The sequence below is a fragment of the Alosa alosa genome, chromosome 4 (genome assembly GCF_017589495.1).
Source record: "Alosa alosa isolate M-15738 ecotype Scorff River chromosome 4, AALO_Geno_1.1, whole genome shotgun sequence".
Taxonomy (NCBI): domain Eukaryota; kingdom Metazoa; phylum Chordata; class Actinopteri; order Clupeiformes; family Clupeidae; genus Alosa; species Alosa alosa.
In genome coordinates, this window is record NC_063192.1 from 4,104,708 (window position 1) to 4,176,796 (window position 72,089).

The 72,089-nt window shown below is 45.3% G+C and overlaps 2 protein-coding genes and 1 long non-coding RNA gene across 6 annotated transcripts in view; all 3 read right to left on the bottom strand.

Annotated features, from left to right (window-relative positions):
• Nucleotides 1–31,197: 31,197 nt before the first annotated feature.
• LOC125293767 lies at nucleotides 31,198–34,905 on the bottom strand. Its single transcript, XR_007193420.1, has 3 exons — nucleotides 34,814–34,905; nucleotides 34,246–34,574; nucleotides 31,198–31,591 (listed from the first exon to the last, which is right to left on the bottom strand). It is a non-coding gene; the product is annotated as an uncharacterized LOC125293767 (long non-coding RNA).
• Nucleotides 34,906–38,335: 3,430 nt separating this feature from the next.
• LOC125292967 (leiomodin-1) lies at nucleotides 38,336–48,145 on the bottom strand. The gene is made up of 5 exons (XM_048240565.1): nucleotides 46,918–48,145; nucleotides 43,121–43,546; nucleotides 41,318–42,562; nucleotides 41,077–41,283; nucleotides 38,336–39,795 (listed from the first exon to the last, which is right to left on the bottom strand). The coding sequence occupies exons 1-5, from the start codon at nucleotides 47,149–47,151 to the stop codon at nucleotides 39,769–39,771; spliced, it is 2,139 nt and encodes a 712-aa protein (XP_048096522.1). The 5' UTR covers nucleotides 47,152–48,145; the 3' UTR covers nucleotides 38,336–39,768.
• Nucleotides 48,146–49,744: 1,599 nt separating this feature from the next.
• kdm5bb (lysine (K)-specific demethylase 5Bb) overlaps nucleotides 49,745–72,089 on the bottom strand; it is a 35,658-nt gene continuing 13,313 nt past the window's right edge. For 2 of the 4 annotated variants that reach the window (XM_048240819.1, XM_048240818.1), the window contains 23 exons: nucleotides 70,441–70,620; nucleotides 69,337–69,430; nucleotides 66,509–66,627; nucleotides 64,103–64,258; nucleotides 63,553–63,672; nucleotides 62,936–63,094; nucleotides 62,285–62,466; nucleotides 61,498–61,660; nucleotides 61,206–61,325; nucleotides 60,099–60,293; nucleotides 59,512–59,693; nucleotides 58,596–58,720; nucleotides 57,498–57,648; nucleotides 56,894–57,008; nucleotides 56,278–56,669; nucleotides 55,916–56,054; nucleotides 55,616–55,795; nucleotides 55,390–55,524; nucleotides 54,521–55,000; nucleotides 53,371–53,458; nucleotides 53,056–53,261; nucleotides 52,555–52,848; nucleotides 49,745–49,957 (listed from right to left, as the gene is read on the bottom strand). In XM_048240819.1, coding sequence (XP_048096776.1) covers nucleotides 49,835–49,957; nucleotides 52,555–52,848; nucleotides 53,056–53,261; nucleotides 53,371–53,458; nucleotides 54,521–55,000; nucleotides 55,390–55,524; nucleotides 55,616–55,795; nucleotides 55,916–56,054; nucleotides 56,278–56,669; nucleotides 56,894–57,008; nucleotides 57,498–57,648; nucleotides 58,596–58,720; nucleotides 59,512–59,693; nucleotides 60,099–60,293; nucleotides 61,206–61,325; nucleotides 61,498–61,660; nucleotides 62,285–62,466; nucleotides 62,936–63,094; nucleotides 63,553–63,672; nucleotides 64,103–64,258; nucleotides 66,509–66,627; nucleotides 69,337–69,430; nucleotides 70,441–70,620 — 4,098 coding nt within the window. In that variant the 3' untranslated portion in view covers nucleotides 49,745–49,834. Of the gene's footprint in view, nucleotides 49,958–52,554; nucleotides 52,849–53,055; nucleotides 53,262–53,370; nucleotides 53,459–54,520; nucleotides 55,001–55,389; nucleotides 55,525–55,615; nucleotides 55,796–55,915; nucleotides 56,055–56,277; nucleotides 56,670–56,893; nucleotides 57,009–57,497; nucleotides 57,649–58,595; nucleotides 58,721–59,511; nucleotides 59,694–60,098; nucleotides 60,294–61,205; nucleotides 61,326–61,497; nucleotides 61,661–62,284; nucleotides 62,467–62,935; nucleotides 63,095–63,552; nucleotides 63,673–64,102; nucleotides 64,259–66,508; nucleotides 66,631–67,154; nucleotides 67,301–67,336; nucleotides 67,517–69,336; nucleotides 69,431–70,440; nucleotides 70,621–72,089 lie in introns of those variants that run through there. The other 2 variants (XM_048240821.1, XM_048240820.1) reach the window with 2 other exon arrangements.

Sequence of the window (72,089 nt, forward strand, 5' to 3'; positions counted from 1 at the left end):
TATCTGCCCCGTCTCTGTTAGTAGATATGCAAGTGCTGCCAGCCCATATCTAAAAGTGCCTCGGCCACCATTTTGGCCTGTGCTGGTGAGAACAGCACAGGAACTGAGTCTGTGAGGTGTTGCTGATGCTCACACTCTCTGCACTAAAACATCTGCAAAAGGTAGATAGAGCAAGACAGACAGACAGAGTCTTTAATGTGCCCAGAGGCTGTAGCTAGAACAAGGCAGATTGAGTTTTTAAAGGTGCAGTAAGCGATCATATGCGATTTCAAGCCCATGACATTTTTAGTCATGTTCAGCAATCATCTCCACACGACCCGGTAGCTGCCCATTCCTCTGGTGTGTTTCGTTTGGTCCTTGGTTAAAATATAATGTATGTTGTTTTGGGAAAAATGTGTCTGCTAATAGATTCAAATATAACCATAAACATAAACAAACACAACTTTCTGCACAATTGCTGACTGTACCTTTAATGTCCCCACGGGGATAATCGTTTTCCTACATCACTCCATGTTCCACAGCTAACAATGTGGGCACAGCAGCACATATATCACATACCATATAACACACATATCATATAACACATATACCATGTAACACACATATCGTATATCACATATACCATATAACACATGGCAGCACATATAACACATATACCATATAACAACACATATACCACATATATCACATATGTGACCCTACAAGGCGAAACCAGTCGTTTTGGTAAAATTTACAAAATTAATGTGTTAATGTGCTCACATGAACGGCCATTGACTAAGCTTTCCAACGATATGTATATATCGAGGGTATTGCAAAAAGTATCGCTAAGATAACCGCATCCAAAGTTGGCATGGTTCTCCTGTCATGATACACGAGGAGAAAATCACCTTTTTAAGTAATTGTCACGTGCGATAGTGTGAGGACACAGCTATTATTAGCCTTACGGTAGCGTGACTTTGAAGCGGATGACTGACTATGTCCAGTTTTATCAACCGAGTGAGTGTCTTTTTCTGCCCCCTAGTTAATACCTGGGACGGTCATAAGGTGAATGTAATTAATGTATTTCGGGGGAAGTGAGGGGAGAAGAAGTTCTGTGTACACAGATTGTGTAGGCTATAGGCCCACTTTTAACGTGCTACGTCAATGGAATACTTCTCCTTGTCCGTAAAATGACGCCAGGATATTTCTAAAAGTTTGTGCTTTTGACCGTTCGTGCCCTGAAAGGCAAGTCTTTCACATTCATATTCGGTTACATGTTAGAGGGCTGATGTAGAGGTCTGCACGGGACTGATTTTTCAGTCCCGCTCCCGCAATATTCTGTCCCGCTTCCGCATTATGTGTCATTAATGTGTCATTTTTAGTCCCGCTCCCGCCCGCATCTGTACCATGATGTCCCGCTCCCGCCCGCTAAAGCCCGCATGCAGGAGGGATAGCCTATTCAGTGTTTCTTTCTGTCTCACGAAAGGAGCACACACCTGAGAAAGACTCCAGATGTCAGTTTCTTGGTTCTGAATGTAGGCTAACAACTGAAGTAGGCCTAGTCTGGTGCCCTCTTCCTCTGTCATGCTTTCGATTTTTGAGTTTTGACAATGAGCAGCAGGAACAAATTGAACCCACGTAAACGACAATATAGGCTATAGGCCTGCTATCCGTCAGTTATGCTTAAACCCCGTTTTTTAATGCTGCCTAATAGAACATCCAGCTGAGCTATAGTTATGAACACTACTTTAATCATTTCCATATTTAGTTTTACGCACATATTTAATTTGCGGGAGTGCAGTGAATCATCGGTTTGTCCCGCACCCACGAACGCACCTCTCTCATCCCGCTCGCTCCCGCAAAGAGCTTTCAAAAGTTGTCCCGCGCCGCACTCTTTTGCCGCGGGAGTGCAGACCAGAGTCCTGCAACGGGTCGGGTATCCGCGGGTAGGCCTACACGATGGGTACCCGCAGAAAAGTTGCTAAAACGGGTACATTATGACGTCCCTAAAATGTAATGTAATGGTATGGGAAGGGAAAAGAACTCCTTGGGGGATACGATGAGAACCAAAACAGTAGGCCTATAGAAATAAAACATCATTGAAAAATATGTGAAATATTTGTATATCTAAATTACCATTACCACATCGCAAATATGTGTTTTAGTCAACGATACGACCTTTGACCCATCACATCAGTACTGCGACTTTTGAATTATTTGTTTGATGCATCTAGGCCTTGTGTGTGTGTGTGTGTATGAATGTGTGTGTGTGTGTATGAATGTGTGTGTGTGTGTGTGTGTATGAATGTGTGTGTGTGTGTGTGTGTGTGTGTATGAATGTGTGTGTGTGTGTGTATGAATGTGTGTGTGTGTGTATGAATGTGTGTGTGTGTGTATGAATGTGTGTGTGTGTGTATGAATGTGTGTGTGTGTGTATGAATGTGTGTGTGTGTGTATGAATGTGTGTGTGTGTGTATGAATGTGTGTGTGTGTGTATGAATGTGTGTGTGTGTGTATGAATGTGTGTGTGTGTGTATGAATGTGTGTGTGTGTGTATGAATGTGTGTGTGTCGATGTGTATGAATGTGTGTGTGTGTGTGTGTGTGTATGAATGTGTGTGTGTGTGTATGAATGTGTGTGTGTGTGTGTGTATGAATGTGTGTGTGTGTGTATGAATGTGTGTGTGTGTGTATGAATGTGTGTGTGTGTGTATGAATGTGTGTGTGTGTGTGTGTGTGTGTGTGTGTGATGTGTGAAAAACATTAAACAAACCGCCTCGTGGTTGGAGCGCAAGAGAGTAGGCTACAATGGATAAAGTCAAGGTAAAGTTGGCTAGTGGCAGGCTCAGGTTGTTTTTTTCTTGTTCTCTTTGTTTCATTAACAGGTCCGTTTTATGTAGAATAATGTTCTGATGCAGCAATGTTTGGGCTATGTGTCGTTGTAAGGTTTATCCCTGACGCAAAATGTAAAAAAAAAAAAAAGGTCGCCCTTTACGTGCTTCAATTGTGCAAGAAAAAAAATAAAGCACATTCATTTGAATAATTTTAGCTTGTGTGCGATTTATCGCGGGCACGGGTCGGGTAACGGGCAAAATATTAACGGGTCCGGGCGGGTGCGGATTTAAATTTAATATCACCACAGGTGACGGGTCGGATCTGGTGCTGAACTTCTCGGGTGCGGGCGGGGGTGGGTCTAAAAAAATGGACCCGTGCAGGACTCTGGTGCAGACCTCTAGGCTGATGTTAGTCCACTGCTGGTCCCTGGTCTCTGGTGACGGCTGTAGGTGTTGGGGGAGAGTGGAGGGGGCTTTGTTTCAATGTGGGGCGAGTAGGGAGTAGACGTCACTGCTGTCTGCACTGGGGGGCTGTTGTGAACCCTCAATGATGGAGTAGACGTCTGTGGTGTCCGTATGAGATGCCTGTTGTGAACCCTCAATGATGGAGTAGACCCCAGTGGTGTCCGTATGAGATGCCTGTTGCGCAGGCCGCCCCCTGAGGTGGTCCATGTTGTGGGAGAGCGCTGTGGGCTGGACCAGACTGTAGGGGTCAGAGGGCTCCCCCTGTGGATCAGAATAGAACTGCACTGCACCATAGACCGTCAGCTCCATCATCTCATCATACACATGAACAGCATCCTCTGCTGCCTGGGGGGGTAGATTGAGTTAGTGTATATGTGTGCCATTAATGTGTGCGTGCGTGTCTTGCGTGCAGTGTGTGTGTTTGCAAGCGTATGAATATTTGTGGATGTGTGTGTGAATGTGTGTGTGAGTGTGTGTGTGTGTGTGTGTGTGTGTGTGTGTATGAATGTGTGTGTGTGTGTGTATGAATGTGTGTGTGTGTGTGTGTGTGTGTGTGTGTGTGTGTGTGTGTGTCCGTGTGGGTTTGCATTGACAGTGAAATACCTGAGGTGGTGCAGCTGGGGTTTGATTTGCTGCTGCTGATGCTGATGATGTCAGACCTAGAGGACACCATAGATCAGGGGTTTTCAAACTTTGTGTGTGTGTGGACCACTATTTGTAATGAAGAATTTTCGCAGACCACCTCATAATACCCTTAATAAAATGTCTATACACAGTCCTACCTGAATTAATCTGCACCTCTTAATATGCCTACTAGTAGGCCTATAACTGGGCATCACATCAGTAGGCTATCGTAAAAGCACCAATATGTCTAAAACAAATTTTTTTTTTTTAAACTTCAAAATAGCATTTGAGAAATTAACCTTACATTTTTTAGTAGCCATATGCACGCAAAAAAAAATACACTTATGGGGTGGCTGTTTGCGTTTCTTTAGGAAACCGCCGTCTTGGTTTGTATATAAATTAATATTTATTTGACGCATACTCGTAAAAGGGCGGATACAACAGGCTTGTTAAAAGAAAGTTTACTGCACACAACGGCTGCCACGTATTTAATTTATTTATTTACTCAAGCGCCCGATGGCATAATCAAGTTCATTTCAACAACATATTTCCTTAACAATATATTATTAAATGTATAACGTTACAAGAACATCATCTGTCTGTCTGAGAGCGAGAGAGATAGAGAAGGGGGAGAGAGAGACAGAGAAAGAGAGTAGCTCTTTATGAGAAATCTGGCCCGACTCACTGTCAATCTCCTCATTATTAGTAGAACTCAAGTTAACATCTGCCTCTTTTCTCTTCAGAGAACCTGTTGCCATCCACTGATCCATGTTGTGGTTCTAACCAGTTCTAACCGTTAGCAGCACTGCACTTGAACGTCACAGCCTAGCGCCACTAGCCTTTTAGTCACACTTAACTATTTAATTTAAATTTAAATTTGATATGAATATACATATTCTTAGAATATATGTTAGAATTTCCTGGTAAAATCCTGGTTTAAAAAAATATTATTTTATATTTTATTTAGCTTTTCCACGGACCACCTTCAGTACTCTCACGGACCACAGTTTGGGAATGACTGCCATAGAGGACCCCAGAGGACACCATTGACTCACAGGACAGAGAGTATATGGCACATGCCCTACACACACACACACACACACACATAGTACACACACACACACACACACACACAGAACACACTCACAGGACAGAGGGTATATGGCACATGCCCTACACACACACACACACACACACACACACACACACACACACACACACAACACACACACAGAACACACTCACAGGACAGAGAGTATATGGCACATGCCCTACACACACACACACACACCCCACACACAGATCACACTCACAGGACAGAGGGTATATGGTACATGCCTATACATGCACAGTACACACACACACACACACACACACACACACACACACACACACACACACACACACACACACACACACACACACACACACAGAACACACTCACAGGACAGAGGGTATAAGTTACATGCCTACACACACACACACACACACACACACACACACACACACACACACACACACACACACACACACACACAAACACACAGAACACACTCACAGGACAGAGGGTATATGGCACATGCCTACACAGTATCACAGTACACATGAACACAACTACAAAGTAACAATCGTGATGTTAACATGCCACATTTGTCATTGATATAACTATAAATATCATGATCTATATGTGTTACAACAGCTGTTGTTACATCTAATTGTATGAGAGATGGCCACTACATTTACACTTGCTGGTTGGTTACGAACAAGCTGTCTCACCATGTGTTTTACCAGCAGCAATTATCTTCCTGTAGAGAATCACCAGAGACAGCAACACACAGGACACCAGCACAGCTAGACTCATCCCACACACCATGGTGACAACAGCTTCTACTCTCACACACACACACACACACACACATATCAATATATCAACAACAACATTTACACATACACATACACATACACACACAAAACATATCAACAGCATTTACAGACATAGATTGTTTACACACAAAATATATCAACATCATTATCTAGTAACAGAAGGAAACATATCAAATCTGGTTTCTGACTAGAGCAAAACCTTCCATGGTCATAATCTAGACCAGCATGTAGTTTGTTTGTGTGGTTTGAACAACATCTGCTGCTGCTGCTGCTGCTAATAATAATAATAATAATAATAACTTTGGTCTAACCTCCATAAAGTAGATCATTGCTGGGTGTTGTTGAGTGAATGGTGGAGGAAGCTGATTGGTTGCTCTGTGTTTCTGATCAGAAAACAGGAAATGTTTAAAAATAGTATTTACAAAAAGAGAAATAGTGTGCAGTGACAATCCTCACACTAAAGGCAAAAGGTGAATGTATCCTCAGCCTTCACAAAAAGGACTTTCTTAATATTTCACCATCCTGTAGTATAATCAGCATATTAGTTTTAATGGCAGTAAAATCATTACAGTGTGTGCGTGTGTGTGTGTATGAGTAAGTGAGTTTCAATGGCGCTAAAATCATTACAATCTCCATCTCTCTCCCACTCATTTCCTGTCACTCTTAACTGTCCAGTCCAAGTAAAGGCAAAAAGGCCATATACAGTATATGAAGACAAAGAGTTACCGTAAGAGAGGACAGAACACTACAGGCTGCAATAGAGAGAGTGTGTGTGGGTGTGCTTGTGTTGTGTGTAAGTGTGAGTGAGTGTGTGACTGATTTATCTGTGGAAGGAATAATCTCTCTTTGTTCTTTGAATGAAGAACCTACATGTTTGGAAAAGAAAGCACTGAAATGCATGCAATTCATCCTGATACAAAACCAACATGAGCTAATCATTTGTGTGTGAGTGTGTGTGATTTGTGTGTGAACACACTCACACTCACAAGTGTGAGTGTGAGTGTGATTGTACCTGTAGGCAGAGGTGGGCACAAATACATCAAAACCTATTTTGTTACAAACTACAAATACTGGCTCATAAAATAACAAACAAATACTGGCAAAATAAAATACAAAATACTGATGTGAAAAATGTATTTAATTAAAATACAAGTAATTAGTAATTTGAAAATACAAAAATATCCACACAATAATCATGGTATACCAACTTTTTAAAAAGAAACTACAAGGCATAGGCCTATTATTGAAAACGTATCCCCAAGAGACAAGAAATACTATTTTCTGATTGGCTGGCAGAGGGCTATTAATTCTGTCCATTGGTACTCCTATGAAGTAGATCTGGTAAACAGCATCCCATATCGATGATTGAACTGACAAGAAGCAAACTTCGCAACAGTGGAATCAACTAACATAGCAGTGTTTCTTAACTGGTGGGTCGGGACCCAAAAGTGGGTCGTGGAACCGTTCTGGGTGGGTCACAGAGCTTGTGGTTAAACATAAAAAAATATTTTTTTTAAAAAATTCGGCAATTTAAAATGCTACCTTATCAGATCTAATGTTGGACCTTTATTTTGATAAACTTTATTCGTAGCCTACATATCAGTGTCAAGATACCCACAGACTCAGGTCAACAGGATCGGTTCAAGCATCAAAGCTGTATTTAGCTGTGTCTCAGTCAAAACTCACAGAAGAACAATCAAAAATGAACAGGGTAAATGAGAAGCCTCCAAAAACACAGAAGATCCAGAAACGGCAATCCAAAGAGTGTCCTTAAAGAATGTTCAAACGCACAGAGGATACTGACTTAACTGAGGGAGAGATAAGTCCAAGATCAAGGGCAGAGAGCACTGTGGGACAGCCAAGGGTACAGATCTGAGTCTCTGGAACAGCGACGAGGACAGACAGATAGCCCAGGTCTCAGCTGCTTAAAAAGAGTTTCAGTGTGATTACCCACAGGTGTGGGTAATCAGTACTCAGGGGAGAATGATTGAGTGGCTGCCGGCGATTGAGGAGTGGGTGTGGCTGAGGCAGAACCTGGCATGGCTGTGACAATCAGTCATTGCCATGGACATAGACAATGTTTATGTGACAGGTCATGTTAGAGATCATTTTAGTGGTAAACGGAAGTAGGCTGCTACTCTGAATATTTGAAGTAGCCTACAGTAGGCTCGGATATGGATTCACTTAAACTGAGGACAAAATAGGATAGAAACCCCATTGTGTGGTGTGCAGTAGATGGCTGGCACATGAGAGCATGAAACCATCAAAACTAAAATGCCACATGGAAACAAGGGACCCAAAGTCATACCTGTCGATAACTTTGAAAGGTGACATCAAGAGTTGAAGACTTCACAAATGTAGGCTAATGCCAAACAAGTAGGCCTACAGGCACTTCGCTTGTCTTACCATGTAGCTCACCATACCCATTGCCTTGAACACTAAAAAAATATATATGGGTCGCGACTTTATGAACATGGGAAATTGTGGGTCCCAAAGCCAGACCAGTTGAGAACCACTGACATGGCATACTACCCACCAACATTTCCATAACCAATGAATGTAGAACGACAAATTTAACAGGTCGGCCTCTTTTTAAACTGAACTGAATTTCCTTTTTTGTGCTATAAATGCATGCCTATTGCCTACATAAATGACTGGCAACATGGGGGACAAACAGAATAACATCCTGCAAGGTGTCCCGATACAGAACTAATGAACTTGGTGGAGAAAACTCTTTCTGCATCGGGGAGGTCTTTGCCTCCGTCTCCTCCATTATTTCTGCATACCTCTGCGGATGTTATCCCTGACATAAATCCTCATGTCAAATCCATTAAGTGGTTTTAATACTGTCCTGTAGAGAATGAACACCAGCTATTAGGTACTCAAGGTCATGGAGTCAAAGGTCATCATATGGGCTCCATGTCCTAATGTTCTCCCTCAGTATCTTATCTGTATCATTTTCACATTTTAGTCTTGATTTGATACACCTGACAATTCAAGCTCATGAAGATAGTTACTTTTTTTTTTTTTACTTTCAATGTTCTAAGGGGATGATGAAACAGAAAAGACAGGCACAAAAAAAATGGGGTTACAACCCATGTTGACCATTTTGGCTCCCTCAGTTGACTTTTCTATTCATTTTTTCCAACTTCAGACATGTCCAGAGGGGATCGTAACAGAGAAAAGTTGTATCTAACACTTACGTTGGTCACAATGTGGCAATACTGCAAGAAAAAGGAAAAATGGGTTTACATTTTACGCTGTCCTTCCAAAAGGGTAATGAAATTAGTATTTGTATGGACAAATCGCTACTTAGGTCAACTTTAGACCTGATAGGGAATTGCCCAAGGGATATCATCTTATGGAGTAACCCCTAGGCAACAAGAAACCACAAAGAAAAAAAAAACAGGTTCTCCATGATTCTGGCCTTTGGCTCCCGGACTATGATAAGCATAGCTTATTGCAATGGTTAGTATATTTAACTGAGTAATGAAATGTTGGCTTATTAGAGAAAAAATGACAGATTTTTCTTAAGTATTTAAGTATTTGAAAAACTCTAAATACAATCCCAGTATTTTGTTACAAACTACATTAGATTTGTTCCAATCCTGCAAAATACAAATTACAAAATACGCTAAAGTAATTAAATACGTATTTAAAATACATATAATTAAAATACTGCCCATGTCTGCCTGTAGGGGGTAGAGGGTAGAGTGCTGTTGGTTGTTTCTATAGATGGGTTGTGTGTGTGTGTGTGTGTGTGTGTGTGTGTGTGTGTGTGTGTGTGTGTGTGTGTGTACCTGTAGGGGGTACAGTGCTGCTGGTTGTATCCTGTAGATGGGTGGGGGGTTTAGTGGTGGATGGAGGAGACACTGGTGTTGGAGCTGACACACAGACAACAGAAACAAACTCAGAGTAAACAAACTCAGTAAACAAACTCAGTAAATATAATAACTAAACTGATGGAATGTGCCAGCCTGCTGTGTGCATCTGCTCAAATGTGTTGCTGGTAATTAATGGTAATTAATGGTAGTTAATAGTAGTTTATAATTGCAGTCTTATGGCAGGGGACTTATGGTAGGAAATGTTACCATTGTATTACCACAATGGAAAGGTCAACTATCACTAAACAGGGTATAACCTAAATGCAAATGCCTGTACATGTGAAAGTGTTGCATTGACAGTAAGTGTGTGTGTGTCGGGTCTACTGCAGTACAAGAAGAGTAGTAAGTGTGTGTGTGTGTGTGTGTGTGTCGGGTCTGTAAAGAAGAGCAGTAAGCAGAGAGGAAGAAGGAGGAGAAAAGGAGGAGGAAGAGGAAGAGGATGAGCTGAATATTTCAGTGCTGCTGAGGTAAAGCGTCATGAAAGTGTGACAGACTGCTGGCGCACCACAGCAGTGAGGGGCAGTGTGACGTACCTTTACTGACCGTCAGCACCACTTTGGTTTTAGTGTCTGACCCCCACTGACTAAGCCCACAGTAGTAAACTCCAGCATCAGCCAACCGCAGATTCTTGATGATTACACAGAAAGTCCTTGCACTTATGGTGTCCAAAGCAAAATATCTTCCTTTTTTATCCCTGTCACCAGATGTGATAAGAACATCACTCCGCCCACACGGCTCCCGGCAGAAGTACTTTGGTGTGTATATGTGGTGCTCTGGATATGGGCATGTTAATTCCACTCTTCCTCCTTCAGTTCCAGACACACACACAGACAGACACACACACACACACACACACACACAACTACACAGAGAAATTCAGATTCAGTCAAACAGAAATCAGCGTCAGACACACACACACACACAGACACACACACACACACACACACACACACAGACAGACACACACACACACACACACACACACACACACACACACACACACACACACACACACACACACACACAGACACACACACACACACACACACACACACACACACACACACACTGCAGTCCCCTGCAAGTCTCGGAGGTATCAACAGAAGCATCTTCAACCCAGTTACAGTGCTGTTTTAATCACTCACAGCAAACTCACACACACTCAGACACACACACACGCACACACACCACAAGTCCCCTGCTACTCACCGAAGAAAAAGGAGAGAATCCACAACATCTTCATCTCAGTTACAGTGCTGTTATGATCACTCACAGCGAACTCACACACATACACACACACACACACACACACAACCACAACGACTTCCCTCTTCAGGACAGGCAGTTTTGTGTCTGGTCTGGAGAGGCAACGAATAAAGAGAGTGTGTGTGGGGGGGTAAAAAAAAATACTGTGTGTGTGTGTGTGTGTGTGAGAGAGAGAGAATGAGAGAGAGAGAGTGTGTGTGTGTGATAGAGACAGGGAGCAAGTGTCTCACTGAGAGTGTGTGTTTATAAAGCTCAGGAAGGAAGCAGAGGAGACACACACACTAAAGCACCCACACAAAATTTATAGGGATGCTGAGAGTGGAGTCCGCAGACACACACACGCACACACACACACACACACACTTACAGGGATGCTGAGAATGTAGTCCGCAGACACACACACACACACACACACACGCATGCGCACACGCACACACACACACACACACACAAACACATACATACTTACAGGGATGCTAAGACTGGAGTCTGCAGACAAAGTCAAGTCAACTTTATTTATATAGCACATTTCAAACATAGAGGTCATTCATAGTGCTTTACATAAATACAAGTAAACAGGAAGGGCGATAGTCAAAGAATAGTTTAAAAATTAAAGAATATAACATATAAAAAAGAAAACATAAAACACACAAGTATAAAAATGCAATAGTTTAAAAGTGTTTAAAAAATAATAAAATAAAACACATAAAAAGGGCAATAATTGAAAAGTGTTTAAAAAGTAATTAAAACAAATAAGAAACAACATAGAATGATTATACTAGTCAATCACCCAGTGAACGGCAGCACTCTATGGAGATTCTTGAAGTAGCCTCACACATATATTTCCTTTCAGGACCAAAATGCCCGACCACTCGGCTTGATAGTCCCCCTCGTGGAGTCTTAAGACCCAAAATAGTTAGCACTCAGAGTTTCAGAGAAACCCGGATAGTTTCAGAGAAACACAAACACACACATACACACTCCGTGAAGGTTGAGAGCACATTCCCACATACTGCATGTACACACTTTTTATTGGCTTTAACTCTGCTGCTTCCTAGTGGCCACAGCCGTGTTGACCCCAGACCTTCACAATTGAGATTGCGAGTGGGCCTGGAAAGAGTTCACTGACTTACGACTTCCAGCAGGGGCATAGCTAGCAATACAATTACAGTTTTTCTCGATTGCTTTTACCTGCTTAAGTAAACTGGAACCCACTTGGTCTTCATGACTACATTCTTTGCACAGCAGAAGTCATCTCTTGCGAATGTGTTCACACATTTGCATTGGGTTCACACATTTCTCACACCCTTTTGCAAAACAGTTAACACAGGTGTCATTCAAAAGCCCCAAACTCTATTGGTTTTCTCATGCTAAACAAAAGGAAAACATCTTTTCACAGGTGGTATAGATTCCTTGCATAAGTCTGAATCTCTGATACACCTGAGTGAAACTCCTTTGCACAATTCTTCAATCAGCAATCATTCATTATACATAAGAGATGTCTGTTCTGTGTTGCTATTTGCAAGTATGGATCTAATGCACATTTAGACAAAGTACTGTATTGCCTATTTGGTGGAAAAAACAGTACAAAAGGTTTTTACTATTTCGATGAAAAATGACAAGTTGTAGTTCAATGTAATGATTGATTAAAGAGTGTTTTTGAATTGGCAACAAGTTGTAGTGTTTGAAGGCAAGATTTACTTTTGCTGCATGTTAAGTGTTAAGTTAATGTTTAAGTGTTTTGAGAGAGTAACAGCCTTTTGCAAGCAAAATGTGTCATTTTGTCCAGAGTGCTTTTGCTCAGACACGGGTGTTAACTGTTTTGAGAACGTGATGTCAGAGTTGACACAGGTATCAAAACGATCAAGAAAAACTGTAAACTTAAATTGGTGTATTTAACTCTAATCAAATTGTTTCAGAAGTGCAGCAACCTTGTAAACGAAGAAAAGAAAATACACGTCCATGCCGTATTTGCGATTGTAATTGCAGAGACAAATTTTCCAAAAGTTTGTATAGATATTGCCAGGCTATAGTGGTTAAAGAAGAGTTCATGGGAATCAAAAGCGTTTTGTGTGCGTGCGTGTATAAAAAAAGTATCAAAATTGCTTTATTTACATAACGGCAAAATTATCAATGGTTATTAGTTTCATGTCATATAACATCTTGATATCTTTTCAAAAATCACACATTTATTTAATCTCACAGATGATATTTAATGACAAATAAGAATCCAAGAAATGAACTCATTCTCCACAATTTCTCTCAGATTGAATCTTTTCATAATCTACCTCCAACAGTGCTGTGTGCAGTGCATCCCTAGACCCTGGCTCAGGTTGTGAGGAAAGTTTGCGGGCTATGAGGATATGCTTTGCCTGAAGGTTATGATGAGATATTGCTTTCAAGACAGAACAATTCCTCATATTAACTCTGAGGTTGAAGTTTGCAAGACTAACCCAGAGTCTGTGAGGGAATGCCCCCCGAAGTCTGTGAGTCTGTGAGTGTGGACATTGACATTTAGCCTGATACATTACAGGAGCCCCAGAGGGACAAACAGCACAGAGCCTGATACATGACAGGAGCCCCAGAGGGACAAACAGCACAGAGCCTGATACATGACAGGAGCCCCAGCACAGGTCAGAGGTCAGGGGCAACTCTACTGGGGGCACTGTCTGGTCAGTGAGGGGCAGATCTTGTTGGGGGCGCTGTCTGGTCAGTCAGGGGCAGATCCTGTAGGGGGCGCTGTCTGGTCAGTGAGGGGCAGATCCTGTAGGGGGCGCTGTCTGGTCAGTGAGGGGGCCACCAGAGAGTAGAGCTCGTCCTGCCCCCCCGCAGGCGAGTCTGGGGGCTGCAGCAGGAAGTAGAGTTCTGTTAACTCTGCGTCCTGCACTGAGTGCTGCCCAGGGTCAGGGTCACATACCCCAGCATATAAGTGCACATCGCCATCGCCATCTACAGCCTGGAGGGGGAATGACCATTAGAGCTGTTAATGATTCTGTGTGTGTGTGTGTGTGTGTGTGTGTCTGTAATGAGAGAGGTATGCTTTTACCTACCTGAGAAGCTGGAGACTCAGGTGTCACTGGATCAAATGACTCATCTGAAATGCAGAATGACAAATTTTACGAAAAGGTGAATTTATCAAGATGTTATAATTATTACACCAGGGCCGTAGCCGGGTCCGTAACTGAAGGGCTCTGTATATTAAAATAGTTTTAGAAGTCAGGTCTATTTTCTTCTAACATACACGCCGCTATCACATCTGCTGTAGCCAGTTCCATCGATTACATTGAAGCTAATTGTTACCGCACAAGAAACGCGAAATGGAACGCTTCAGTTACGTGCCCAGTGTATCCTGCTGTACAAAACAGCCTGACCAGCTTAAGGTGGTTTACTGGTTGACCAGCTTGTTAACCAGCTTGTTTGACCACCCTATGAGGGTTGAGCAGTTAGACGAGCAAAACTGTTGCGAAAACATACCTTCAGCTGATTTTACCCAGCTTACAATGGTAATTCAGCTGGTTTTGCTTGTCGCACCATCTCAAGCTGCTCATTTTAGCTGGTGTTGCTGGTCTTACATTGCTGGTTTAACTGGCCATGCCAGCTTATATTGGTCATTCTAGCAAGCCAGCATGACCATTTTACACCAACAATGTCAAGCTTGGCAGGCTGGTCACCAGCATGACCATCTTACACCAGCTGTATCCCACATGACAGGATAATCACACCAGCATGAGCATGACTAGCTTCCTTAGATGCTAACGCCAGCATGTCCACCTGCTGGCCCAATCAGCTACACCAGCAAAGACCAGCAAGAGCTAGAGGAAAACCAGCAAGTATGCTAGCAGTAGCAGGGTAGCCTCCCGGTTACACGGCTGGTGAGCAGTATTTATTATATGTTAGGGTGGAATGGCTAACTCTAAATGTCTCACCTTGTGTTTTACCAGCAGCAGTTCTCTTCCTGTAGAGAATCACCAGAGACAGCAACACACAGGACACCAGCAAAGATAGACTCACCCCACACACCATGGAGATAACAACAGTTCCTACACACACACACACACACACACACACACACACACACACACACAACTCACCCAGGCAGAGGGAGAAAATCCACAGAATCATCCTCATATCGTTATCGTTCTTACCTCATCTGCTGCACTACTGTCAACACAGCATAGACACACGCACGCACATACACACACACGCACACACACTAACAAGCCCAACAACTTCCTCATTGAAAGTCACAGGAAATGCCCGTTTGAATCACACTCAACAGAGCAGCCAGAGGCCTCAAGACAGAAAGGATGAAGACAAAGTGACAAACTACACACACACACACCACACAGACACACACACACACACACACACACACACACACACACACACACCACACAGACACACACACACCCCACACATACCACACACACACACACACACACACACCACTCACAGACACACACACACACCACACACACACACACACACTACACACACACACACACACACACACACATTGACATTGACACATTGACCTTATGTGTCACGCAGAACATAGCTTCAAAATCTTCTCTCTGAGGTGTGTGTCTTTCAAACTGTTCCTGTGGCCGTGTGTGTGTCTGTATGCATGTGTGTGTGTGTGTGTGTGCGTGTGTATGTGTGTGTGTTTATGCGTGTGTATGTGTGTGTGTCTGTCATGTCATATTCAAAATTAAGAGACCACAGCAAATTTGAATTTAAATAGTGACACTTTGATGCAGAATGGATAACTGTAAGTGTTGCAGTGAGATGTTATGGTAGACTGTGTGCCATTGGGGTAGTGCTAAAAGTGAACAGGGCAAAGAACGTCTGTGTAGACCAATGTGTGGAGACTAAACACACGTAAAATGACATTTATACACCTTCTGAATTTTGGAAATAGCGCTTACTCACCTCTAAATTCGTCTATCCACCTCTAAACACAATACCATTTTTTAGCCATTCTAAATTAAGTTTATGTCATTTTACAATTGCCTAGTTTCGTATTGTTAGTTTCATATGGTTGAACCTGCACAAGAAGTAAGTTAATCAATATTGTGCGGCATTGTAGACTGTGACCAATCATCTTGGCGGGGAAGCAGAAGGCTGCATCAAATATTGGTCACAGTACTACACTGCATGTCACAAATTTGGCTACTGTAAATGGATTTTTAAAATGCATATATGCTGATTTCTGAAGCGCCAAGATGCTAATGATGCCATTACTCGACTACAAGCCCAAAGTGATTAACAAAAACAGTAGGCTACTAAACTTCAAATTTTTAGGTTAATTTGGTGTGCAGTAGATTCTTGCCAATGACAACAAGGCACAGCATTGACATTAATAGGTTACCCTTTCAGACACAAAGTCACTTCTACCTTTTCCCATTAGCCTATTTTACAAATAAAATTCAGGATGCAATGTCAGATAGATAACTGTTTTTTTATTTTGTGCATTCTCTGACATTTAAGTCACTGAAAAGGGGGTCATCCCTATGTTCCCCGGGTCCTATGTTCCCTGCTCGGGGTTAGGGTTAGGATTAGGATTAGGGTTAGGGTTATGGTTAGCGTTTTAAAAAAGGGTCCGGGGCAGATCCTGTAGGGGGCGCTGTCTGGTCAGTGAGGGGCAGATCCTGTAGGGGGCGCTGTCTGGTCAGTGAGGGGGCCACCAGAGAGTAGAGCTCGTCCTGCCCCCCCGCAGGCGAGTCTGGGGGCTGCAGCAGGAAGTAGAGTTCTGTTAACTCTGCGTCCTGCACTGAGTGCTGCCCAGGGTCACATACCCCAGCATATTAGTGCACATCGCCATCGCCATCTACAGCCTGGAGGGGGAATGACCATTAGAGCTGTTAATGATTCTGTGTGTGTGTGTGTGTGTGTGTGTGTCTGTAATGAGAGAGGTATGCTTTTACCTACCTGAGAAGCTGGAGACTCAGGTGTCACTGGATCAAATGACTCATCTGAAATGCAGAATGACAAATTTTACGAAAAGGTGAATTTATCAAGATGTTATAATTATTACACCAGGGCCGTAGCCGGGTCCGTAACTGAAGGGCTCTGTATATTAAAATAGTTTTAGAAGTCAGGTCTATTTTCTTCTAACATACACGCCGCTATCACATCTGCTGTAGCCAGTTCCATCGATTACATTGGAAGCTAATTGTTACCGCACAAGAAACGCAAATGGAACGCTTCAGTTACGTGCCCAGTGTATCCTGCTGTACAAAACAGCCTGACCAGCTTAAGGTGGTTTACTGGTTGACCAGCTTGTTAACCAGCTTGTTTGACCACCCTATGAGGGTTGAGCAGTTAGACGAGCAAAACTGTTGCGAAAACATACCTTCAGCTGATTTACCCAGCTTACAATGGTAATTCAGCTGGTTTTGCTTGTCGTACCATCTCAAGCTGCTCATTTTAGCTGGTGTTGCTGGTCTTACATTGCTGGTTTAACTGGCCATGCCAGCTTATATTGGTCATTCTAGCAAGCCAGCATGACCATTTTACACCAACAATGTCAAGCTTGGCAGGCTGGTCACCAGCATGACCATCTTACACCAGCTGTATCCCACATGACAGGATAATCACACCAGCATGAGCATGACTAGCTTCCTTAGATGCTCACGCCAGCATGTCCACCTGCTGGCCCAATCAGCTACACCAGCAAAGACCAGCAAAAGCTAGAGGAAAACCAGCAAGTATGCTAGCAGTAGCAGGGTAGCCTCCCGGTTACACGGCTGGTGAGCAGTATTTATTATATGTTAGGGTGGAATGGCTAACTCTAAATGTCTCACCTTGTGTTTTACCAGCAGCAGTTCTCTTCCTGTAGAGAATCACCAGAGACAGCAACACACAGGACACCAGCAAAGATAGACTCACCCCACACACCATGGAGATAACAACAGTTCCTACACACACACACACACACACACACACACACACACACACACACACACACACACATTTATACTTTGCTGATTGGTTAAGAACAAGCTGTTTCACCTTGTGTTTTACCAGCAGCAATTCTCTTCCTGTAGAGAATCACCAGAGACAGCAACACACAGGACACCAGCAAAGATAGACTCACCCCACACACCACGGAGATAACAACAGTTCCTACACACATACACACACACACACACACAATATTAACATATTAACAACAGCATTTACACATACACACACACACACACACACACACACACACACACACACAAACAAACACAAAAAACATGTCAACAACAGTATTTACACACTGTGTGTGTGTGTGTGTGTGTGTACCTGTAGAGTGTAGAGGTCTGTTGCTGTTGTTGGTTGTGTTGTCCTGTGGATGGGCCCGTGGTTCAGGAGCGGAAACAGAAAACTCTGATGCTGAAGCTGCAGGAAATAAACATGTCAAATCAGAATAGTTTTCAATTATGGATTTGGTCAGATGTAAGATATTGCTATGTTCTGCAAATTCTAATTCAATACAATTTTGCCAGCAAATTCAGTAAAAAAATAAAAACTTCTCAGTCCACTGTCTGTTTACTGTGTCTGTGGTAATCAACATGTTGCCTCAGGAGCTGTAATTTGGATGTTGATCCCAACGCAGACTAAATAGCTGCTCCTGTCGATCATTCTGTCATTTGGTTGTGGGCTTATTGGGTTCACAGGTTAGTTAGTCACAGGCCCTGGTAGTCCAGCTGCTCTTACCATTAACAACGTGCAGCAGCACTGCAGTGTATCTGTCTATGCCCAAATGGTCAAACCCACAGTACGTCCCAGAATCCTGTGTGGTCAGATCCCTGATACTGATGGTGAAGTATAGACCAGACGTGTGGTCATTCAGAGAGTATCTTCCGTTTGAAACACTGACGTTTGTCGCCACTGATTTAATTAGCACATCCTTGTGCCAACACCGATCACGGCAGAAGTACTTGGGTGTGGACTTGTAGTTTGCTGTTGGATACAGACAGATTACCTCCAGACTTTGTCCTACAAAACCGTGTGAAAAAGAGGCCTCCTTCTGCATGGTCACGCAGCTGAAACCTTCACAAGCAGAAAAAAATATATAGTGTGTTAGTAATCTTCCTTTTTCAATTCCCATAAATAAATATGGAAGTGTAGCTTCCCCGAAAGGCAGTGAAAACAGTCCATCATGTCTGACAGACTCTCATGAGGTGCGTAGTGAACGCCCCCCCACACATAGCTAGCATGAGGGCAGGTGCGTAGTGAACGCCCCCCACACACAGCTAGCATGAGGGCAGGTGCGTAGTGAACGCCCCCCACACACAACTAGCATGAGGGCAGATGCGTAGTGAACGCCCCCCACACACAGCTCCTCTAAAGATCACTAATGTAAATAACATGAAGAGCTTTTACACACTGATACACACACACACACATTCATCTCTGGTAATGCCAACATGGCCGGATCTAGAATAGGGCTGGGAGGGGCAATGCCCCCCCAAATATTTCTTCTGCCCGGTCAATTTTATTTGACAGCTATTGAATCTGCCAATCACACTTTTCTAATTTATCCCGTCTGAATTTCGAGGGTGCTGATTTGCTGGTTGGATAGTATAAATACCGGAGCAGCAGCGTTCCCTTACCATTCCACACTGTGTGCATCACTTGCTGTTTCATACTTCTGTAGAGGGCTTAGCTATATTTCCATAAAGGTTATAGGCTACTAGATGTAATATAGATTCTTGTTGCTGGTTTAAATAAAGACCTTTAACTGTAGTGTTAGTGTTATTATTCTCTTTTTGAATAAGGTTTGTTTTTTAGCTAATGTGCATGTTAGCTTTCTAAGGTGATCTAGCCAGTTAGTTTGTTAACATTGGTCATTCCTTAACTGTGTTGGGAATTTTACGGCGGCCACGTCGTTGCCCCTTGCGTTGGCCGTGATGTCCCTTTGAAAATCGGAGGTTCACAGGCCACTGTGGCCTTGGTGCCCCTTTCTTTCTATATTCTGCTTTGCATCCGACTATAGCGATTTTTATTTAGCCTATGGCCTGTCAAATTAAGCTTAGCATTCACAACGCAAATTAATTATGTCTTTTACGCAGTGGAGAATGTGACAGCGCACGGCAAGAAAGTGCGTCCAAATTCACCCATTCTTTGCTGAACTAGCCTACTCCCGATAGCCTACTCTTCGCACAGATATTACATGTATCACATCACACGAAAGAGCTTTTTCTCAGCTTTTAAACTATGTTAGCCGCAATATGTTGTGTTATTCATGTTACATTCTGCGCCCATCTCCCTACCCATTAATCTGGAATACTTCACGAATTTTTCCCGAACACATGACAAACCATATATCAGAAAAAACAGCAGACCTTACCGAATAGTGTAAAGCATCCCCCTGTACAGTTAGCCATTCCAGAGTAATCCGGTTTTACATTTGCAACAATGTCTAAATGCATGTCTCCAACTTTGGGCTTCAGTGTTTAAATTGTTCAATACATGATTTCATAACAGGCCAAATACAAAATAAATGTTACAAATATCGACTAGATATCTGTAAATATTAAAATCAGCTGACTAAGAGTTTGTTAAAGTAGCCTTAATGATCACAAAGCATGCATGTAGACTATCTGAGTTTCTTAAAGCTGAACTGTGCTTAAATTGTTCAATACATGATTTCATAACAGGCCACATAGAAAATAAATGTTAAATATAGCCTAGATATCTGTGAATATTAAAATCAGTTCTATTATTAACAGTTCTATGTAATATGTCATGTTTGCTATTATATAAGGGTTTTAAGGTGAAAAGTAAGGCATTTGTAGGTGAAACTGAGCGGTAAATGTTGTGTGTGAGTATGTGTGTGTGGGGGGGGGGGTATTCATTGTGCCCACCCCAAATTTCTATTTGCCCCCCCCCATCTGAGCAGCCTAGATCCGGGCCTGAATGCCAATGTGTTTGAGTAGAATGATCACACCTCCCTGTTTTTTTCAATAAAGGATTGTAACAGAACTGTATTATGTGAGTATTTATATTTATAACATGTTAGTCTGTATGTTTGGCATTTATGAAATTTAATGTATAATAAATATGTCTGTATTTGTCACACATGAACAAATTATTCTATGTATTTCACATATACTATATATATATATATATATATATCTTATACAAACAAGTTAATATAATGTCATCCTCCTGCCCGAGACCCAGACATAGAATAAACAAAACACACACACACACACAACTCACCCAGGCAGAGGGAGAAAATCCACAGAATCATCCTCATATCGTTATCGTTCTTACCTCATCTGCTGCACTACTGTCAACACAGCATAGACACACGCACGCACATACACACACACGCACACACACTAATAAGCCCAACAACTTCCTCATTGAAAGTCACAGGAAATGCCCGTTTGAATCACACTCAACAGAGCAGCCAGAGGCCTCAAGACAGAAAGGATGAAGACAAAGTGACAAACTACACACACACACACCACTCACAGACACACACACACACACACACACACACACACACACACACCACTCACAGACACACACACACCCCACACATACCACACACACACACACACACACACACACACACAGACACACACACACACACACACACACACACACACACACACACACACACACACACACACACACACACACACACACACACACACATTGACATTGACACATTGACCTTATGTGTCACGCAGAACATAGCTTCAAAATCTTCTCTCTGAGGTGTGTGTCTGTATGCATGTGTGTGTGTGTGTGTGTGTGTATGTGTGTGTGTTTATGCGTGTGTATGTGTGTGTGTCTGTCATGTCATATTCAAAATTAAGAGACCACAGCAAATTTGAATTTAAATAGTGACACTTTGATGCAGAATGGATAACTGTAAGTGTTGCAGTGAGATGTTATGGTAGACTGTGTGCCATTGGGGTAGTGCTAAAAGTGAACAGGGCAAAGAACGTCTGTGTAGACCAATGTGTGGAGACTAAACACACGTAAATGACATTTATACACCTTCTGAATTTTGGAAATAGCGTTTACTCACCTCTAAATTGCGTCTATCCACCTCTAAACACAATACCATTTTTTAGCCATTCTAAATTAAGTTTATGTCATTTTACAATTGCCTAGTTTCGTATTGTTAGTTTCATATGGTTGAACCTGCACAAGAAGTAAGTTAATCAATATTGTGCGGCATTGTAGACTGTGACCAATCATCTTGCGGCAGGAAGCAGAAGGCTGCATCAAATATTGGTCACAGTACTACACTGCATGTCACAAATTTGGCTACTGTAAATGGATTTTTAAAATGCATATATGCTGATTTCTGAAGCGTCAAGATGCTAATGATGCCATTACTCGACTACAAGCCCAAAGTGATTAACAAAAACAGTAGGCTACTAAACTTCAAATTTTTAGGTTAATTTGGTGTGCAGTAGATTCTTGCCAATGACAACAAGGCACAGCATTGACATTAATAGGTTACCCCTTTCAGACACAAAGTCACTTCTACCTTTTCCCATTAGCCTATTTTACAAATAAAATTCAGGATGCAATGTCAGATAGATAACTGTTTTTTTATTTTGTGCATTCTCTGACATTTAAGTCACTGAAAAGGGGGTCATCCCTATGTTCCCCGGGTCCTATGTTCCCTGCTCGGGGTTAGGGTTAGGATTAGGATTAGGGTTAGGGTTATGGTTAGCGTTTTAAAAAAGGGTCCTATGTTCCCCGGTCCCATACAAAGCGGGAAACATAGGACCCGGGGAACATAGGTACGCTCCCTGAAAAAGTTAGTGATAAGCTCCCTTCGCTAGTCAGCTAGTTAATGTTATAATAATACTAACCAACCACAGGAAAGTGAAGTGAAGCTGAAGTGTAGCTTGAAATAAAGTTTTATTCATTATAATCAGCTCACCAATAAAATACCATCTTGGGTACAAAGTCATCACAACTAATTGTGGATGATGCTAAATGGCTTCACATTTCTGACATAATAAAGTTTTAAGAAATAACTGGGCAAGTTTACAGACTCCATCTTTAAATTGAGCTCAAATATCAGCACCTCTCACCAGAAACACACACTACACCTTAAAGTCAGGCAAGCTCAAAAGTTTATTTCTCCGACACATTTCCAGACCAAAGCTGGGTATGAGTAGAGTACAACAGTATGCCAAAGTTCTCAAAATCATTCATCTGTGCAGTGAAGGACAGACATGAATGAGAAAATGTGATTCTGTTAGACAGGTGTGGTTACTCCTGACCAGTGTTAATTTCGTTAACGAAAAATATGACAAAAAATGTTCGTTAACGACCTTTTTTCCATGACTAAGACAAGATGTTGACGAGCTAAAAATAGATCTTTGATAATAAAAACTATGAGGAAATGTAGGTTTCGTTTTCGTTGACGAGACAGGACTAAAATGTTAGTGGTGTGCTATTAAACAAAATGCATGTTATTTACTTATTTACCCCCGACACCACAGCCTCTGCATGGGTTGTAGGCTACCAAGAGTTGGTTGGGTCCATATAGCCCGTCTTTTCCAAAAGGTTTTCTCAGAAAGGCCTACCAATAGCCGGCCGGCCCTACTGTAGCGATAAGCATCAGGGAGGATGGATGGTATAAAGAGGCCAAGAGAGACTGAACAGGCCAAAAAAAGAAAGGAAGGCATTGGAGAAGGATGTTGCCAATTGTGCCAAGCTTCCAGATTTTTTTTAAGACAGACACTGGTAAGAGAAATAGCAATGATTAGCAACGTAATTATTGGGTATTGCATTGGTTGCCAAAGACTGGGTCGCGACCGGGTGGGTTGCAGATTTTATTTGGGTCGCCAGTACAATGTATGTTGTGGTATAGGCCTAGCTTATACAATTTAACCAGGGAAGCTATCAGTTGTCTATTAGGATAGTTTGTTTACCACAGTCACGGCTCTAGAATGGCTCTGAAACTGGGCGAATACGTCGCAGAGGGGACAGCGTGCATCTCACTCGCAAAATGAAACATTTCTGTGGGGCGCCTGCTATGGACCTCGCAGTTGCAAAATGCAAGGGACATGAATCAGCACAAACATTAACGGACAGCTGCTTCCGTTGACCGATTAAAATCTAATTACCATGCTGTCAACTAAACCAGATGTGTACTGGGCATGGCTATTCAATTTGCGTCATATAGGGTGTAGATAGTTTCGATTGTAGATGCACTCTTTAAAGTTAATAGCAGCCCCCTCACATTCCTTATTATTTCGGATTTAAAACACTCAACAGTGCATTATATTAGGCTACAATTTAAATGGACATTTTAAAAGCTATTAGCCTATTTCATCTCGTTTTCCACCTCGCAAACTAGGCTACAGTAAAAGCGCATTATCTTTTGGCTATTGCGCAAAAGCCTCTTGTTCTGATATTTATTCATTTCACATTCTTACCACAACATTGTCACAGCATCAATATACAGCCTTAGTATAAGGCCTACAAACAAGCAAACGTTTAACTCTAGAGAAAAATGCAGATTCAACTTTCCAAAGAAACCTCCAGAAAATTGCTACAATATAACGACTTGAGTTATTTGCTATGTTTACATCGGAATTAACGGTGTTATGGATCCATTTGTCTGCAACGCGACGTAGCCTGCAACAGCTTACTATGTTGAAGAGTGGCGATTGCATAGCATGCAAGAATATCCCCAAACTCTCGGATGCGCATTAAAACGTTATCTTTTAGGTAACTTTTGTTAAGGTTTCCTTTCTATCCGCCATGTCTATGTTCAATATGTTGTTGTCATCCAACAGTCAGTAGCATAATATAAAACTAAATAATAGTAAGCAACATAACATAATATAAATTATATGATTAATGAGAACATATAACTCAACAACTTTCCACGCTGATGGTGCTCAAAATGCAACACAACTGTGTTAAAAGCAGGATGAGGAAAACCTGAGATTGTGTGTTTTTGCAAAACTGAGTGAGAATTTCATAGCTTTGAAAATATTTGACATTGTTTCATGTGTAACTGAGGTTGCAGAGTTGTGGGAAACTGAGTCAGTGCGTCACCAATCCCTGTAATAGTAGTGGGCCAGACCTATTACGTATCTAGATATGGCACTGTAGAATGGTTGGGGGCGGGGGGCATAGAAAAGTTTGAGAACCTGTGGCCTAAAACAATTTTGGTGGTTGCATGTTAGATCTGAAGTGAAATGGGTCGTGATGGTCTGTCATTTTTAAAAAGTGGGTCCCCAGAAAAAAAGTTTGGGAAACACATTGGACGTTAGAGTTGTTGACCTATTCGCAAGCAACTTATTAAATGAATTAAAATATTAAACTTTTTGTATCATCCAACATTGCGATTCATAGTCTTTGCGAATAATATGCAAATATTGATATCAAAACCCAAGCTTGATCTGTGTGGCTATGCAGTAAAAAATGTAGCCTCTGAGCAGTAGATCAGCCAGTCCCTAATGACGATGAGCCCTTAATTAGCTAGGAGGCATAAGAGAGGATAAAAGAGCAAATAATATGAATTAAAATTATTTAATGTAAGAAAGATCAGTATGACAGCAGTAATCTACATGATCCAACCTATATGCCTTGTTTGCTCAGAAGTGAGTGTGGTAAAGGAGTAGCCTACATCACCAAACTCCAATATGATAGCCTACCCACGCTGAAAAACATGTAAACATTAGTTCAATATGCCTCTGTGGAAGAGTGGAATACATTTCAAATGCTTTATTTATTTCTGTTTTTGTTAACTTATCAACCTATCCTTGTGGAATAGTGGAATATTTTTACACATTTGATGAACCATGGTACTGTACTAATAAAAACTACTGGATAGTAAGAACTGAACTGTTGTTTAATTTATCCAATTTCAACCACCATGGAAAAAAAATAGGCTGGTCTTGGGCCTGAAACTCCCAGGCTGAAAAGTGGCACCACTCTGGCCCTGAATGCTGCTTTTTACTTAATTTCAACACTTCATACAACCTGTCACCTTCATTTCAATTTCCGATACCTGTTTTAGCCTAATTGAATTAGTTTAAAAAGAGAAAACATTTTGACTAAAAGTAATGACTAAAAGTTGACTAAACTGTAAGGACTTTTCGTCGACTAAAACTAGACTAAAACTACGAAGGAAAACAATGACTAAAATGTGACTTAATCTAATAAGCATTTTCGTCTAAAGACTAAGACTAAGACTAAATCTAAAATAGCCGCCAAAATTAACACTGCTCCTGACGGCCTGAATCAATAAATGAGTTGCTGGCTATGAAGCAGGGCTCACAATTAGATCAAGCCTCATGCTGGTTAAATATGAAAGTAGCTGATAGATTTCAGACAAAATAATAATTTATTGAGTGGCTGGTGAATTTGACAATTTATCTGTCAGTAAATGTTCTCTTTTCTCTCCTAAAAAGTTAATTTTGGAGTGAAATGTTTAATGACACTTAAAGGGGTGTAGCTGTGGATGGTGAACACTAAGGATACTTAAAGTGGTGTAGCTGTGGATGGTGAACACTAAAGACACTTAAAGGGGTGTAGCTGTGGATGGTGTACACTAAGGACACTTAAAGGGGTGTAGCTGTGAATGATGATTAACACTAAGGACACTTAAAAGGGTGTAGCTGGGAATGTTGTACACTAAGGACACTCACTCAGAGAATGGGCGTAGTTGTGAAAGGCAGAGGCAGAGATGCTGGCTTGTGCACAAACTCGACCCAAATCAAAGCTAAAACTCCACAAAGCAGCAGTCCCAGGATCACTCCGATATGAAGCAGCCCGATTACAGAACCTTGAAAAGAAGAAAACATGTTAGGTGCCGCGATTGAAAGCCGTTTGAGTCATTTCCTGGGAAGAGGAAGTCACTGCTGTCCCTGAACTCTTGCTCTCCCTCTGTCTGAACCACATGCATGACTCATGCATTAGATCTCACCAGAAAGAGCACCACAACATGGCTGTAGCTAAGCAGACCTCACCGAATAGGGCACCATAATATTGTATGTCTGTACCTTAACTGATGACAACATTAAAAAGAATCAAACGTTTTGCAATCATGAAATAATACCAAAGGCTACATGATAAGATGTTAACATAAGACATGATAAGATGGTTAGAGCGTTCGTCTCCCATGCCGGTGTGTGTGTCAAGGTGGCGGGTTCAAGGCCCGTGAGCGGCGAACGAACCGACCTTGTGACATCTACACACATCCCACCCATTCCTCGGCGACATGTTAATACATTGAGCCAGTCATGTGGTGTGTTGTGAATACATTGAGCCAATCATATGGTGTGTTGTGAAGACATCGTGCCAATCAACTCGCCGCTGGAGCATGATTGGTGTCGTGAAGCCTTGCACACGCGCATTTCTGCCGAATAGGGTGCCCAAAAAGTGTTGCAATATGGCCGCCGAGTGGAGGGACTTGCCTAAAAGGACTTTAGCTAAACTCCCACTTTCCCCTGGATTCTCCCATGAATGCATATGCATGACACGAAACACACAATATGCCATTTTCAAATATGCCTGAAGTGGGCACAAAAGCGTTAGTATATCTGGCCCTCTGTGTCTTATTCTATCTCTCCTAGGATATTATTATACATCATATATAACTATTGTGTTGCCTTTGTTGCCCACCCCCCACCCCGCCCCACACACACACTTCTCTGCTACGTCAGTGTGTGTGTGTGTGTGTGTACCTATAGGGGGTAGAGTGCTGTTGGTTGTATCCTGTAGATGGGTGCTGTGTGTGTGTGTGTGTGTGTGTGTGTACCTGTAGGGGGTAGAATGCTGTTGGTTGTATCCTGTAGATGGGTAGTGTGTGTGTGTGTGTGTGTGTGTGTGTGTGTGTGTGTGCCTGTAGGGGGTAGAATGCTGTTGGTTGTATCCTGTAGATGGGTGGTGTGTGTGTGTGTGTGTGTGTGTGTGTGTGTGTACCTGTAAGGGGTAGAATGCTGTTGGTTGTATCCTGTAGATGGGTGGTGTGTGTGTGTGTGTGTGTACCTGTAGGGGGTAGAATGCTGTTGGTTGTATCCTGTAGATGGGTGGGGGGTGACGTGGTAGATAGAGGAGACACTGGTGTTGGAGCTGACACACAGACCACAGACAACACAAACTCAGAGTAAACAAACTCAGTAAACATAATAACAAAACACAAATAAACAAAGTGTAAACAAACTAAGTAAACACAGTAAAAAACAGTAAACACAGGTGCGTGTAAGTGAGTGTAAGGTTAAAGGTTATGTTGACACGTTGATAAGCACATCAAGGACATAAGGAGTTCAACAGCGATGCTTCCGAGTTGTGATTATGCTGTTTGTGATTATGATGTTTATTATTATGCTATGCGGCTAGGCTAACACCTCACAGCCTCTCAGTAAGCCCTTTCAGACATACATGTAAGACCGGAGGTTCAGCGGATGTTAAACGGTGGGGCCGTATATCTGAACGACATCAACGGTCATATGGAAGTCCAAACTTAGCCGTTGTTCTACTGCTCCCCCTAGTATTTCCTCCGGACATATGTAAATGTGCTGTGTCTAAACAAAGCTTAGAACATGCGGTTAAAATTCACACCTAGCGAGAGGGCGTGTCGGTGATGTTTCTTTCGTGCGTCCATGTGGTTAAATCTGACTTAAATGCCAGTGTTATGATGGAGTGGCATAGTGCTGTCCAGAAAACTCCGACCTACAAAGATGCAGACATCACAGAGCTACTGTCCATGAGGGCAGACCGCATTGTGATAGAACACATGAAGGGAACGGCGAGAGACACGTTGATGTAGCCTACAACTGCATCACAAGGCCAAAGGAATTCAAAAGACCAAATCATCATAAGCAGAAGGCGCTGAAAATATTTAAGAAATTGTTAGCCAACACGGTCGGTTTTCTGTTCATTGATAGCTTTCTCATGACCTCACTGCTGAGCTCGCTGATATTTGTTGAGCATAAGTATGTCTAGAGAAAATGAAAACAAAGAAAACCCAACTTTGTTCCAAGCTCCTTACGTAAATGCAATAGACACATGGGGGGAGGATGCTTTCAAATTGCTATGAATCCATTTTTGAAAATGTGATGTTATTTAATGTCAATAAAAGTGTGCTTGTGTTGGTGTGAGTAAATAACAATTACCCAATTGCAGTTCCAAAAACAAAAGGAAAAAAAATATTTATGAAAATGCATTAAAATGGAGGACACAGCATTTTGGAGGCATAATATGGCTCTTTACAATGATCAAAATAAGAGTGTAATAGTAGAATAACACTGAAAATAGCCAAGGCCTAAAAGGACTCAAATATGTGATATACTACAGTGAGTAGCCTAGGCTACTATTCATTTAAATACCCCCCCCCAGTTTTGGTGTGCCACCCCAAGATTTGCAATGGCCTCATCTGGCCACCCCTGTTAAAATGTTCTGGTGGTGCCACTGACTAGCACCACAGCAGTGAGGGGCAGTGTGACGTACCTTTACTGACCGTCAACACCACTTTGGTTTTAGTGTCTGACCCCCACTGATTAAGCCCACAGTAGTAAACTCCAGCATCACCCAACTGCAGATTCTTGATGATTACACAGAAAGTCCTTGCACTTGTGGTGTCCAAAGCAAAATATCTTCCTTTTGTAACTCCGTCACCAGCCTTTTCTGATGTGATAAGAACGTCACTCCACATAATACACGACTCCCGGCAGAAGTACTTTGGTGTGTATATGTGCTGATCTGGATATGGGCATGTTAATTCCACTCTTCCTCCTTCAGTTCCAGACACATGTATGGGTGCCGTCAGGACTCCAGCCTGAACTATGGCGAGAGAATCACGTTTCATTCGGAGTAGGCTTTTCGTTGTTTGTTCGCTGTTTTTTTTTCTTTTAATTATATCTTAAAGGATAAGAAGTGTTTTCAAGATGTCATAACTGTATCCCCTGACCACTCTTCTCCAACAGTCACACACACACACCCCACACACACCAACAGCCCCCAACTCACCAAAGTAGAGACAGAGAATCCACAGAGCCATCCTCATCTTGCACTAGGAGTACAAGAGTAGTCTGACCAGTATATATACACACACACACACACACACACACACACACAGACACAACACAACACACACCCACACACATTAAGATAAATACCACTACTGTGCATGTACACACTGAACTGAAATCAGGTCAGGAAACCACAGAGACAACTCACATAATGGCTAAATTAGACAGCTTATGTGTGTGTGAGAGAGAGAACTGTAATACTTAATGGTTTAACTATGCTTTAACTGCTTGTGTGAGTTTTTTTTTATAAACCCTCACACATACATACCAACTTGTCTACAAAGACACATACACATGATCAAATAAGATGAGGACACATGACTCTGCACCTGTTGGTTAGGCATGAGTTGATTTGCAGGCTTAAATCTCTTTTTTACATCAGCGTTTTCCTTTGTTTGTCAAGGGTCAGTCCACTGGCAAAAGTGTGTCATCGGAAACAAGGAAAACCTTTTTTTGGTATAATTTTTTGGGAGGGGGGCTTTTTTGCTTTTATTTTGAGAGACTGACAGGAAGAGAGTGGGAAAGAGAGATGGGGTGGGACTGGGAAATGGTCAGACTCGAACCCGGGGCACTAGGACCCAGAAATGCTACTGACATCGTAGCCAGCTGCACCACAGCAAAAGTTTTTGCTTTTATTTGGTTCCTGGAATAATTGGTCAGGTGAATTCCTGCTAGGTCTGTGGAGACCACAGATTTTGTCTTGACTAAACTACGTATGCCTATAACTCCAAAACCCCACAGGGCTAAAGCAGCCCTGGTCTCTATAGTGTTAATCCCACACAGTGCTAAAGCAGCCCTGGTCTCTATAGTATTAACTCCAACACCCCACAGTGCTAAATACCCCTGGTGTCGATAGTGTTAACCCCAACACCCCACAGTGCTAAAGCAGCCCTGGTCTGTATAGTGTTAAATCCAACACCCCACAGGGCTAAAGCAGCCCTGGTCATAAAGTGGCACAGTAGCTGCTTCCTCATTCAAAGGGAATACACACGTCACAGTGGTACAGTGGACACAACACATCTTGAACACCTCAAAGTAGGAGTGTGTGTGTGTGTGTGTGTGTGAGAGAGAGAGAGAGACGTGTGAGAATACAAAGAAAGAACATGTGTGTACCTGTCAGAGAGCCTTAACACTTCTTTATTAAAGGATTGTCTAACTTTCTCAAACAATTCAGTTCAATGAAAATTCAATTTTATTAATATAGCAGAACAATGTAAGAATACATAACAAGGCTTTTTACAGATCCCAGCGTGAACATGAACCTGCATCTCCAGAAGAGCAGATACACACAATGAGTTTGAATGATGTGTGACATAATATACGGAAAGATGTGTACATTACAGACACGTACAGAAAGATGTGTACATTACAGACACGTACAGAAAGATGTGTACATTACAGACACGTACAGAACGATGTGTACATTAAAGACACGTACAGAATGATGTGTACATTAAAGACACATACAGAATGATATGTACATTACAGACACGTACAGAATGATGTGTACATTAAAGACACGTACAGACAGATAGGAGCTGCTGTCTTGTGCATCCAAATGAGTGTTAATCCACCACACAACAGCAGTCCCAGAATAATCCCAAAACGCATCATCCAGATGACAGAGTCTTAGGGGGAAGAAGACAAAAGAATAGATGTCACTTGGGAATACTGTTTAAGAGGACATCATTACTGTACCCTACTCCATCATAATCACATGTGTGACATCATTACTGTACCCTACTCCAACATAATCACATGTGTGACATCATTACTGTACCCTACTCCAACATAATCACATGTGTGACATCATTACTGTACCCTACTCCATCATAATCACATGTGTGACATCATTACTGTACCCTACTCCAACATAATCACATGTGTGACATCATTACTCTACCCTACTCCAACATAATCACATGCGTGACATCATTACTCTACCCTACTCCAACATAATTACATGTGTGACATCATTACTATACCCTACTCCAACATAATCACATGTGTGACATCATTACTGTACCCAATCTCCAACATAATCACATGTGACATCATTACTGAACCCTACTCCATCATAATCACATGTGTGACATCATTACTGTACCCTACTCCAACATAATTACATGTGTAACATCATTACTGAACCCTACTCCAACATAATCACATGTGTGACATCATTACTGAACCCTACTCCATCATAATCACATGTGTGACATCATTACTGAACCCTACTCCATCGTAATCACATGTGTGACGCCATTACTGTACCCAATCTCCAACATAATCACATGTGTGACGTCATTACTGTACCCTACTCCAACATAATCACATGTGTGACATCATTACTGTATCCTACTCCAACATAATCACACGTGTCTTAACGAAAACCAGAACCAGAAGTTTTAACCACAATCAGAACGATGAATTATGAGTTTGACTAAACAAGATGCAGAGCCATAATCTATATGGCTATAGCTATAGCCTAATCTAATCTGTATGGTTATAGGTATAGGCTACTCTAATCTATATGACTATTAGCTATAGGCTACTGTAATCTATATGGATGTGTAACCTTTGTGTCTAGCCCTGTTGTAGGTTAATGAAAGGAATGATGGTGAAACAGGATGAGGGGTAGAATGCTGTTGGTTGTAGTCCTGGAGATGGGTTGTGTGTGTGTGTGTGTGTGTGTGTGTGCCTGTAGGGGGTAGAATGCTGCTGGTTGTGTAGTCCTGGAGATGGGTTGTGTGTGTGTGTGTCAGTGTTGTAGTACTCGAGTCCAGGACTCAGACTCGAGTCTGAGTCATGAGCTTAATTTAGAGACTCGTGAATTGACTTGAACTTGAGCACTGAATGACTCGAACTTGGACTCGGACTGAAACACAATGCACTTAAGTCATTCCTTTTGAAGAAGGATGTATTTGCCGTTTTGCCGACCGGATACGGATATGGTCGTAGCGCTGTCCTATTGCATGCCTAGGCAGTTTGAAAGACAATTCTCTGCTCGCCCCTTGGATTAAGCGAGGTAAATGGTTCGATTCCAGACTATACATTTCAATGATATAGGATGGCCCGCCAGGCTAATTTGGTATAGGATTTTAATATAATTTAATATCATTAATATTAGTGCAATGGAGTGTTACTGCTTCATGTCATACATCACACATCACGCCATGTTCCTACAATAACGAACGTTAACTTTAACCGCGCCAAATGACTGGAGACATGAATGCCCCGAAGGTTGTCCGTTTTGCATTTAATAGTGACTCGACTCGGACTTGACTCAGATTAGTGGACTCGACTCAGACTTTTTTTTTAATGACTTGGACTTGACTCGGACTTGAACACTGGAGACTCGAACCTGGACTCGGACTCGAGGCATAGTGAGGCACTGCTGTGTGTGTACCTGTAGGGGGTACAGTGCTGCTGGTTGTATCCTGTAGATGGGTGGAGGGTTTAGTGGTGGATGGAAGAGACACTGGTGTTGGAGCTGAAACACAAACAAACAGTAAACATGTTAACAAACATGATAACAAAACACTAATAAGCAAAGAGTAAACAAACCCACAGTAAACATAATAACAAAAACACACAATAAACATGTTGAACTTCTGTGATAAGACTGACATAAACGTATAATAAACATGTTATGGCAGATATCATATCCTACCAATGTCTGGTCTCCATTATCTGCTGTCATGGTGGCTTGCAGAGCATGTTAGACTCAATACAATTCTCACACACATTAATTAACTGTCATTGCAATTTAATATGCAAGTTAGCAACAACAACAACAACAACACATTAGGCTCCATGTGTCCAGTACTTTATCTAGATACCCATAACGCTTCACAATGAAGAGGGGGTGATTACTCACTCATAAGCAACACCAACACAAACACACACACACACACACACACATGAAACAAGAACAGCTAAATTGCAAACCATGGAGCTGTAGAAGTGAGTAGAATCCTTTTTGGGAGTTAAAGCAACACAATTCAGTTCTTTTACCTTAATCATTTGTGGGAGATAAATGCATTTGAGCAAATGCACATACATGTGAAAGTGTTGAACTGACAATAAGTGTGTGTGTGTCGGATCTATAAAGAAGAGTAGTAAGCAGAGAGGAAGAAGAAGAGGATGAAGAGGAAGAGGAGGATGAGCTGTTTATTTCAGTGCTGTTGTGAGTATGATGTTGACGTGCACTATGTTGGTAAAGTGTCGTAAAATTGTGACAGACTGCTGGCGCACCACAGCAGTGAGGGCCAGTGTGACGTACCTTGACTGACCGTCAGCACCACTTTGGTTTTAGTGTCTGACCCCACTGACTAAGCCCACAGTAGTAAACTCCAGCATCACCCAACCGCAAATTAAAGATGATCACTGAGAAAGTCCTTGCACTTATGGTGTCCAAAGCAAAATATCTTCCCTCTGTAACTCCATCATTAGGCTTTCCTAATGTGATAAGAACATCACTCCGCCCACACGGCTCCCGGCAGAAGTACTTTGATGTGTATATGTGCTGATCTGGATATGGGCATGTTAATTCCACTCTTCCTCCTTTAGTTCCAGACACATGTATGGGTGCCGTCAGGACTCCTGTCTGAACTACAGAGAAATTCAGATTCAGTCAAACAGAAATCAGCGTCAGGTTCAGATGCAGTCAGATCAAGTGGTTTTCCTTGTTATGTGACGATGTACAGTCGGGGCCTAATTTTTAGCACCCTCCCATTTTATCTGTATGCATGTTTAATGCAAATCAGTATATTTAAAATAATAAAACATAGATACACACACTGCATATCAGTACACGGTATGACCGCCACATGGTGTGGCCACCTGCTCACCTGCGCAAAGAACATAAAGCCCAATTTCTCTCCATGCCCTACTCCTGCAACTCCTGATATACTGTAAATAACACTTCCCAAGTCAAGTCAAGTCAAGCTCCACATATAAGACATTGTCATTGACACAGACTAACAAAGACAATAGATGCTGGACGGAGCGGCGTAGTCGCCAGCGTACCCGTGACACCAAGACATACTAGACATACAACAAACAAGTTAATAAATAAAAATAAAGTTAGTCCAATTTCCAACCGGCTGAAAATGTCCAAGGGCAAAGATGACCTGCGTGAAAACTGCGCACAGCTGTGTCTTCACGATGCAACACCAACAAAGTTCTTTAGATCTGACCAACCCGGAGAATTCACTGGCAGTCTGGAGAGCACTGGAAGGACTAGACAGTCCGAATTTGTGATGGGCGACCCTGCTGATTATCAGCTCGGTGGTCCTAGACAGTGACGGTTTGTTGTTTGTTGTTTCATGGTTGATGCTGTCATCAGAGTTTCTTAGCACTCAATCCAGACTCCAGGCACCGGTAGATGCTAGCATGGCAGCTCGCATGTCAGCCGCAGCTCGGTGGTCGTGGCAGCTGCAGATCTCTTGCAGATTGAAGTTAGGCACACTTGTTGAGCAATCCCTCCATCCCCTGCTTACTCGTACAGTCATTTCCTGTATATTAGCTGCATTGTGTATAAACCACAGGACAGTGTTTTATGCAAGTTAAAAAAACCAAACCATATTAATACCATATTTAACTGGCCCTGTGTATTAATCTCATAGCTGAAGACATTTTGCAAAATCCATGTATAAACTGCAGCTAATAGTTGGGAGATTACGGTAAACCTCAAGTCTTACATGCTCTCCTCTGGGTTAATCAGTGGTTATTTACAGCATCAGAAAGAGTTGGTTTCTATTTGTGCTGCCAGAGAAACAGGGTCTTAGTGCCCGACTCTTTGCTTTACTCTATATACCAATGGCATCCAGCTACAGTATACATGACACAATCAATTTCATAATTCTTAAAGAAGACATGAAGCGTTCTTTCAATAAAACAACAAATTCAGCCACAGCTCTTAATTAATTCAGAAACTGTTCTGTTTCTAGCAAGACCTTTTGTAATGGTCTCCTTTTTTACTTGAACGACTCAAATGTTAGTCCTCCTTTAATCACCAGCTATAATAGATAAACACACACACACACACACACACACACACACACACACACACACTCACCAGAGCAGAGGGAGAGGATCCACAGAGCCGTCCTCATCTTGATCCAGTCTGATGAGTACACACACACACACATGAGTACACACACGCCACTACCGTGCTGCGATCACCACACACACGACCACTTCCTCTCAAAATGAGGGCTAAAAAAGAACCAACCAACTCGCCAACAGTTTGTGGTAGCATCCATCACCCCCTCACTCACAACAAGGAAACAGATCAATACACTGTGATGGGGTAGTTTAGAACAGTGGTGGTGGTGGGGTGGTTTAGAACAGTCTTTTGGAACAGTGTTGGTGGTGGTTTAGAACTGCGTTTTGGAACAGTGTTGGTGGTGGGGTGATTTAGAACAGTCGTTTGGAACAGTAGTGGGCTGGTGGAGTGGTTTAGAACAGTGTCTCCAACAGCAGAGAAGCATCAGGACTGTTGAGCCTACTGGATTGGCCTACCAACACCAAACAGTCTGCAGTTGTGTAGTCTACTGCCCCCCTGTGGTCTAATGAGTGCACTGCAGAAGGATAGTACAAGACTGCTACCCTCCAACAGCACTGTCCTGTTGATCCAAGTGTGTGTGTTGGGTTTTCAGTTCAGTGTGCTTTGTTCAAAGTGTCTTAGTGTAGGTGTGTTTAGAGTGCTCTGTTAAATTAGGTAGGCTATTTGAACACAATGTTCTAAATGGATGACTTTCACTTGTAGTTCAGCATCAACTAAAAGTCTATGACAGCTTAAGGTCTGTTATGAATCACTCTCGGCTAAAAACAACACTTAAAAAGGAGACGGTAGGTAATGGTTGCTATAAGATAATCATTTCATTTGTCAAAATCTGCAAAACAATGTAATGGGGGGGGGGGAACCTAATCGTGCACAGTGGAACCTAGATGACGTCTAATAACCATGGCGGTACGGAGATATCTGCGTAGCTACTTCAGTGTGTTTAAATGTGTGTGTCAGGCTGTCCTCTCTCCCTCTCTCACACACTCCTCTCTCTCTCTCCCTCACCCTTGTACTGCTGCCTCTACTCTCGTCTGCTTTTGTTCAGAGAACATTTCAGACTCTCACATCTCTGGTGATTCACTGGTCACAATGGATTTTGTCATTGTCACATAAACAAACTTTATAAACAGTTACTACACATTCTCTCTCTCTCGCACACACTCTCTCTCTCTCTCCACACACACTCTCTCTCTCTCCACACATTCTCTCTCTCGCACACACACAGACACACAATTATGTGTGTATGCACACACACATTTATATTGACATTAATTCATTTGACAGACACGTTTATCCAAAGTAGATCAGATCGTCTCCCCTCTCTCACACATACACAACTCCTCACACACCCATTCTCCCTGTCTCTCTTACATACATACACACTCACACACTCTCTCACTATCTACCCCTCTATCATACACCCTCTCTCTCTCTATCTCTCTCTCACACACACACACACACACCCTCTTCATCTCCTTGCGGCCAGCTGCTCTTTCTCTGCTCATTAAGCTGGGCGGGCAGCGGCAGGATTATTCTTAGATGCGCCGCCGTGCTGCTGTGCTGCTGTGTTGAGCCCACTCCATATATGGGCATACGAGGAGGGAGAGACTGGAGCACACCTAAACAAGCCTGAGTCAGCAGACCCTCACTACACACACATATATACACACACACACACACATATATATATATACATACATTATACACACACACATATATCCATACATTATACACATACACACACACACACACACACACACACACACATACACACACACACACATATATATACATACATTATACACACACACACACACACATATATATATACATACATTATACACACACACACACACACACACACACAGGCATACATGTATACAATACACACACACACATGTGCACATACAGTATATACACATACATTACACGCACACACAAATACATATATTACACACACACACACATTATGCATACATTACCCATACACCTCTCTACAAACGGAAAACACACACTTGTCTCCAGAACACACTGTTTACTCAGACTCAGCTAAACTACAGACACAAACACTCACCTGGGCCTGCCTGTACTGTGCCAGCTCTGTTATAGACCTCTCTGTTAAGGCCTACACTGTGTTATGATACACTTGATTACCCTGGCAATATATACAAACCAGGAGGTAAGAGGAGTGGTGTGTGTGTGTGTGTGTGTGTGTGTGTGTGTGTGTGTGTGTGTGTGTGTGTGTGTGTGTGACAATACCACATCAGAAGAGTGTTCATACAAGACCCACTTCACACTGAACCAGTGTGTCACATGTTTAATCCAAATGCAAACTCATCACAAACAAACGCTGGAAAAGGAAACATGCTCCCAATCTGTTCACTCTCATCATTCTTTCACTAGTGAGTGGGTTATCTCGTGAGAAAACAGACACACACTGGTTGCACAAACAATTTGAATGAATAAACTAATACAAATAAAAAAAAAACTTTTGCGCAGTGTAACTCAGTGAGATCTCACCACACCCAACCAATACATGTGTGAATCCAACTACTTTCTAAGACTGTAACATAGCAAAGCTCAATAAAAAAATGATCATGAAACATTTCCATGAATAAATGACTCCCCCACACACACTCCCCATCTCTCAGGACATTTCACACACACACTCCAGGAGAAAAGAGAGGGACCTTCAGTCTGAGGGGAGTAGAGCTCAACAGTCCCGCCCCTGCTCCGAGAGAGCGCCGTTTCAGGAAGTAAGTTTCCCATTTATTTCTCCAATCGACGTCTGGACAAATCCGTATACGTTTTAGACCGTGACATAACTGGTTTTGAGTCTACCGTGGATGGTTACGATTTTATGTCTTATAATCTAGTTCTCAATGGAAAACAATTGAATCTAACTAGAATCTTACTTCCGGAATCGGAGTGGGGCGAGACTGTTGAGCTCTATTCCCCCAGTTCCGCTGAGGGGTCTTCACCCAGTTGTACTGCCCTGCTGAGGGTTCTTCTTCAGCCAATTCTGCTGCCCTGCTGAGGGGTATTTGCCCAGTTCTACTGCTGCCCTCCTCTTCACGCACTCAGGCTGCTCAGGGAAGTTCTGGCCTATAATTTGTCACCTGATATATCTAACATTCCATCAGCGTTGCCAGGTCTGACTTCAAATCCCCTTAAAATCTGAGAAACTCCCAAATTAAGACTTGTGCAATTCTAACTTGTTCCAGCCACCCATTAAAATAGAATTAAGTTTTTTTTTTTTTTTTAAATCAGGAAAGATTTGGTTATCAGGAGAATGTGAATACATGATGGCCCATGAGACTACTGTGCCGGCAGAGTGTGTCTCTGAAGTGGAGCCGGGCCAGTTCTGGTGTCGTTCCGGGCCAGAGCGGTTCCGATATGAGCCCAACCTGTGGGTTCGCATCCTTCACAACACACTGGTCTTCACCTCAGCACACCTCACCAGACTGGAGGAAGGGAGTGGGCCTCGTGGAGATTAGAAAAGCCCCCTTCCTTCCTCCAGGGAGAGCCTAGAACAGTCACAGTCATTCCAGAACAGTCTAGAGTCATTTAGAGAATTCTAGAGTATTCATTCACTCATAGGGGTCATTCACATTCACATCACATCACTTCACAGTCTCTGGGGCATCAGTGAGTCCACAGGGGTAGATGAGGGTTGTTGCCAGGGGTCCTTTCTGCCCCGCTGGGCTGGTCCACCCCTGAGTGCCTTCTCTGCTGTTACCTCAGCAACTTGGGCACCTCCACCTAAAAGAGAGAGAGTGAATAAGGGAGAGAGAGAGAGAGGGAATAAGAGAGAGAAAGAGAGAGAAAGAGAATAAGAGAGGAGGGAGATACGGAGAGAGAGAGAGAGAGAGAGAGAGAGAGAGAGAGGATGGAGAGCGTGCACACACACACACACACACACACACACACACACACACACACACACACACACACACACACACACACATTACACAGGGCAGGGTGAACTGGGTGGACCATCTGGAGGCATTTCAACTGAAAGCTGCGTTCCTGACAGAGTTGTTCTGGGAAACACTCGAGATAAGGATTGTTTACCAATTCCTACTCTTTTTTAAGAGCTGAAGCACAACACGCCACACTCCAACCACCACTGCTCTCATGACCCAGGTCAAGCCAAGGAAGCACAACACCTCACACGCCGACTACCAAGGAAGCTAAGGAAGCTGCTCTACCAACAGCAGGATAGCTAAAGGAGGTTTAAGTGTGTAACAGATTTTTAAATATACTACAGACATTTAAGTATATTACAGATGTTCAAGTATAAGACAGACGTTATACTACCGATATAAGACAGAAGTAGAGGTTTATGTATGCTACCGATGTTTAAATGTACAACAGATGTTTATGTACTGTATATGACGTATGTTTAAGTACAAGTACAATGAAGTATAGTATATGCAACAGATGTGTAAGTATCCTACAGATGTTTAAGTATGCGATAGGTGTTTAAGTATGCAACAGATGTTTAAGTATGCTACATATGTTTAAGTTTAAGTGTGTGTGTGTGTGTGTGTGTGTGTGTGTGTGTGTGTGTGTGTGTGTGTGTGAAAGATTCTGTGTGAGTGAGAGAGAGACAGTGTGTGTGTATGCCTAGGCAGCTGAAGCACCATTTTTAAAAATCACTAAAAATAATTTAGCTTCTGTTTAAATTAGCTTTGGCTACTGTCACGCTACAAATGCCTTCTGGACAGATGAGAAGAAATATTATTAACAACGCTGATTCTTTTTTAAATGCTTCCTGATACCATGAGCTCCTAGGACTAGGTTCTCCATCAACTTCAGTAGGGGATGTAGCCTCTCCAGTTAGTAGTTAGTAGAACTGTGTTTGACCTTATGTGTCTATGTGTGTGTGTGTGTGTGTGTGTGTGTGTGTGTGTGACAGTGTGTGTGTCTGTGTGTTTGTGTGTGTGTGTGTGTTGTTGCTATTGCTATAGTTAGTGTATTTGGTTAAGTGTATATGTGTGTGTAGGAATATGGGTGTGTGTGTTTGTGTGTGTTTGGCACCTTCTTGAGGGTTTTCATGTTGCCGTTGTTGCGTATGGATGCCAGCAGCTGGTCTCTGGAGTTCCTCTCGGTTCTTGGTTCTCCGGTCCGGTTCTCGGTTCTCCTCTGGGACACCGGTGTGAGGGAGCGCCTCAGCGCCTGCACATCCAGCGCCGGTGCAGGGGGAGGGGGGGCGGGGGGCGCACACACCCCCCTCCGTGCTCCATCCTTACCCGGGGGGGTGGGGGCGGGGGGGCTTGGCGGAGGGCGAGCGGAGGGAACCGGCCGGCGGAGGGTCCGGCTTGTCCACGTGATTGGGCTGATGGGAGAACTTCTGCCTAAAGGTGTCCATGGCACCGGACGCCTTACCGGATGCCGGTGGCCTCTGGGCCCGGCTCAGGTTCTGACCCGGTGGCAGAGTTTGCTGATCGTTTTTCTGCGTCACTGAGTTCTGCTGGGCTGGCGGGAACCCCCTGGCCGCCAGGCCCGTCTGGGAGGGATGCTTCGGCACGTTCTTCTGCTTCTGCTGCAGGTTCTGCTGCTTCGGCACGTTCTGCTGCTTCTGCTGCAGGTTCTGCTGCTTTGGCACGTTCTGCTGCTGCTTCTGCAGGTTCTGCTGGGTCTTCTGGTTCTGCGGCGTGTTCTGCGGCGTGTTCTCCGGGCCCGGCTGGTTCTGGCTGCGAGCCTGGCTCTGCCTCTGTTCCAGGCGGCGCTGCCGCTGGCGGTCCATGTTGCGGCTGAGGATGTGGGTCATGGTCATGCGCGGGCCAGCCAGCTCAAAGTGGTAGCCCAGCTTGAGCAGCGTGGCGTTGTCCCTCAGCAGCCGCGCCATCTCCATCTCCGTCTTGCCGCCGCAGATGTGCCGCTGGTTGTGGAAGCGCAGCTCGGTCAGCGACGCGTTCTCCGTCAGTGCCTCCACCAGGGCCAGCATGCCACGGCCGGTCAGCTGATTGGAGTCCAGGTTGAGGCTGGCCAGCGTAGCGTTGGAGCGGAGCGTGTGTGCCACGGCCAGGGCCACGTGGTCATTGGCGCGCGTGTTGGCCAGGCTGAAGGAGCGCACGTGAGTGTTCCGGCGCAGGGCCTCGGCCATCTGCAGGAGGGTGTCTGAGCGGATGGCGTCCGAGTTGTTGACGTTGAGCTCGGTCAGCTCGGGGTCGTTGCTTCGGACTCTCTCCAGGAGGCCATCGAACATGCTGGAGGCCTCGTCACTCTCCTCCTCTTCCTTGTCTTCTTCCTCATCCTCTTCCTCCTCCTCTTCCTCCTCCCCTTCTTCCTCCTCCTGCTCAGGCTCTCTGCTGGGTGGGCAGCTCTTACTCTGATTGTCCACCTCCTGACTGTCCTGTCTGCTCTTCTCTCTGATCCGTCTGTGTGAGCGCTCGTCTGATATCTCTCTCTTCTCCTCTCTCGTCTTGTCTCTAGCCACCTCTTTCTTCTCCTCTCTGCTCTTCTCTCTACCCAGTCTGCCTGACTTCTCCTCTGATCTGTCTCTCTTCTCCTCTCTCCTCTCCTCTCTCTTCTCCTCTCTCTTCCACTCTCTTTTCTTCATCAAACCTTCTCTCTCTCTCCTCTCCTCCACTCCTCTCTCCCTCCTCTCCTCCACTTCTCTCTCCCTCCTCTCCTCCACTCCTCTCTCTTTTATCTCCTCCACTCCTCTCCCCTCCATTGCTCTCTCTCTCCTCTCCTCCACTCCTCTCTCTGTCTTCCTCCTCTCCTCCACCTGGCTGTTTCTATCTTCTCTTTTTTCCTCTTCACATTTAGACACCAAGCCTCTTCTCTTCCTCCTCTCCTCCATTGCTCTCTCTCTTTCCCTCTCTTTTTTCACCTCCTCATCCTCCTCCAATCCTTTCTCCCCCCTCTCCTCCACTCCTCTATCTCTCCTCTCCTTCACTCCTCTCTCCCTCCTCTCCTCTATTGTTCTCTCTCTCCTCTCTTCCACTCCTCTCTCTCTCCTCTCCTCCACTCCTCTCTCTGTCTTCCTCCTCTCCTCCATCTGGCTGGTTCTATCTTCTCTTTTTTCCTCTTCACATTTAGACACCAAGCCTCTTCTCTTCCTCCTCTCCTCCATTGCTCTCTCTCTCTCCCTCTCTTTCTTAACGTCCTCGTCGTCCTCCTCCTCTTTCTCTGTGTCTCCCTCTAGTCTGGAGGTCAGACCCTTTGATCGCGAGTCCTCTCTTCCTCTCTTGAACTCCTCTCTGTGTTCCCTCGCTCCCTTCCTCTCCTCCTCTCCCCTCCTGCTCCCCCCATCAGTCCGCACCTCCGTTATCCCCTCTCTGCTCTCCGTCCTCCTCAGTCTCTTAGGGGAGGTGGCGCTGCTGCTGTTTGCCACCAGGGGGCGCTCTCTCTCGTCAGCTTGATTCTCTGCGCTGGCCTCTTCCTGACCGCCCCCCTCTGGCTCCGCCTCCTCCACACTGCTGCTATGTGAGAGGCTCCGCCCCCGGCTCCGCCCCATCCGACGCAGTCGCTCCGCCTTGCGCTCACTCTTCACCTCCCCCTATGGCCCAGAGACACGCAATCAAAACATCCATCAATATATCAATCAATACAGCAATCAATACATCCATCAATATATCAATCAATACAGCAATCAAAATATCAATCAATACATCCATCAATACAGCAATCAATAACTAATTTCATATACCAACCACTAAACAATCAATATATCAATCAATACATCAATCAATATAACAATCATTACAGCAATCAATATATCAATCAATACATCCATCAATACAGCAATCAATAACTCATTTAATATACCCACCACTAAACAACCAATACATCAATCAATATAACAATCATTACAGCAATCAACATATCAATCAATACATCCATCAATGTAGCAATCAATACATCCATACAGCAATCAATAACTCATTTCATATACCCACCACTAACCAATCAATACAACAATCAACACATCAATCAATGTAGCAATCAATACATCAATCAATAACTCATCTTATATACCCACCACTAATCAATCATTCACTCACACACAGAGTAACTTATTAAGTCAATTACCCACTCACTCACTCACAATCCATCAATCAATCAATCAATACATCATGAAATCAATTCATCCACCCATCAATTGACAAAGTCCCAAATAGATCATAGATTCATCCATCCAACTTTCAATCAAGCAATCAATCAAGCAAGCAATCAAAGACCACACATCAATGCCAATCATCAATCTACCAACCAACCTTTCAGTCAATAAGTCATTCAGTCAATCTAATAACGGATGTTTTATTTTATTGACACTGGGCCATAAACAATTACTACAGTTTCCAAGACCAGCCTGTCTCAGTCAGTCTGTTTATTTGTCTATTCAGGGTTCGGAATTCTATAATGGCCAAAGAGAGTGATGGATGCGCTGAGAGTGGCACACTAGTGCCCAGACGAACCCCTGAGAGTGGCACACTAGTGCCCAGACGTGCTGAGAGTGGCACACTAGTGCCCAGACGAGAGTGGCACACTAGTGCCCAGATGTGCTGAGAGTGGCACACTAGTGCGCAGGCGACCCCTGAGAGTGGCACACTAGTGCCCAGACGAGAGTGGCACACTAGTGCCCAGGCGACCCCTGAGAGTGGCACACTAGTGCTCAGATGAGAGTGGCACACTAGTGCCCAGACGTGCTGAGAGTGGCACACTAGTGCCCAGATGACCCCTGAGAGTGGCACACTAGTGCCCAGACGTGCTGAGAGTGGCACACTAGTGCCCAGACGACCCCTGAGACAGCAGCAGATGTGGGTCAGACAGGGCCTGCCATCTAATCTGTCTCGGATCCGGGCCTGAGGCCTGTTTTAGACCACGGCCGGAGCTGATCCTGGATCAGCGGTACTGCTGGAGAGGAGGGATAGAGAGAGGTGGAGGGGGGCTAAATGGGTGCTGTTGGGGGCCCATCTGCAGTGCTGCTGGAGGGGGGCGCTAGATGTGGGCTAGAGAGGGGTAGGGAGGGGCTAGTCCGTCTGCAGTGCTGCCCTCTGAGAGGAGCTCCCCAGAAGGCAGGAAGTCTGTGTGATGTGGCTTCAATGCCCAGTTCACTTCTTGGCTCCAGCACGTGGAGTTGAAGTTTTTAATAGTCTGATGCATACTCTGACAGCACTTTGACACGAGGCCAGAATGCGTGCGCGTGTGTCTCTTCATCTCCGGCCTCTGGCTGCACCCCGAGGTTGAAATAGTCTAGAAGTAGCACCACATAACTCTCTGTGTTTATAAACTTGTTCTCCTCGATTTGAGTACAAAATCATTACATAAAACTCGTTCGCTTGGCTGATCCTGGGTCACGCATGTTTTCGAGGTGCACATAGCTATTTATAGCCGAACTTTAATTTCGGTTCCTCCAGAGAGGAGAGTGCGCGCGCCATTGTTTGAGGAACTCTCAGATCTCGCAGATGTGTCCGTAAAAGGCAGTGTGAGCGGGAGCAGCCTGCCGAAGAATTCCGTCCGGTCGCGCGTCTGGCGCTGCAATGCGCGCGACTTTTCATCACTTTATCTTACGCTTACATTGACTGCGACCGCTTCTGATGTAATGCCACGCGACCTGAGACTGTCCCATTCAAACAATCAGAACATTCCACCACAATAATCGCGGTTCAAATATTGTAGTCTATTGATTTGACACAGGAAAACAACAGCCACATCAGTGAATGCGCCAGCGTGGATGTGGGCAAACTTGTTATGGGCTGACAGATGCAGCCTTCATCGATCCCTTCTCCTGTGGGGTCAGCCCTGTCCAGCCGCCCATAGCCTACAATCTGATGTGGTTCTACAACCCCCGGGCATCCACTGGCGCTGATGGAGCGGCGCGCACACGTGAACCGCGATGCTGAATTGCTGCTCGGTGTTGAGGGCAGCTTCGGACAAACTGGCCTCTTCCCGCTCCCCCAGAGGCACGCGGCTTCTGTGGAGCGTGAAGACAGAGTTGCCAGGCAACTCAGAGTGTGATGATGCCCTAGCGAGCGACTGACATTTCGCGTGCAGCGTTTTTCCGTCTTCTTCCTCTCTTGAGCTTTCAAACAAACAGCGCGCGGTGTCTCTACGGGCCTTACTAGCAGGGCTCAGGTTTCCAGGGTCGCGGTACACCTGTCCAACGGGGCGCTTATCAGCCCACTTATCTAAACAATTTCGCAGACACTTAGCGCAGATAATGACATCCAGAAAGGCATCTATGCACCGACGGAGCCAAGTTAAATGCCGCCTCAGTGGGATTGGCAACGGCTGCGTTTCAACAGCCGTCAGTTGTTAGGGTCTCTGCAGGGCGCAAATAAAAGGGCATGGTGGGGAACGCCCTTTCAAATCCGCACGTGGAGGATCTCTGTCCAGCAGCCAAAAACAACAGCATGTTGTCTTGCACTCCAAATTATCTTACAACCTTACACACACACACCCACACGCAGCATAAGTGTTGGCTAACCTTTTTGCAGTCTAAGAATTGTGTTGATCTATTGCTGACAGTTAGAACATTTCCCTCAGAAGCTCTCGGACCAGTTGCCCGCTTCAAATACGAGGGCAGGCGTAGTCAGACCAGGCCTACCTGTCCAAGTCACCTGCTCACCTGTTCCTGTTCTCACAGGGAGGTGATACAAAGCGGGAGCCGCCAGCTGTTTTTCTGACCACCCAGTAAATGTCCTAGCACGCTCATAAATTCCCATTTTTTGAGACTATTCTGCATTATCATGGACGTTTGGGATAGGAATTTGGCAAACAACTCGTGTTGATGTCTCCAAGAGCACTAGTCTATAAAACACATAATCAGTAAGGCCGACTTCGATGACCAGTTATACCCCCTTTATGGACCCCCCCCGCGCGCGCACACACACACACACACAAACACACACAGCAACCGAGCATTACCTCCACTGAGCGTTCCCTGCGCAGGAGCTTCTTGGTCTCCCGTACGCAATAGTCCAGCATCGCCTCTCTGTTGTAGCCCCTCTCGGGATGCTTGTCCGTCTGGTTCCGCTGCCGCAGACCCACGGGCACGTTGGGGTCCGGGTCAATAACGATTAGCTCTTTCTCCAGCTCCTCAACCTCCTCTGGTGACAGTGTCGCCAGCAGGCTGTCGAAGTCTTCCTCGCCACTGGACATGGTCGGAACGGACCACAAGCGGCTGCTGCGCGCCCGTTAACTTCAGGTAAACTTTTCTTAATCTTTACAGTTCCACGCGTAGGTAATCCAGGTCAGTGTGTAGGTGTGTGCGTGTGGTGTGTATGTGTACACTCGGAGGACCAACAGCTGATGTGAAAGGTCCACTAGCGCACTGCTGGGCTGGCTTCTCGTGACCGCGCGGCGCGCGGGCTCCGTTGGACATTCCAGGCAATCCTGCGCATTGGCATTCCTGATCTCCGTACACCCCCAACTCTTCCCCGCGCTGATCATCGCTGTAAGACGTTGTGTTTATGTGGGCTAATAATGCAGTTGAATCCAGATGGCATAGCTTAGGCCTACTACACAGTGCGCAGTGTGCCTTCTCATTTAGGGCAGGGGTTCTCAAACGTTTAAGTTCCAATGACCCCTTTGTGGGGGAGAACATTTTCCTCATTAGCCTACTCATCATTTAGGCATATGTCATATGTTTTCTCTGACGTTGTGGCTAGGTCCACTATGCCGTGTAATTTGGCAGGCGTGTAACTTTGTCTTTTGTCAAGTTTTGATTTTGCATCACTTGATGACTAGAGAGGACTGACAAACATTTCTTTACGTGACGTTTATCAGCTATCCAGTTAGAAAATAGGCCGAGCTAAGCAGCAATAGGAATGGTTCTTCGCGACCTAAGTGAAGTGATTCAAGATGAATGTTAATGTGGGTGGGCCAAAGAGACAGAATGTGCTTGTTTTATTGGCGAAGAAAATTGTCATCTGTTTGCATTTTGAAATGATAAACTTAACTTCATAATTTAAAGCTAATTATTTTTGCGGGCCCCTTGGCTGTGGGTCGCGGACCCCACTTTGAGAACCACAGTATGAACAGTAGCCTATGAACATTACTTCAAAATTATAGTTTCAAATAAAGTTGAAAAGCCTATTAAGCATAAGAGTAATAATTTACAACCATATAAACAACATTAACAATATAAAATATATAAATAATGAGTCTAATATTAACAAAATCCATAAATATACAAATCATAACTCTTTGAGAATTATTTGTAAGTCCCAATCACAAGAATGTAGAACAGTAGGTTCCTCATTCCAGTGAGGAGGAATCACTGAGGAAGAGTTTTGACTTTTGTGTTAATGGACAGTTGACACTCATCAGAGAGCCCCAGTGGGCGAAAGACCACAGAGATAAAAGTTATATGAAGCTAGGAAGCCAATGAAGAGTTACGGCTTCTACACACAGCGTTCCGTCAACGCATGCCAGTGGGTGTTCCCGACGGTAGCTATGCAAATTACTTGAATTATAACCGTAATTTGATTGGTTGGTGCCGTCCGTCGATTGGCTTGATTGGCCGGTGTCGTCTGTCGGTGCAGCAACAGCTGAACTTCTCAACAAGCGACGGGAGAAATGCAACGCAACGGACCCACAATTCAGCTCGGCAACGGATGACGTGAGCCCATGTAAAGTGAATGGGATGCGTCTCCAGCACTGCAACGCACGCAGCTGTGTGTAGGAGCCGTAACAGAGTGTCTTGTTTGGCTGATTAAAGACCAGATGTGCTGCTGCATTCTGAATCATCTGTAATGGTCTCACTATACCACAAGGACTGGGTTTGCTCCACTTCAGTTATCTCTGCCGCCCTCAAGTGGTGACATACATTAGCATGGACAAGTATCCTGAATTTATTTCATTTGTGGGGTTTGTCAGACAGAGTGTGTGTGTGTGTGTCTTTGCATTTTAAAAGAACAGGCATGAGAGTGTGATGTCAGAAAGCACACAGAGTGTAAGATATTACAACAAAGTTTTTTTTTTTTTTAATTCCACACTATAAACGGCAACAGTTTAAACAGGCTAATTCCATTCCCAATTCCCCACGGACCCCCACCCCACCCCTCCCAGAACGTGTTGGTGGCAGTATCATGACACATATCCCCCTCCAGTCGGCTACAGTTCTAGTTCCCTGCTCCGAACTGCCTGACCGCACGTCAAACCATATCACCCCCAACCCCACCCCCAAAATATCCTGTCCCCACGCAGACAGACATTATTGCTCTGATAAATAAAACTATACTACAAAAAAAATCATAATTAGCATTATAATAATAAGAGAGGGAAAGTCTCATCTCATCCAGATGCATGTACTAAACAGCGGGTTTCCAAAAAATATGTATCTCTTTATTTCTTTAACATTTATTGTATATTTGGTGAAAAATGTTATTCCTCCGTTGTTTGTTCCTGCATTTGTTTGTTTGTTTGTTGATTGTTGTTTTGTTTGTGTCTAGTTCAGCATGCAGGATGCCTCCGGCGGCAGATTAAACACAAACAGGTCTTCACCGAGGGATTAACCCCCCACCCCCCTCTCATGACCCATGCAGCACCCCCAACACTCTCTCATTTGTAAATATGACCCCACACAGCTCAGAAGAGGGAGAGGACGAGTCTGTAAAAATACAAAAAACAGGACCAGATCGAACAGCTGAGGACAAGCTACCCCTCGAGAGGAGGAGAGGAGGATGAGGAGAGGAAGAGGAAGAGGAGAAGAAGTAGCACCGTTAGATAGCACACAGGAGTGACCTGGGGGGTGACAGAGGAACGGACAGCTGACGGAGAGTGTGTGTGTGTGTGTATGTGTGTGTGTGTTTGTGTGTCCAGTTCTCCAGTGGTCCTGGGCTCACTGGCCGGCCACACAGCTCACACACACGTAGTCCTCCTTCTCGGCCAACTCCGCTGTCACGCCCACACACATCATGTGGAACCACTGGTTGCAGCTGCCGTCACACTGGACCCAGAACACCTGAGACACACGCACATGCACACACACACACACACAAAGGTGATCATTTTCAAAGGCACTAGGCTATCTTGTCCACAACACTGAAATAACTCCCGACAGATCAGTGATCAGTGTAAAAAAAGTGTGAAATCAACTCCATTGGAACACTCTTCTCTTGCACTCCCTTTGCCACACTCTCTCTCTCTCTCTCTCTCTCTCTCTCTCTCTGACACATTAGTGCATTTTAACACACACACACACACACACACACACACACACACGCACACACGCACACACGCAGTAATGGAGACACACACTGCGGCGCATTACCACACACACATGCGCATTACACACACCGTAACGCTCGGTGTCGCCTGTGTCTGCGTCACTCACCACCGAAACAATAGACTGTATGACCGAAACGGTACCAGAGCCCGTCTATTACATTCTCTGACGGTAGCCTACTCAGAATGGCAAACCCCATAGACTGTCGTGCCAAAATATTAATCTTATTTGTTTGGCCTTTTCTTGCTTAGATTTTCTACAAAGTATCGAGAAATAGACACAGTAAACCAGCTAATAAGTCTGAGGTTATTTGCAAGGTGTCTGCCAGCCAGTTTAAGTTATGGTAGCACGCAAACTTTAGCTTTAGCACAGCCAGTTTAAGGGCCTGTCCACACGGAGACGCTTTTTAGTAGGGCTGTCAATCGATTAAAAACTTTAATCAAATTAATTACATACTCTGTGATTAATTAATCTAAATTAAACGTATATATAATTTTTGCTGTGAAAGTATTTTAAATATTTAAATTCAAATGAATCATTGAATAATCAGCATTAGTGACATTAAAGTTCAAAAACTCTTTTATTATTATTTTCACTGTTCAAATAAAGGCCATAATAATCAACGATATGCCCTACTATGCTGAGGAAGTGCTTCGGGAAGAAGTTTTTTTTTCACATCCATTGCATTTCAGGCCACAGATCTAACCTAGGGGACACAATGAAAATAAATTAACACTCCCCTCAATGTCAACACTATTTCTTTGCATTGATGTGCGACTTTAGAGTTGACAAAATCCGGTGATATGCAAATTCCTCGCTACAGACATTGCAGAGGACTTTATTTTTATAAACTCTTTATTTTTATCAACACCATCAGGCAGTTTTTTTAAAAAGTAAATGTTCCAATCAATGATCTAGGCAGTTTTCTTCTCTCTCCTTCATTTTACAGTCTAATGGTTACTGACTAGAACGGCTTAGGGTCAAAGGTTATACGGAATCAATTAATCTGCACTATTTTTTTTAATCAGTTATTTTTTCTCAAATTAATTAATCGAAATTAATCAGTTATTTTGACAGCCCTACTTTTTAGGTTAAACGCAGAGGTTTTGCTTCGTCTTGGCCGAGCGTCCAAACGAATCCTGTAAACGCACTGCCCGAACCGCACTTTTGAAACCTGGTCCCAGAGTGGAAAAAAATCTGAAACCGTAGTCCGCTTGAATTAGTTTTAGACAGCGAAACCGCACATCCTGCTTATGTATCGATGATGTCATCCCCACACCTCAGCTGCCCTGGACTTGCACTAGTATTGCCAAACAATACTAGTTTTCATACATGACATTACCTACGATTACACTCCGTGAAGATAAATATCACAACTGGTGCTGCGCGAGCTACCGGTAGCTTATGACTTGGTGGACTGAACACTGTTTTTCCGGTGTTTTTTATGCATTCTAGCTACTGTCAGTGACGCGAGAGAACTTAAGTTATTAGGAAAGTGCGGTGTAAATTTAGGCTACATTAATTTGTGCGTAGTGCCAGTGTCATTCATTTATTTTACATCGAGTGAAATCAGATATAAGCATCCAAAGACGCTTAGAACTCACGTTAAGCCGATTGTAGCACACTGAATCCGAATGCGCGATGCCAAAACTAATGTGAATCACGGACTATCCTACAACCAAAGAAAGTAAAGGTGATTAGTAGGCCTACCTGTGTTAGCCAAACAAAGGACGGGACTGCACCCTTCACAAACCGTAAAATAAAGTTTATTAGTTTTACAGTTGACAGTTCACCATCAGTCCACACAAACAATTCTGGTTTCCTTGAACTAGCAATTTCGTCGTAGCCTATTCTGTCTGTTTGTAAAGCGCAAGTTGTACAAACATTCAGTTGAACAGGTGCAGGTGGGGCAGGTAAGTATAATCCAAGAGTGAAAGATCAAGAATCACCGCACACTGATCACTATTTACTTAATTTTTTTTTTGAACGAACAACGCGTTTCGCCTAGCGCTTCATCAGGTTCGCTCTGTACCCTACTCATATCTTGAGTTTATTTGCAAAGCTTATGTCAGTGAACTAGCATGTTGCTAATCCCCACAGTAGGCTGCTTGAAACACCGACTATCAACACATAGGACGAGTTGACCAATCACAGTCCTTGCGATCTTGCGATCTGCGGCAATTTTTTGGAGGTGCACATCGAGCTACGGTGGAGGGGTCGGAGAGGGGTTCGCAATGACGCAGAGGGGTCTACGGGGGGACGCCGTCGATTCGACGCAGAAGCATAAAACAGATTTAATAGACACACACATGCACACACACACACAAACACACCTCGTCTCCCTCTGGCTGCTGGCAGTGCTCTGCAGGGCAGAGGAGCGCCTCGTCCTCGGAGTGGTCGGACTGCCCGGGGTCAGAGAGGTCGCAGGGGTCAGACGAGAGGTCGGAGCGGGCGGAGGGCGAGGCCGAGGCGGACGCGGCTTGGCGCTGGCGGCGGTGCGTGCGGCTCAGGCGGGCGCGTTTGTGCCGCGGGGTCAGCAGCTGGCACAGGGAGTCAGGACGCACGCGCTCCACCGGCAACATACCACGCTTCGGCTTCCTCTCACACACACCCACAGACACACACTCCTGAGAGAGAGAGAGAGAGAGAGAGAGAGAGAGAGGGGAGAGAGAGAGAGAGGGGGGGGGTGTGATGGAAAGGTTGAGATGAGAGGAAAAGGAAAGAGAGAGCACACACAGGCAAGTCCAGGTGAGTCTGATGTGTTCATCAGCAGTATAACCCCTCCTCCCCGTCTCCCACTCCTCTGGCCCAGCTCTTGCTGCCACCCGGCTCACCTCCGTCAGGGGGCTCCTTCCCTGAGAGTGGAACTGCTGGAGGCCGTCGCCTGGGGAGGGTTCCAGCCGTGACGCGTTGCCATGGCCGTTGCTATGTTTGGAGGCGGGGCCGTTCAGAAGGACCTGGTAAAGCTGCTGGATCTCAGGTAGGGACACCTGAAGTAAGAGACCCTCCACCAGCAGCTCCTCCAGTTCGGTGTTCAGACCTACACACACACACACACACCCCTACTCAGTTAAAATACAAACAAACCCTCCAACAGCAACTCCTCTAGTCCTGTGTTCAGACCTATACACACACACACACTCTCTTACCCTGAAGAGGGACACAGCGCTGCTCGATGTAGAAGGGCGTCTGAGTGGGGCTGGTCCTGTTCCAGTCAGGAGTGTGTCTCTGGAGCGCCTGCACACACACACAGTATTTAATACATCAGTATTAGGAGACCCTTTTCACCAAATCTGACACACTACATCACTTTCCAGTGTGTGTGTGTGTGTGTGTGTGTTGTATACTGCTGTGATATTCCTGTTGTAATTCCCATACAGTGCTAATGTAAGTTTGTGTCATGTCAAAGGCAATACAGTTAGATCCTGTAGCAGGGCTCACCTATAAGTAGGGCAATTAATCTATTAGTGTTAAACTATTCAATTAATCTATTAGTGTTAAACTATTCAAGTAATCACCAACTATTTTGGTAATCAGAAAGGGTAATTTTTAAAGAAAACGTCTCAATGTTCGCTGAACACAGCTTCTTCAACTTCAAACTGTTCTGCTTTGCTTGCTCTTCTATGGCTAACCAATAACAATATGTTTGGCAAGTGGACAAAACAGGCATTTGAGGCTCAAATGGCTCTTTGGGGAATACTGATCAATATTGTTTCATCATTTTCTGACAGTTTATCAATTTAACAACTAATCAACAAATTGAGAAAATAATAAGCCAATTACCGGTAATTGACTATGAAAATAATGGTTTGTTGCAGCCCTACCTGTAGACATTCCTCTCTAGAGATCAGATGGAGGACCTGAACTCTCTAAACCTGTGACTGGCTCTGATTGGTCTGTCCGTCCTCTCTAACTCCTGATTGGTCTGTCCATCCTCTAACTCTTGATTGGTCTGTCCATCCTCTAACTCTTGATTGGTCTGTCCATCCTCTAACTCTTGATTGGTCTGTCCATCCTCTAACTCCTGATTGGTCTGTCCATCCTCTAACTCCTGATTGGTCTGTCCATCCTCTAACTCCTGATTGGTCTGTCCATCCTCTAACTCCTGATTGGTCTGTCCATCCTCTAACTCCTCATTGGTCTGTCCGTCCTCTCCAACTCCTGATTTATCTGTCTGTCCGTCCCCTCTAACTTCTGATTGGTCTGTGCATCCTCTACATCTTGATTGGTCTGTCTGTGCGTCCTCTCTAACTTCTGATTGGTCTGTGCGTCCTCTCTTATCCTGATTGGCCGTCTCACCTTATTTGTGGCAGGATGCAGTAGGTCGGCGTCTGAGCTGCGGGTGGACACCTGGCGCGCACGCAGTTGCCAGGCAACAGTCCTATCGATGAGGAAGCGGAGGGCGTCTCCCTCGGGCAGTCGTACACGCGTGCGCTGCAGCGCGGCCACCAGGGGCAGCACTCTGTCCAGAGGAGGACGCTGTGAGCGCTGGCACTGTGGGCACAGCCAGGGGTCAGTCCCCGTGCCCGGCGCGCCCGCACACACATCCTGGGCCTCGGCCGCCGCCTCGGGCCCACGCACACACGCGCTGTGGAAGGCGTCGCGGCACAATTCACACTGCAGCATGGCGCCGGCAGGAGCACGCTGGCACACGCACACACACACACGTGCGCGCAGGTCGCCGCAGTCACCTGCGGGCAGCAGCTTGGACTCGTTAGATGCCCGCTGCGCCGACAAACACTCCAGCTCACGCACGCGCACCGCCTCCAGAGCCAGCATCTGAGGAGAGGGACACAGGGATTACACACACACACACACACACTCCATATGTTGGCCTGTGTGTGTGAGTGTGTTGCACTTCTCCCTGACACCACCCCCTTCCCCTTTCCCCAGCATTAACATCCCCTACCTCATAAGTATTGCACATAGCACCTTATTCTGGGCTTAATGGGTACATGTGTGCGTGTGTGAGTGTGTGCGTGTGTGTGTATGTTCTCCCTGACACCACTGCACATAGCACCTTATTTTGGGCTTAATGGACACATACACTAGGGAAACTTTATGTCAAGTCGTTCAGTAAAATGTACTGAATAAACTGAACTGAATGTGTGTGTTTGTGTGTGTGTGCACATGTGTGTGTATGTGCATGTGTGCCTGTGTGTACTCACAGCTGAGGCTGAGTCTTTGCTCTCTGATAGGGTCTTCTCCACCTCACTCAGAGAGTCAAGCCCCGCCTTCTTCTTCTCCTTCTTGGCCTTGCGCTTTGGTGAGGCCACGCCCACCTCACAGCGAGGACACAGCACCTGCAGGGGTCAGAGGTCATGAGAAAAACAAACCTTCACACACACGTACACACGCACCACACACACACACGTTGCATTTGGGCTTCATTACCTCCAGCAGGCTGAGGGAGGAGCTCTTGAGCAGGAAGGTCTTGGCGGCGGACTCCTTCCAGGTCATGACCTCTGCGAGCAGGGCCTCCAGACGGGCCAGCGGCTCCAGGTGCACTGGGAGAGATCGCCCCCTCATGATCAGGTCCGACAGAGAGTCCAGCACGGGGACACGGCCTCCCTGCTGCTCACACACACACACACACACCATCCTGTTGACACTCTGTCGAGCAGTGTGTATGTGTGAGCAGGCATGTGTGTATGTGTGAGCAAGTGTGTGTTTATGTGTGTGTGAGTGTGTTACCTGTAAAGCCTCGGCCTCCTGCAGCCAGTCCCTGGCCTTGCGGAGTGTGTCCTGCAACAGCAGGCAGTTGGGCAGGTGTGCTGGGACCGTCTCCACCTCCCTCACACACTCACTCAGCTCCTCCACAGAGTGCACTGGCCTGGACACACACACACACACACACACACACACACACACACGAGCTTAAAAATACACTCACAAAAGTCTCTGAATCAGAATAATAATCCTCATCAATGTCTGAAGGAAGCCCTTCAATCAATAAATCATTTGATACATGTCCCTGAGCAGGACGATGCGTGTGTGCTATAACTGACCGGTCCCTCCCTGAGCAGGCCGATGTGTGTGTGTGTGCTATAACTGACCGGTCCCTGAGCAGGCTGCGGGCCTTCTCGTCCCAGCTCTCGGAGACAGTGAGCAGCTCCTGCAGGCGGGCCATGGCCTTCTCCAGCGCGGGGTTCGGACCGAGCCCCACCCCCTGGTCGATCAGCCGCCGCATGGCGTCCAGCGTGAGGCCGCGGGCGCGTGTGTGTGTGTATGTGTGTGTGTGAGGGTGTGTGTGGGCCTGCTGCACCTCGCGGAGCCAGCGCGCCTGCTCCAGGCGGCTGCGGAGGGCGGGCAGCTCGGGCAGGGCCACATCCAGCTGGGTGCTGGCCGCCAGCAGACCCTCCAGCTCACACACACACTCCGCTGTTAGAGGGTCGCTCAGAACCTTCTCACTGTGCTGCTGGAAGTCCTCGATACGGTTCAGCAGCTCCTGAAGACACACACACACACACACATACACACACGGTTAACAATCACACACCTATACTTGTGTAGTATCAGAGCTATGGTATCTGTGTAAAAAGATATGCATTTTGTGTGTGTGTGTGTGAGCGTGGGACTATGTGCGTGTGTGTGAGCGTGGGACTATGTGCGTGTGTGTGTGTGTGTGCGTGCCTGCTGCGTGCGCGTGCATGCGTGTGTGTGTGTGTGTACCTTCAACAGTGGGGCCTGGGCCAGGCTGCAGGGCAGATTGTAGAGCTGCCTGACGAATGACCTCACTTCCTCTACTGTCAGCTGGTTCTGAGTCTTCCCGCCTCCAGAGCGGAACCTGAGCGGGGGGGACAGAAAAGGAAGAGAGTCAACTTATATGTGTGTAAGTGAAAGTGTGTATGTGTGCCTGCCTGCATGTGTGTGTGTGTGTGCCTGCGTGCATGTGTGTGTGTGCCTGCGTGTGTGTGTGTGTGTGTGTGTGTGTCTGCGTACATGCATGTGTGTCTGCGTGCATGTGTGTCTGCGTGCATGTGTGTGTATGCGTGTGTGTGTGTGTGTGCGCATGTGTGTCTGCATGCATGTGTGTGTGTGTGTGTGTGCGCGTGTGTGCATGTGTGTCTGCGTGCCTGTGTGTGTGTGTGCGCGCGCATGTGTGTGTGTGTGCATGTGTGTCTGCATGCATGTGTATGTGTGTGTGTGTGTGTGCATGTGTGTCTGCATGCATGTGTATGTGTGTGTGTGTGTGTGCATGTGTGTCTGCATGCATGTGTATGTGTGTGTGTGTGTGTGTGTGTGTGTGTGTATGCATGTCTGTGTGTGTGTGTACCTGGTTTGTCTCTTGCCGTTGAGCAGCTGCTGGGCCACAGTGGAGCATTTCTCTGCATCCAGAGTGACCATACGCAGATCCCGCAGCAGGTCGTTCTCCGGAAACTTCTGAGACTCGGACTTCTCAATTAGCGAGCGGAACACGGAGAGAGCTGAGGACGCACACATAGACGTCACACACACACACGAAGATGCATCAAAGTGATGTCACAGTGACACATAACATTTCCAACAACTTTGAAGACGCCAGCAGCCCACCATATTGGCATCTCTATGGCAACCCTCAACATCAGAGATTTGGACTGAAAGTAACCGATAGCTACGCATCAGGATCAGCCAGCATGCAGCGGTCTCCAGTCCCTGACCAAATATGGGCACTACCTGAGAAACACACCAAACTACAGTAACTGACCAAGAGCGTGAAGGAGAAATTTTGGATTACTAACATTTTTTTTTATATTCTGTATATGCTTTCTATACATTCAATACTGTGCATCAACTTTGCTTTGTCTGTCATTTGCTCTCTCCATGTCATGATTTTCTAATAAAGGTCATGCGACCCCCTTTGTCACAAGTTAAGGGTATTCTGCCTTAGGCAGTAATATTAGGAATATCCCGACAGGAACTAGACTATGCAAGAGAATGCTGAAGGATGTATATGTATTGTATTGACCAATTATCTACTTACTTGGAGTAGCCACATGACTTGCGTATGGTGCATGGATCACATGCCATGTCCAAGAAGTGTATATGTATTGTTGTATTTCTGCATGTATGAGGATTTTTTGGAAAAGACCATTGTACTCATGTGATTTGTATTACCAATGTAATTAACATGTATAAGATGGGGCTTAAGCCCTAGAACTTTGAGTAGTGTTACTGGAACATGCTGTTGCTAGTGACCTGCTCCCGATATCGTGAATAAACCTGCAGTGGTTCCTCACACCTGAGTGTTGCCTGGATATTTTTGACCTCAAGCGTCACACGGATCAGAACCTCCACGTGGCCCAATCACGTGCCCCGATCCGCCCTTCAGACAGGGGGCACGTGACAGATGGGCATTATGGGTGATTTTGTGGGGTGTAATGAGGTCACTCACTGCGCTTCTTGTCGAGTTTGGCCTCCAGGACGTTTGTGACGACGGCGGACCACTCGTCATACACCTCGGACCTCAGCTTCACAGCGTTCAGCATTGGGTACAGGTCGTCCAGTGTGAACCGATACCTGACCAGGGCAACAGGGTCAGTGTGTGTGTGCATGTGTTACCTGTATCATGTGTGATCTGTGTGTGTCTGTCTGTGTCCGTGTGTGTTAGTGTGTATCATGTTTGGTGTGTGCATGTGAGTGAGTGTGTGTGTGTGTGTTACCTGGGTCATTCTGTGAAACGGGTGCCTTTTCCACTATAGCTGTTCTTGAAGTTGCATTTCTGGTTCTCTCATTAGCAACTTGCTACATCTATGCTGTATGACTACTGTATGCTAGGTGAACGATTCCCCTATTACAAGTTTGTTTACAATCCAGTTGGCTTTGTAAAGGTTATATTAAGATGAAAACCTTGCATAGTGTACCTTTAATTCTGAAAATAACAAAAGTTTGATAAGAAAATAACATTTATGTGGTGATATTTTAGATGTAAATGTCATGTCGGTCAACCCGGACACATGGAAATGGCCATGCACTTGTGGTTAAAAATAGTGTGATGCTCTTTAAGAGTAGTATTTTCTTGTTAGCAAGAACCCTTGAATTATTAGCTTTAAGCTTTAGAAACACAGTTTGGGTCTAGTTTGTGCCTTATGCATCTTATTAAATGTTGTGGACGCAATGGCACCCTGTATTATGTGTGGTGTGTGTCCATGTGTCCGTGTGTGTGTGACCTGTATTATCTGTGGTGTGTGTATTAACAAGGCGACGACTCAATTGAGGATCAAGAGATATGCACTTTGTTTGTGCATTCAGAATGTGTATTTAAGGTGTGTGTGTGTGTGTGTGTGTGTGTGTGTGAGAGAGAGACTCACCTGAGTGTATAGTTGGCGAGGGGGCAGGAGCACAGCTCTGTGGCGTGGTGGAGGCACACCTGCACACCTGGACGGCAGGGACAGGTGAGTGCGGACAGGAAACAGGTGGTGCGACACTTCACACACTGACGTTCATCATCCGCCAGCAGGTCATACTTGAACACCTCAGACTGCACCACACCCTACACACACACACACATACACACACACACACACACACACACACACACAGACACAGTGAGTGAGGAGAAAAGAAAAGGACAGCAGATGTGTGGTCAGTAGCTGGTGTCTCCTCCAGAGGGAGCTCTGCTCTGAAGCACAGACTCACTGCTGCCACTCAGTGCATAGGAGGGGAACAGCAGGCAACACCACAGATCACCAAGACCTGTACTCCACTATGGGTATGCGTGTATGTGTGTGTGTGTGTGTATCTGCTTAACATCATGACAAGCTCTCCAGTGTGTGTGTGTGTGTGTGTGTATGTATGTGTGTGTGTGTGTATGTATGTGTGTGTATGTATGTGTGTGTGTGTGTGTGTGTGTGTGTGTATGTGTGTGTATGTGTATGTGTATGTGTGTGTTGCTCACCATCTTGCGTGCGCGTTCCCGTAGCTCCTTCTCCTCGCGGATCATGCAGCCCATGTCCTTGTGGACCGACGAGGCCAGCACCACGTCCAGCTGCTCCGCTTGGGCCGCCATGTTGCAGATCATCTCGTCGTGGGAGAACACGCAGTAACGGTTCAACAGCCGGTAGTGGTCCACACACTGGCGGCCCAGTGGCATCTACATCACACACATACACAGTTGAGGCTAATGCCTGACACATAAATGACCTTAGCTTGGCTTAGCTTGACCTGCGAGAGTGTATGTTTAACAATGATGTGCACAAGTGTGTGCGTTCAACTGTGACACGTGCCAGTGTGTGTGTGTCTTTAACAATGACATGTGCATGTGTTATACCATCCCACTACTAGAATATGGACCCCCCAAACACACCCCAAACCCGTCGTGGATCAGTTGGGGATTCGTCTAATATGTACACCTGTGTTGCGTATCAGTTGTTTAATTTGAACACACGACATGAAGACTCCCGATAACAAAAAATAAATAGCGTTATCTGACCAGTATAGTGAAGTCGTGTAGTCTGTACCACCCATGAGTGTGTGTGGAGTGAGTGCGTGCGTGCGTGCGTGCGTGCGTGCGTGCGTGCATACATATTGTGTACATGTGTGGGAGGAAGATTGTTTTTAGTGTCTCCACTAGTCTGTCAGGACAGATGGACCTGGCCTCAGTGAGGAGTCTGTGTGTGTGTGTGTGTGTGTGTGTGTGTGTGTGTGTGTGTGTGTGTGTGTGTGGACAGATGGCTCACTGGCCACCTACAGATGGGAGGGGAAAGGCTCATCAGCTAGAACAAAGTATGTGTGTGTGTTTGTGTGTGTGTGAGTGTGTGTGTGTCAGAGTGTGTGTGTGTCAGGTGGTGTGTTCCACAGCTGTATCCCTCGCGCAGTCCACTGAGCACAATATAAAGCGTTATGTGTGTATGTCAGTGGAGTTATATATGCATGTGTGTGTGTGCAGTGTGGTTAAGTGTGTATGTGTGCGGTTATGTGTGATATGTTTGTGGTTATCTGTGTGTCTTTGTGTTGCAGTGTTTAAAGTGTTAAAAATATGTCTGTGTGTGTCTGTGTGTCTTACCCAGTCGACAGTGCAGAAGTTGACAGCCTCTGCGAAGTTGAAGCCCTGATTGAAGCCGCTGTGATAGGCTCTGGGGAAGGTGATGACAAACTCTCCTGCACACTGATTGGTCCGGTAGATCTGGGGAGGAGACAAAAGCTTTTCAATGAGACTATTGTGCAAGCATGTGCCTTGTGTGTGTCCTTATTTACATGTGTGTGCATATATGTGTGTGTGTGTGTGTGTGTGTCTGTATGCAAGTCTATATGTGTGTGTGTGTATGTGTATATGTACTGTATGTGTGTGTGTGTACCGGCACTCCGTGGCTCATCAGTGTGTTGGGGTTCATGATGGTGACCAGCTGGTGCAGCAGATCTGGCTGCGACTCGAAGAGTTCGGGGGCCAGCTTCCTCATCACCGCCTCCAGCTGCTCCGCTGCATAGCCAGGAGCACCATACCACGTCTTGGGCTCCCCCCTAACACACACACACACACACACACAAAAGTATGTAATCTGAATATTGCTATACTGTTTCTGACAGCACAGGCCCTTAATAGATTACTGACCAAAGCAGTGTATATGTGTGTGTGCATGTTATACTGTAGCAGGTGAAGTGTGTGTGGGTTTACTAAGTACCCATGCAGACGCATTGTTACAGTGTGTGTGTGTGTGTTGTACCAGTGCAGGTAGTTGCTGGAGCTAGTGTGTGTGTGTGTGTGTGTTGTACCAGTGCAGGTAGTTGCTGGAGCTAGTGTGTGTGTGCGTGTGTGTGTACCAGTGCAGGTAGTTGATGGGAGCTAGTGTGTGTGCGTATGTGTGTGTGTACCAGTGCAGGTAGTTGATGGGAGCTAATGTGTGTGTGTGCGTGTGTGTGTGTGTGTGTACCAGTGCAGGTAGTTGATGGGAGCTAGTGTGTGTGTGTGTGTGTGTGTGTACCAGTGCAGGTAGTTGATGGGAGCTAGTGTGTGTGTGTGTGTGTGTGTGTGTGTGTGTGTGTACCAGTGCAGGTAGTTGATGGGAGCTAGTGTGCGTGTGTGTGTGTGTGTGTGTACCAGTGCAGGTAGTTGATGGGAGCTAGTGTGCGTGTGTGTGTGTGTACCAGTGCAGGTAGTTGATGGAGTAGCTCCAGTGGTCCTCTATGTGCCAGCAGAAGGAGGAGAAGCACATGCCCACGTAGAGCCAGGGCAGGGTCATTCCACAGATGTCCGCGGTCACATGGGTCAGCACCGAGGGACTCATCATCGCCATGTTGTTCAGGTTCCAACCGCAGTTCAGGTACTTCTGCAACCGCAACACACACACACACATACACAGATGAGCACGCTACTTGCACACACGTCTTACTCTCGGAGTGGGTTCTACTAGCATCTGTGTGTTTTTGAGCAAGTCTGTATGTGCGTGCGTGCGTGTGCATGCGTGCATGTGTAACTAGCTGGTTAATCATGAGGGACAACTAAAGGTGCTGCATGGGACAAGCAGCTGCTGAACACACTGAGAGTGTGTGTGTGTGTGTGTGTGTGGTGTGCATGCATCTGCAGCGAGCAGCTGCTGAACACACTGAGAGTGTGTGTGTGTGTGTGTGTGTGTGTGTGCATGCATCTGCAGCGAGCAGCTGCTGAACACACTGAGAGTGTGTGTGTGTGTGTGTGTATGTGTGTGTGGGTGGGTGGATTGAGGAGTGAGGAGTAGGCAGCTGCTGGACAGCGTGTGTGTGTGAGGGTGGAGTGAGGGGGGCAGCTGATTGTCTGACCTCGTCAGCGGGGGCGACCTTGAAGCGACCGTTGCGGATGGGGAATCCGCTGCCGAAGTCTTTGGAGGCGATGTCCGCCCCGTACTCCACAGTCACGTCCTCCTCGATGGTGCTGACCAGACGCCAGAACTCCTTCTCCACCAGCTCCGTAGGAACCATCTGAGCAGAGAGGGACAACACACACACACACACACACACACACACATACACATTACAAGTCAAATTTCATTTAGGAATCAAATGTTCTGAATGATCCAACACATAAGACAACACAGCACATTGTTATGGTTTCTTCAAGGACACAGACACACACACACACACACACACACACACACACACTTTCAAGAGATTTGTAATTTTGAAACTACTGCTATGAACACACTGTCCATGAATTAAATACTGCTCAAGGACGAATAAAATGAAAAATATTGTTCAATTCTCTGAATTCTTTGACCCAGGGAATCATGGGTCACTTCTGACTGAGATGGACTGAGCTCTAGAATGTAAAATAAATGCCTTACAATCTCTACAATCTGTCTAGGTGTGTGTGTGTGTGTGTGTGTGTGAACATGGCAGTGCATCAAAGTGTGTGTGTGTGTGTGTGTGTGGTTACTTACGTGGACGGGCATATTGAAGTAATCTGATTTGAAGTTGTCGGCCATCTCACCGAAGGCTCTGAGAGAGTAATCCCTACGGGCCTGCTCAAAGCCAAACGCCTCCTGAGGCTTTCCACACTCCTGCAATAACACACACACACATAAATATACACACACGTAAACAACACGCACACAGACACAAACACAAACAGCACGAACACACAAATATATTACAGGCAGAAAAACAAAATACAATTTCAGAAAACACATATTACAGAAAAAAACAATGCACAGACGCAACTTGAAAAACCCCCCCCACACACACACACACACACTTCCCAAGCCCAGCCCAAGTCTGAGGTGAAGCAGACAGCAGATGGTGTGCTGGGGCCCAGGGTCCCTCACCAGGGACAGACGAGTTACACAGACACACACAGAGACACAGACACACACTTAGCCAGACAGAAGTACACACACACACACCTGTTGCACACACTTGGGGCATATTCACACCATCACACATAGACATACAAACACTAACAAAGTATCTCAAACTCACACACACACACACCTGTGCCAGACACTTGGGACACCTCCAGTCTCCTTTGGGTACATCATTGAGGGGTGGGATCAGGCAGAAGGTGTGATAGCTGTCTGGCCGTCGCCAACCCAACAGCTTCTCCTCATCCAGTCCCGCTGCCTTTGCCAGACCTGCGTAGAGGTCCACCTACATGCACACACACACACACACACACACACACACATCAAAAATGTGGCTAGTACACATCTATAAACAGGTATTAAGGAGCACATAATTCATGTCTCTCCAGTTATGACACTCATAGCCACTCGGACATCTTCACCCACTAACTCACAAACAAGGCCAAACATACTTGTGTGATAAGTACACTAATGTATCTCTAAGGCCAAACATACTCGTGTGATAAGTACACTAATGTGTCTTTAAGGCCAAACGTATTAATGTGATAAGTACACTGATGTGTCTCTAAGGCCAAACGTCTTAATGTGATAAGTACACTAATGTGTCTAAGGCCAGGGACAACACAAGGTGTGTGTGTGTATAAGTTTACATGTATGAGTGTGTGTGTGTCTGTGTAGCACTGACATTCTAAAGTGAGAACTGGGTCAGTGGATAAGGGGGCCAGACTGCTCAAATTACACCAACTCTCATTCACACACACACACACGACTGAACACACATGATTCAGCAATAGAATATCAGGCAATACACCCAAAGACATTTGGAAGCAGAATACACATGGCTGATATTCTACTAGCAAATTGTAACGTACACCCACAGACACACAAACACACACAAGAACGCAGGTGCAGACGTACGGCACCCTGCAAAACCTCCAGAAAAACCACTGACCTGCCTACATACTTCACATGTGGAACAACCCTGCTGCTCTTCTGAGTGTGTGTGTGTTCTTTGTGTGTGGGTGTTTGTAGATTCTGGGTTTCACCCCCTTGTTAGCCGGTTTGGGCTCAGACTGCCTGACTCTTTTACAGAGCACAACCCACACATCCTCCGAGAGGCCGTAGCCATGGCAACACGTAAATGGCAGGCGAGAGTGAGGATGATGTGTAGGAACCTCTGAAAGGCTAGCCAGAGTGAGAGTGCTATTCTGATCAGGCACCACTGGGGCAGCTCTCTAAGACGAGGCAAGACCCCACACACACACACACACGTCACAAAGGGAACCTTTCATCCCATCCACAGGTAAACAACACACTGCTAACGCGGTTCGTGGCGCGGTGTGTGTGTGTAGGCCGAGTGCATGTGTGTCAGTGTATGACTTATGTATGTAGGTGGAAGATGTACGAAGATTTGTTCATACACTACCGTTCAAAACTTTAGGGTCACTTAGAAATGTCCATTCCACTCCACTATAGATAGAATACCAGCTGAAATCAGTTGCATTGTGTCTGTATTAAGTTGTTGATTTTAACTGAGATTGGGTTAATGGTACAGACCACCACCCCCCCATTCCCTATAATGGTTCAGCCCAGACCTAATTGGGTAATTAACCATTTAACCTAACCTGTTTAATGGCAGGCTTATTTCACACAGGGAGACACACAATAGACTGGAGACAACAGAAGACAGAGGGAAGAGCTGGAGATCCAGGGACTCAGGGAAGTTTAGAGTTTTAAAGTAAATTGAAGTTTATAATGTTAACCTTACTTGCTGTAAGGGAAGGGGATAAAGTATGGTCCAGAGTTATGCAAGGTCACCTTGTTTGACTGGGAGCCTAGAAAGTCTGTGGAATTGTTGCCCTAGTTTAATGGCGAGTTCAAATGTTCACTTGAAGATGCACGAATATCCCTGACTTTAAGTAGTCTGGATTCCTGCTGTGTTTCCTCCTGGTTTGTGGACAATAAAATAAATTATATTTTTGTACGGAGCTGTGGTCTCCTGCCATCTCCCTCCCTCAACAGCACTTTATCCAGTGGCGCACCTCCCTACACATGGGGTGGCCGCCGCGGTCCCTCACAGCAGCAGTTCTCAGATTACATTATGTGCTGACATAATTGCGAAAAAGTTTCTCCAATGTTTGCTTAGTTAGCCTTTTAAAATGATATCAGAGTAGTAAACAGAATGTGCCTTTGGAATATTGGATGAATGGTTGCTGATAATGGGCAATGTAGATATTGCATTGAAGATCAGCTATTTCTTTCTACAACAGTCATTTACAACATCAATGATGAAAACAAGGACATTTCTGTGGCTCCAAACAAGTGGCTCCAAACTTTTGAACGGTAGTGTATGTGTGTACATGCGTATGTGTGTGTACTCACCACACTGAATATGGGTGGGGGTTTGCGGGAGCTGTGTGTGTGTGTGTGTACTCACCACACTGAGTATGGGTGGGGGTTTGTGTGTGTGTGTATTCACCACATTGAGTACGGGTGGGGGTTTGCGGGAGCTGTGTGTGTGTGTGTGTGTCCTCACCACACTGAGTATGGGTGGGGGTTTGCGGTAGCGACCCTTGCTCTTGTCCAGTGACGAGTCGCTGATGAGTTTGGGCTCCAGGGGCTCCGGTTTCACTAGGATAGGGGCCTCTCTCTCTACTGCGCGCACACCACACACAGATAAACACAGAGATCAGAGTCATCGGATGTGTGAGTCAGTGTGTGAGTGAGTGAGTGTGTTGTGTGTGAGTGAGTGAGTGAGTTGTGCGTGTGTGTGTTGTGTGTGTCTCTCTAAACCTGGTTCAGGTTTGGCCACCAGTGTGCCCGTGTGTGTGTGAGTGAGTGTGTGTGTTGTGTGTGTGTGTGTGTGAGTGAGTGTGTGTGTGTGTGTGAGTGAGTGTGTTGTTTGTGTGAGAGTGAGTGTGCGTGTGTGTGTGTGTGTTGTGTGTGTGAGTGAGTGAGTGTGTTGTGTGTGTGTGTGTGTGTGTAAGGTGTTGTGTGAGGCACAAAAAAAAGAGAGTGTGTGAGTGAGTGAATGAGTGAATGTGTTGTGTGTGTGTGTGTGAGAGTGAGTGAGTGACTGTGTGTTGTGTGAGTGAGTGAGTGAGGGACTGTGTGTGTTGTGTGTGTGTGAGTGAGTGAGTGAGTTGTGTGTGTGTGTGTGTGTGTGTGTTGTATCTAAATCGGTTCAGGTTTGGCCACCAGTGAGCCCATGTGTGTGTGTGAGTGAGTGAGTGTTTTTTGTGTGTGTGTGCGCGCCCATGCACGTGTGTATGTGTGTGTGTCTCTAACCTGGTTCAGGTTTGGCCACCAGTGAGCCCATGCGTGCGTGTGTGTGTGTGTGTGTGTGTGTGTGTGTGTGTCTAACCTGGTTCAGGTTTGGCCACCAGTGAGCCCATGCGTGCGTGTGTGTGTGTGTGTGTGTGTGTGTGTCTAACCTGGTTCAGGTTTGGCCACCAGTGAGCCCATGCGTGCGTGCGTGTGTGTGTGTCTAACCTGGTTCAGGTTTGGCCACCAGTGAGCCCATGCGTGTGTGTGTGTGTGTGTGTGTGTGTGTGTGTGTGTGTGTGTGTGTGTGTGTTGAACCTGTTCAGGTTTGGCCACCAGTGAGCCCATGCGCAGGTGTGTGTGTGTGTGTTCAACCTGGTTCAGGCTTCCACACCAGTGAGCCCATGCGCAAGTGTGTGTGTGTGTGTACCCAACCTGGTTCAGGTTTGGCCACCAGTGAGCCCATGCGTGCGTGTGTGTGTGTGTGTGTGTGTGTGTGTGTGTGTGTGTGTGTGTGTCTAACCTGGTTCAGGTTTGGCCACCAGTGAGCCCATGCGTGCGTGTGTGTGTGTGTGTGTCTAACCTGGTTCAGGTTTGGCCACCAGTGAGCCCATGCGTGCGTGTGTGTGTGTGTGTGTGTGTGTGTGTGTGTGTGTGTGTGCCCACCTGAACCAGGTTTGGCCACCAGTGAGCCCATGCGTAAGGTAAAAAGGTGTGTGTGTGTTCAACCTGGTTCAGGTTTGGCCACCAGTGAGCCCATGCGCAAGGCAGGTGTGTGTGTGTCTAACCTGGTCTAGGTTTGGCCACCAGTTAGCCCATGCGCGCAGTGTGTGTGTGTGGTTCAACCTGGTTCAGGTTTGGCTACTCAGTGAGCCCATGCTATGCAGTGTGTGTGTGTGTGTGTGTGTGTGTGTGTGTCTAACCTGGTTCAGGTTTGGCCACCAGTGAGCTCCACAAGGGGCAGGCAGGTGTGTGTGTGTGTCTAACCTGGTTCAGGTTTGGCCACCAGTGAGCCCATGCGTGCGTGTGTGTGTGTGTGTCTCTAACCTGGTTCAGGTTTGGCCACCAGTGAGCCCATGCGTGCGTGTGTGTGTGTGTGTGTGTGTGTCTAACCTGGTTCAGGTTTGGCCACCAGTGAGTTTGCGCGCGGCGTGTGTGTGTGTGTGTCTAACCTGGTTCAGGTTTGCCACCAGTGAGCCCATGCGGCGCAGGTGTGTGTGTGTCTAACCCGGTTCAGGCTTGGCCACCAGTGAGCCCATGCGCAAGCGTGTGTGTGTGTAGGTGTGTGTGTGTGTGTTCAACCTGGTTCAGGTTTGCCACCAGTGAGCCCATGCGTGCAGGTGTGTGTGTGTCTAACCTGGTTCAGGTTTGCCACCAGTGAGCCCATGCGCAAGGCAGGTGTGTGTGTGTCTCAACCTGGTTCAGGTTTGGCCACCAGTGAGCCCATGCGGCGCAGGTGTGTGTGTGTGTGTGTGTGTGTGTGTGTCTCTAACCTGGTTCAGGCTCTGGCCACCAGTGAGCCCATGCGCAAGGCAGGTGTGTGTGTGTGTCCTAACCTGGTTCAGGCTTGGCCACCAGTGAGCCCATGCGCAAGGCAGGTGTGTGTGTGTGTGTCTAACCTGGTTCAGGCTTGGCCACCAGTGAAGCCTGAGCAGGCAGGCAGTGTGTGTGTGTGTGCGTCTAACCTGGTTCAGGTTTGGCCACTAGTAAAGTTTTATAGCAGGTGTGTGTGTGTGTGTCTCTAACCTGGTTCAGGTTTGGCCACCAGTGAGCCCATGCGTGTGTGTGTGTGTGTGTGTGTGTGTGTGTGTGTCTCTAACCCGGTTCAGGTTTCACACCAGTGAGCCCATGCGCAGGCAGGTGTGTGTGTGTGTGTGTGTGTGTGTGTCTCTAACCTGGTTCAGGCTTCACACCAGTGAGCCCATGCGCAAGGCAGGTGTGTGTGTGTGTCTCAACCTGGTTCAGGCTCTGGCCACCAGTGAGCCCATGCGGCGCAGGTGTGTGTGTGTGTGTGTGTGTGTGTGTGTCTCTAACCTGGTTCAGGTTTGGCCACCAGTGAGCCCATGCGTGCGTGCGTGTGTGTGTGTGTGTGTGTCTAACCTGGTTCAGGTTTGGCCACCAGTGAGCCCATGCGTCTCCTGAGATTTGGCCGGTTCTCACACACCTCGCCCGGTTCTGTCTTCACACACCCCGACTGCACCAAACAAACAAACAATGCAATTACACCACACACACAAACAATGCAATTATACCACACACACAAACAATGCAATTACACCACACACACAAACAATGCAATTATACCACATGCACACGGACACACAGCGCTTTTACAGGCCTCTCTCTCTCACACACAGCTTCTACAGACATCACACACTCTCTCACACACACCTTCTACAGACATCACACACACACACAGTTTCCATCACTCATGCTAAGTGGTCTACATTCAAACTTCCGGTCATGGCCCAATGTATCTGTCGGTAGCAATAATTTGGTATACGCACACACCCACACCCAGGATGGCGGCCTCTCAACCTTTTTAGAGCTATACGTGTGTAAAATATTAATGCATTACACTATTACCACATAAACATGTCATTCAGGTCCCTCTCCCTCCAACACACACACACACACAGGAACAGTTTTGAGTGGTGAGAATGCCTCAGTCAGACTCAGAAAGAGGAAGACTGGCTACTCTGACCAGCTCTACCCAATCACATGCTACTGTTGCATAGCCACTGACATTACCATAACAACCGTTTCCTAACGGACAATAACTGAATGCCTGTTATCTCGCACGCACACACACAGAGTGAATACATATGCACACTCACACACACACACACATACACACAGAGATGCACACTCACACATGCACACAGAGAACTCAGATTTGCACGAACACACGCGCACGCTCACACACGCAGAGAACTCAGACACGCATGCAAACGCACACACGCACACACATGTTGCTAACTGGAGGTTCCATTGGATGATCTTATAATAGTTTAAATGTACAATTTAATTAAATGACTGATCAGATCTGCATTCGTATAATTTTGGAATTACCTGCAACAAGAGCGTAACATGAATGACCTCCCTCAGCGTAACAAGGTCCTCATGCCAACACCACAAACCAAATCACACACACACACACACACACACACACACACACAAGCTCTACGGTGGGCCGTGGCATACCGGTTTGATTGGCAGGTCGTCAGGGGTGGGGGTGTGGTTCCCCTGGTCCATGCGCTTGGCGCGGCGGGCGGAGGGAGTGGAGTCGGACAGCTGCAAGGCCCCTCCCATCCTCTGGGGGGTCTCGTGGAGCTTGGACTCCTTCTCGCCGAGGTCAGGGGGCATCGAGGGCTTCTGCACACACTGGAGGACACACACATCCCATCAGATACACACACACACACAAATCCCATCAGATACACACACACACACACACACACATCCCATCAGATATACACACATCCCATCAGATATACACACACACATCCCATCAGATATACACAAACACACACACACACATCCCATCAGATATACACACACACATCCCATCAGCTTTACAAACACACACACACACCCCATCAGATACACACACACACACACACACACATCCCATCAGATATACACACACATCCCATCAGATATATACACACACACACACACATCCCATCAGATATACACAAACACAAACACATCCCATCAGATATACACACACACACACACACACATCCCATCAGATATACACACACACACACATCCCATCAGATATACACAAACACACACACACATCCCATCAGATATACACAAACACACACACACACACATCCCATCAGACACACACACACACACACACACATCCCATCAGATACACACACACACACACACAAATCCCATCAGATACACACACACCACACACACACACATCCCATCAGATATACACACACACACACACATCCCATCAGATATACACAAACACACACACACACACATCCCATCAGATATACACAAACACACACACATCCCATCAGATATACACACACACATCCCATCAGCTTTACACAAACACACACACACACCCCATCAGATACACACACACACACACACATCCCATCAGATATACACAAACACAAACACATCCCATCAGATATATACACACACACACACACACACACACATCCCATCAGATATACACAAACACAAACACACATCCATCAGATATATACACACACACACACACACATCCCATCAGATATACACACACACACACACATCCCATCAGATATACACACACATCCCATCAGATATACACAAACACACACACACAAATATCCCATCAGATACACACACACACACACACATCCCATCAGATATACACAAACACACACACACACATCCCATCAGATACACACACACACATCCCATCAGATATACACAAACACACACACACACACACACACATCCCATCAGATATACACAAACACACACACACACATCCCATCAGATATACACACACACACACATCCCATCAGCTTTACACAAACATTAATAATATCAATCCCATCAGATATTAATAATATCCCAGATATATTAATAAACACAAACATCCCATCAGATATATATACACACACACACACACACCCCATCAGATATATTACTAAACACAAACACATCCTGAACAGATATATAATAATAATAATAATACCACACATCCTAATCAGATATATACAATAACAATAATAATAACACACATCCCATCAGATATATATACACACACAATAATAACAATAATAATAATAATAATAATAACATCCCATCAGATACCAATAATAATAATA

Coding starts and splice junctions, on each gene's coding strand:
- LOC125292967 (XM_048240565.1), bottom strand. CDS start 47,151: ATGTCCAGTGGCGAGGAAGACTTCGACAGCCTGCTGGCGACACTGTCA. Junction 42,563..43,120: donor AGAGGGAGAGAGAGAGAGCA/ATGGAGGAGAGG, acceptor GAGAAGAGAGAG/GAGAGGAGAGAGGAGAAGAG. Junction 41,284..41,317: donor GTTCCCTCCGCTCGCCCTCC/GCCAAGCCCCCC, acceptor CCCCCGGGTAAG/GATGGAGCACGGAGGGGGGT.